Source organism: Thermobia domestica, chromosome 11, assembly GCF_964235325.1.
Source record: "Thermobia domestica chromosome 11, izTheDome1.hap1.1, whole genome shotgun sequence".
NCBI classification, from domain to species: Eukaryota; Metazoa; Arthropoda; class Insecta; order Zygentoma; family Lepismatidae; genus Thermobia; species Thermobia domestica.
Genome location: NC_137464.1, coordinates 179,274,162 through 179,344,975, shown reverse-complemented (window position 1 = coordinate 179,344,975; position 70,814 = coordinate 179,274,162). Strand labels below are relative to the sequence as shown.

The 70,814-nt window shown below is 35.4% G+C and overlaps 2 protein-coding genes across 4 annotated transcripts; one reads left to right on the top strand and one right to left on the bottom strand.

The window, feature by feature from the left end:
• Nucleotides 1-26,575: 26,575 nt before the first annotated feature.
• Nucleotides 26,576-43,974, bottom strand: LOC145664588 (ubiquinol-cytochrome c reductase complex assembly factor 4). Of its 2 annotated transcripts, none has more exons than XM_081731381.1 (2): nucleotides 43,596-43,974; nucleotides 26,576-27,142 (listed from the first exon to the last, which is right to left on the bottom strand). In XM_081731381.1, exons 1-2 carry the CDS (start codon nucleotides 43,655-43,657, stop codon nucleotides 26,722-26,724), a joined length of 483 nt encoding a protein of 160 aa, XP_081587507.1. In that variant the 5' UTR covers nucleotides 43,658-43,974; the 3' UTR covers nucleotides 26,576-26,721. The 2 variants fall into 2 exon arrangements, with proteins under 2 accessions (XP_081587507.1, XP_081587508.1); XM_081731382.1 differs by having other exon boundaries at nucleotides 43,535-43,670.
• Nucleotides 43,975-49,424: 5,450 nt separating this feature from the next.
• Cby (beta catenin antagonist chibby) lies at nucleotides 49,425-66,173 on the top strand. 2 transcript variants are annotated; one of them, XM_081731380.1, is made up of 3 exons: nucleotides 49,425-49,656; nucleotides 54,952-55,067; nucleotides 57,817-58,266. In XM_081731380.1, exons 1-3 carry the CDS (start codon nucleotides 49,473-49,475, stop codon nucleotides 57,886-57,888), a joined length of 372 nt encoding a protein of 123 aa, XP_081587506.1. In that variant the 5' UTR covers nucleotides 49,425-49,472; the 3' UTR covers nucleotides 57,889-58,266. The 2 variants fall into 2 exon arrangements, with proteins under 2 accessions (XP_081587506.1, XP_081587505.1); XM_081731379.1 differs by lacking the exon at nucleotides 57,817-58,266 and adding an exon at nucleotides 64,769-66,173 and having other exon boundaries at nucleotides 49,430-49,656.
• The last annotated feature ends 4,641 nt before the right edge of the window (nucleotides 66,174-70,814 follow it).

Below are 70,814 nucleotides of genomic sequence, written 5' to 3'. Positions count from 1 at the left end.
ATCGTGACCCCAAAGCTAAATTTCGTGACTTTCATGACCGTTTTCTGATTTCGTGACATTTGTGACTTTCGTGACCAATAGACACCCTGGATAGCCATGATCACAAGCATGAGAGATTTTTCCACTCATATTGAAAGCTTCCACTTTGAGTTATTACATACAGGTTGCGGAAAAAAAAAAAACTACTTCAGTCTTGTGAAAACCACTAAAATTATCAGTTAAACCGGACATACTTAAAAAAAAAAAATCTAGATATTAACCTATCAAATAAGAAATGGATTGTTGCTGGTCCCGATTTCTGACATCAAGGTCAAATCGAAGGCCAAATATTTAAAATATCTCAATTCAAATTTCGAGCTTGTGTTTCTACTTCCCGCTAAAGCAGGGCTCATCACGACTTTTTTCTCCAAATATCGATTCCGTGATGGGGCACAGGAAGTCAACACTTAAAATTATTTTACTGTTAGGTTGCAGATGAGTTGATTCACTATGGGCTACGTTATTCAAATAAAGTAAAACATTACATTGAAGTTTTTCATTCATTATTAGCGTGGACAGGAAACTGTACAACGTAAAGATGACAAAATGAAGGGTTAACCCGCTCTAGTTGAAATGCTTATACAGACACGGACAATGACACGGAGAACCAGTAGTATTAACAGATGCTGAAACAAATCTTCAATTATGCGCTTATTCACCTAAAAATCACCTTCACTAACATGTCTGCTCACTAGGAGCGTATCCCCAGGGTGTGCGTTAACATATACTTACGAGAGAATACCTATATCTCAGATTTTGAGTACAGTTTCAAAAGTTCATTTCCGTAAACTGTAAAAGGCAGTGATTACTATGCTAATTATCACAAATTAAATGCAACTTTTGAGTTGCATACACACAACCTACTAGGGAATGAAGACCATGTGCTAACAAAGCGTACACTAGATAATGAAATAACATGTTATAACAAAGATTAAAATAAGATTATAATCGATATAAATGTAGAGGATGAATATGACATGTCTGAACTTCGCCAAGTATGGTGGAAGAAGCTATTTGTTTACTTCTTCTGGGCCAACCGCTAAGAACATTTATAAATCCATATGTGGCTTTATTATACGAAATTAGTACATTCAAATTCACGAACGATGACGAACTGAAAGGTACGAAGGTACAGTTGCAAGTAACAACCGTAGTCATAGTAATATAGTTTAACTAAACAACGTTGAAAATAGTGGGCAATTAGGTGGTAAGTAGAAATTACCAAAACTGAATAGTTTACATCGATCATTTCGAAATACACGTAGAAGATTAAACTTACAAGAAATGACAAAATCTGTGAAATTTGGAGTTATACTGAGCATAGTTTGGGGGGGGGAAGCGAGCATCCCGGTGGGGATACTTCAGCTGACTTCTTTGGGGGGATCAAAATGTGACTGAGGAGGAAAATCCCCCTCATCCCTCCCGGTAATTCGCACCCTGGTGGTAACAACTGTGTGTTATTCAGTCGAAAGCAGCAGTCCCGTAAAATAGAGGAGGAAAGTGGAAGCGCCATAACAATATGTTTCGGAAAGACGAACAAATTGCATGGATCAAGATTGAACTGGCACGTGGGCTTCGCGGGAAGCACGACACAAGAGAAGACATTATTCGTACCATATACCGATCTCTGCAGGACACTGACAAAGATTGATGCGGTGATGGTATGCGACGATTTTCAAAGTGCGGCAAAAGGTGATAAAGATGGAAGGCGATTATATTGAAGAAATGTAACAGGTGTTGTCATGCGCAGAAAGCTGGATACGAATTATGACAATGTTGCCATTACTTTTTATATAATTTTTGTATAATTCTTTACATTTATATATAAGATCAGTGGCGTATTTACGATTTTGTTTCGGGGGTGTGGGCTTTGCCTGAAAATGTGAAAATTCTGCAAGATATTTCATATACTTTACTATAGTAATTAAGATTTCGGGGGGGGGGGGCTTAAGCCCGGAATCCCTTCCCTAAATACGCCACTGTATACGATTATAGTTTTTTTTATGATAGTGTACATAACACTGACTTCCTAAAGCTGACTGCCTCTTCTTATTTTTCTGTCCTTTTTCGTGGCAGGGGTTGCAAAAGAGCTTCCCATCCTCTATCTTGCTGGAATTCCTCTTAGTCTGCTTTGCTCTCGTTTTACAGACCATAACACACTTTAGCATGTGTGTGTGTGTCGGGGTGGGGGTGAATAACGAGGACTGTATTTATCGAAGGCTGTAGACAGAACTGGTTTTACCATTTTTTGTAATTGATTACTTAAACCTGTGATTCAGTTCTTCTAAGTGACATTAATTAAGCCAGTATAAAATGTACTTAAAAAATACGAGGTAGGCAGACGCATATCTATCGTTTCTGGAGATGTTCGTTCAGCATTCTTTTTATTCCAACGTATATCCATTACGGTCCAACGTGGCAACGTTTCGTCAGTTCTTGGTACGTTGCCGCCTGGAAGGGAACTGGAGGAGGTGTTTCTTCTCTAGTACAACAGAAACAAGCGAACAATAGAATAATAAAAATAATATATCAACGTTCAGAGAAATTTAACAGTATTTTAGGTTTAAACTTTAAATGTTGATCCATCCACCTGTAACATAATATTTATTCAAATTGTGTTTGCTCCTTAGAAATCACGTTTAAATTTCATTGTTGTCATTCTAAAATTTAAACATATATTTATGCATATTGTTTTCTCGTAGAGCACCGGGGTGCTTACTGTGCACAGAGATCTACTATGCTTCCTGTTCAGATCTATACTTCTTAACAGATCTATACTTGTTCAGAGATCTACTATATCTTCAATTATTATCATAACAAGTAATAGGAATTTTGAAGGATTTAAAAATGCCAAAAGTATATATAAATATTTTAAACGGCGATGCCTCATAAGTAGTAGGCCCCCGCGTATATCTAGTCGAGTCAGCAAAAATTTTTGTGACGTCATAGGTCAAAGGTCAATGACCTGGCCCGGGGTCAATGACCTAGGGGTACCTAGGACCACCCCCTCTAAATTTTGGCAGGGGTACCTTGGCCCACCCCCTAAATTTTGGCAGGGGTAGATAGGACCACCCCCCTTAAATTTTGGAAATTGCCAAATCTAAAAATTTGGTATGGTAGCCTAGGACCATAGTATGTACCCCTATCAGTATTGGGTGTCTATGTCGTTCTCTTTCATGGGTAAAAAATTGCCAAAAATTCAAATTTCGGGGGTTTTTGACCTAATTTATCCCCTTGGATGAGGTGTTATTACCCTATATAGTTATATGGGCGTATACAGGGTCCGTTCCCTTTCATAAGACATGGGTACATTAATGCACCCCTTGAAAAATTTGGGAGGGGTACCTTGGCCCACCCCTTAAGTTTTGGAAATTGCCCAATTTAAACATTTGGTATTATAGTATAGGACCCTAATATGTATCATGATAAATTTGGATGGTCCACCTTGTTTCCTTTTAGGGGTACAAAATTGCCAAAATATAAACGTAAGCAATACGTTGTACCACGTGTTTGGTTTTCGACCTAATTTATCTCCTTGGATGAGGTCCTATTACCTTATATAGTTATATGGTCATGTATAGTGGTCCATTATCTATCATAAGACATGGGTACATTGGTGCACCCCTTGAAAAATTTGGGAGGGGTACCTTGGCCCACCCCTTAAATTTTGGAAATTGCCAAATCTAAAAATTTGGTGTGGTAGCCTAGGACCATAGTATGTACTACCATGAGCAAAATAAATGACGCGTCTCTTTATTTTGAAGTTTTTTGAAAATATCTCCGTTTTCTTTATATGTTCGAAATTTCGGAAGGTTTCCCCAGCAGGACAGGTTAATAACAAACCCGTTTTTAATATTTGTGTTAGATATTAGCTTAAAATAAAGAAATTAGAAGCAAAAAACATTAAATCGACAGAAATCTCGAGAATTACCAACTCTGTTAAAGTGGGAAATTTTCAAGAACACGAGGGAATTCTGCATTTCAACACGAAGCAGCGACATCTATGTCATTGAGAGAAATGTGGATTAAATCTACAAACTAAACTTTTAACGAATATTTCTAGTATGTCTTATTATATGCATTATCAGCAAACTCCAAATATATGAATATATGCTAAGTATTAACATAAAGATAGAGCAAATAGTGGAAATTATCTATGGAAAAGGACGAATTGGTATGACGATCGTAATGAAATATCGTCTTTACCGGAACAGGCTCAGTTCACGTAAAAAAACAAATAGCTCAGTTAGTTAAAGCAATGAGTTTGTATGCTGAAGGTAGCGGGTTCGATCCCACGGAAGTGCCGTTGTCATTTCTACCTCTACACTACGGTTATTTTATTTATTTTTTTATGTGGGAAAGAATTAAATTGTAACGTATGTGTAAAACTCATGACGATACCAAAAAAAGAAAAAAAAATGCCGTTGTCGCACTTGCATTAGCGTCCCTAATTTTGTTTGCAAACAGTTTCGTAATTATTTCCCCTGTGCTCACTGCTCACCATATGCTCGCTGGCGCATAACGAATGTTTCCCAGTAAATGTTAATTCTAATTTGGAGAATTTTATAAAGTTTCACAATATTTCTCACTAGATACTCTTCTATCTACGTGTTTGGATATTTTGATAACAGATGTCCCTATTAAATGTTTAATTTTCCCTAGATGTTTAATTACGGAAAAGTTTTACAATGTATTTGTATTGAATTGAAATTGTTTTGAATTTACTACATAAGGTAAGTAGACCGAAGGAGGAGAACTCAAGTAATTGATATTCTACGTAAAAGCAACCTATTGTAGAATGATGATGCTTCTTACCTTCAACACATAATCTTTACGTTAGAGAGTCAGACAGAGAAAAATCCTGGTTTTTCCTCCTCTATGACCACCCATCTTAAACCTCTACATATCACTGTTCGTCTCACAAAATTTCGGTGCTCCAAAAACATTCAAATAATAATAATAATAATAATAATAATAATAATAATAATAATAATAATAATAATAATAATAATAATAATAATAATAATAATAATAATCCTGAATATGCCATCCTTACATAATGTAAGGATATCTTAGTTTCCTAGTTTAAATCTTAAATATCTTAGTTTAAAATGCTTTCTTTAGTACTTATTTGAGCAACCATGTAGGAGGGGGTACGACTTTTTATTTTGCCCCTCTCATTTCAGTACCCTTCCAACAGAAAGTAATTTTTGATAAGCAGGACAGACAAAATGAATAAGAAATATATTTACAGCATCCTCTCCCCTTTCATGATTGGAATATCACGTAATATTTTTTATTCTACGAAAGATGGCCCTGTGCGGTTAGGGGTAGGTAACTAAAAAAATACCTAATATATAGCGCCCCTTGATTGTAATATTACCGCTTCTTTATTTGTACGAGGGAACCCCTACACACAAGGGTGACAAAATGAATAGGAAGAGTGTCTATTGATTCCAGTGGTGGATCCAGCACGAACTCCTGGGGGAGGGGAGTTGAAGTGAAACATTCTTTTGATGATGTGAAGCTGTCACAAATTACCACTTAACTAAACTAAACAATAGTGGGGGGAACCGGAACCCAGTCAGTTTAAATTGATGTAAAAGTTTAATTTTTGGCTTCATATTAAAAGTTATGGTTTCAAATGAGAATTTCAGTCCAAGTGGTCAATCATCAAATCTTGTGGGGCTCTTCAGTGTAGGCTAATACGGCCCCCTTATGAGAAAAGGCAAAATTATTAACATGTTTATAACTTTCGAATTTTTCGTCTATTTTAAAGAAATATTTTGCTTCGTATTAAAGTGTTGGTTTGAAATGACAAATTCAGTCCGAGTGGACAATGATCAAATCTCCGGGGGGGGGGCTCTTCAGTATAGGAGGCTACGGCTCCCTTATAAGAAAAGGCAAAAATATGAAAATGCTTATAACTTCCGAATTTTCCGTCTATTTTAAAGAAATTATTGGCTTCATATTAAAGCCTTGGCTTCAAATGACAATTTCAGTCCGTGTGGACAATGATCAAATCTCGGAGGGCTCTTCGGTGTAGGGGTTTCGGCTTCTTTATGGGACAAGATTCACGTAGTTGATATTGCAAAATTGTTTTGTATATATAAGTGGAAACTTGCACCATTTGGTTAATTTTACCTCGTATGTTTTGCAGATTCATATTCCAAGCAATAGTTACTTCGCAGAGCTAAAAGAAGGCACTTACTAGTTTCATTAAAATGAAATGTCTTTTATGAGAAGTTCTCATGGAGCCGACAAACGAATAGGCACCCAAACGTTGGTTAAGTAGAACGGTTGAAACCCGTTGAGCTCGCTACAATTATTATTATTATTATTATTATTATTATTATTATTATTATTATTATTATTATTATTATTATTATTATTATTATTAATAATAATAATAATAATAATAATAATAGAGCATTCACCTTTGGTGCATGGGGTCCGTGGCTCGATTCCACTTCGCGCCAAGTGAAATTTGAGGTGGACAAATACCGTGTGCATGGGTATGGGTTTTCTTGAGATTTTCCATTTTCCTCCCACTTTCTTCATTTCACCATTTCATTCATCATCATTCTCCCTTAGCGTAGGTGCATAATCGACCAACGTTAAACTAGATATTGCAATTTCAATAATAATAATAATAAAAATTAATTCAACTGAAAGGACTGTAATTTATGTGGACAGCAATTATCATAAATATGCAACCATTATAAAAACAATGCTTTGAGTAGAAAGATAATCCTTTCCAAGTGTTAACGAATGCGCACGAGATAAGACATGTCTCGAGAAAGAGACAAGACGCGCTTTGTGACATCCAAGATAATACGAGGCAAATGTTTTGGATACGAGATAGCTTGTAAAATGTCTCGTCTTGTCTGGAATGTCTCGAAAACAAAAGTCTAAGTTTTAATATTATCTTTCAAGATCTATTCTCTCAGAAGTAGTTCTCTGCCTTAAAATTAATAACAACATTTGTGATTTAAAAAAAGATAAACAATGCCTAAAGTTAATAGTTAACTTTTCGAAAAGAAGCTTCATTAAGGGTGAACCTGAAAGATGTCCACAAACTTCGGGAGGTGATTCGTGACATCAAAAGGAGACAAATGGTCCTCTTGCAGTTTTCGAATTCAGCTTCGTTGTCGAGATACAGGGTTGCCAACTGGTCGTGTTTGAGAAACTCACTGAGAATAAATTCAAGTCCAAGAATAAACTACTACTCATATATTTTTCAGGTCAATTGACTTATACCATGTTGTAAGGTCAAATATTTATTTATGAAGTGTGTACAAAATTCGCCAGGGTCTTTTCTGAGAAAATCGTCGAGAAAAAGTCACCTCCAAGAATAAACTACCCCTTGTAAATTTTTCTAAGAGAAATACCTGATACTGCAATATAGGGTTGTTAATTAAATATTGATTAATGAAAAATAAACAAAATTGTTAAAACCATTTTTGAGAAAATAGCGTTTTTCGATTTTCGGCTGTTTGTAAACCACACTTATTTTAGGTGGTAGGAAAAAATGGAAAAGCTCCTGTAAGAATACTAAGTAAACCCTACGTTTAAAATTTGGTGTAGATAAGTTGAACGGTATGGCCTCTAGGCGAGTGCATATAAAAGTGTGCCGAACGGACGGACCGGAAGGACGGGTTCAAAAAGTCACATTTTCGGTATGTAGACGCCATGAAACATGTAAATCCGTTGAAATCTGAATTTGATATTATTTTCATAATCGCTATATTTTCTTCTCTCTTTTGTCGCTCGAAAAAGAAAAGCCTAAGTTTACCACAAAAAGCTAGGGAGTTTCTCAAAAAATATTCAATTACAGGGCCACCGCACTAAACTTTTTCAATTCAATTTCTTAACTGTGTTAGGCCGCACTTGTTACTGAAGTGTGTATTTGGATAATACGAATAAAATTATCGTATTATTCAAATACATCGAATGTCAGATTATCGAATAAAAAACTTCGATTGAAGAAAATCCACACTACAAAACTAAATCACACTTGGAGCACATTTTCATTAGACATATAATAGACCAATTAATGCAATCATTGTTTATGAAATATGAAAAAATCAAATGAGTCACTTTGGGAAAGTCGTTCAAAAGAACACGTGAAGAGTAACCTACCTCTTGTGAATTGTTTCGAACAATGAGTTAAGATATACTTTTGGTTATTAATGAAATATTTATTTGCGAAATTTGAACAAAATCGCCTGTCGTTCGAGAAAATTGTCGGGGAAATAACCTTGACCCCAAAAATAAACTATCCGTTGTAATTGTTTTTCATAGAAATGACTTATACTAAAATATAGGGTTATCAATGAAATACTTATTTATGAATCATCAATAAAATTGTCCGAGTAATTTTTGAGAAAATCGTGAGGGAAAAATAACTCCCCGAATAAAGTATCTCTTGAGGATTCTTTCAGGGTAAGCGAGTTATTCCATATTACTAGGTTTTTAATGAAATATTTATTTCTGAGTACGAACAAAATTGCTTGACTCATTTTTGAGAAAACCGTGGAGGAAAAACACCCCCAAGAGTAAACTACCCCTCGCATATTTTTTCAGGACAAACGAGTTTTGCCATATTGTTCGGTTATTAACGAAATATTTATTTTTGAAATATGAATAAACTCTTTTGAGTCGTTTTTGAGAAAATCGCCCAGACAACACTCCACCAAGAATAAACTACCTCTCGCATTTTTTTTAGGACAAACGAGTTATGCCATATTGATAAGTTATTAATGAAATCTTTATTTATGAAATATGAACGAAAACATTTGAGTCCATTTTGAGAAAATCACTGAGAAAAAACTCACCCCCTTAGTATAAACTACCCCTTGTAGATTTTTCTCAGATAAATGCCTTATACCACAAAATAGGGTTGCTAATTAAATATTGATTTATAAAAAAAGAAAGAAAACAAGATCGTTAGAGCCAGTTATGAGAAAATATCTTTTTTCTATTTTCATCGTACAGGAAACTACCCTTGTTTTGGGAGTAGGAGGGAAATAAAAAAACTATAGGAAATACTATGAAAATCTTAAACTAAAATTTGGTGCAGATAAGTTGAACGGTATGGCCTCTAGGCGAGTGCACAGAAAAGTGTAGCGAACGGACTGACGAACAGATAGACATGTATCGAAAAATAACTTTTTCGGTGTTAGGGGCTATAATACGTATAAATTCGTTGAAATCTCAAATTTGATTTTTTTTCGAACACCATACTTTCTTCTCTCATTTGTCACTTCAAAGTAAAAGGAACTCAGAACTACAGATAAAAGAAACCTACTTTTACACATAGACATTATTTACTGATTTAAAACTGTTTTAGTTTGTGTCATTTCACTTCCAATTGAAAGGTTTTACAATGATTAACGGCATACCAATGACGAGACGGAAGTTTTCAGGAAGTAAATGCATTCAGAAGTCTAGATTGCATTACAGCTATCAGCCTGTTTTTATTTCTGCAATTGTTAACAGCTGTAATTTCGTCCAAACGCTGCATGAAATAAGTTTTGGTTGACGTCATTGTGTTACTATTTTAGTATTGTTCTCTTCAGACTTGGTTGAAGTTTTGTCTTAACGGTTATACATTTTTTTCTTATTTCATCGTTACACATAAGAATAAAATGTTGTGGTGACTGGATAGATTCGAATTGAGTTTTTATTCTTCAAACAATTTACCAATGGACCAAGCTTTGTCCTCACGTTAACGTACGGTTACAGGGTTTATTACGATTTAAATAAAATGGCTGGCTGTTAGAGTTTCCTGCCCAAATATTTCGATAAAAAATTTTCATTGCTTCGTACATTGTTTAGATACACATTTTAGGAGAGTGAATTTTAGTGTATATAATAATTTCATGCCAGATAAAAGCTGGATAAGTTTTAATAACATGTTTCATATGTAGTTCTCAATAATAGACTTGTTGTTCGGGATGACGTTCCAAGGTTTAGCATTGACTAGCAGTTTTTGCTATTAATATCCCTTCTAGCAATATTGGCAGTAGACAAAAGTTAGCCCGTGTTAAAGCTTTTTGCTCCTAATTTAGTTATTTTACTTTATTATTTAACGAATATATTGAAAATTGTCAGAGACACGTATGCAGTAATTTATTTCGGGAGGGGTCCGACTTCAATATTAGGATAAATTATAATAAAATTTTAAAAGATAATCCCCAAAATTAGGCTAAATTTACAGAAAAGTTGGGGTTTCAGAGGGGGTCCGGACCCCCTAGACCCACCCATAAATGCGTTCTTGTTTGTCAGTAACATTTCCTCATTTTGAAACCCTCAAAAACTTCGGATAGACTATATAAAGGAAAACGAGTTATTTTCGATGAAATATCACTTCAAGGAGACGCGTCAGTTTTATTGCACAGTGTGGTATCCCACGTTCACAATGGCAAGAGTTTCTTTCCCCTGATTCTCTGTCATTGTGCTCTATCGAAAGGTTAGGTTTGTAACATATTACTCCTACGAACAAGCATGACTGGCAGATAGGAATACTGAACACAACTCCAGAGAAATGCATGCTGGAACTTACGTTTATAGCTACGCTTTGGTGATTTGCCCTCAAGGTCAATCGAGTGGTAATTCAGTTCCGTCTCTGTTCTTAAGCCATGTTCGTATTACTTCGAACAGTTTTGATAATGAAAAGCATGCCTCTTAATATAACAGACTTCTCTCACGTAAGAAATCGAAACTCAGTTGGTCAGAGCAACTAGTCTGTACGAATTAGGTTGTTAGTTAGTTAGGAGCCCAGTACGAGTGAGGGTTTTTATTACTATTGTTTTTATCTTTTTTATGTGAGGAAAAATCAAATTGTGACATCGCGATATCAAATGTATTTGGTTAGGTAGCTTTGTCTTAGCTAAACTTTAAACATCAGTAACCGTCGAAATTATTTCACTAACCGATCACTTACTGAACATTTCAAACACGTCAAACCAGTGGCATAACATGAAGGTTAACCTCTCCTCCGCAGTCCTTAGTTATGCGTCCGTACTTTCAAGGGCGGACTAAGGGTCGGGCGACTGCCCGGGGTGCCAGAGAAAGAGGGGCACCAAAACGAGCCTCAAAAAGTAAATTTTACAATGTGCTTTCTACTGACGTTTTTGGTTTATATTCTTGTAAAGTAGTGGCAATTATATGATCTTTTTACATTTCACTATGGAAGAAGAGAGTTTCATAGTACTAAGGGGGCTGTATCGAAAAATTGAGAGATGGCATGTAGAATAAAGAGTGCCGGGAATTAAGTATTGTTTGTTTGTTTGCTTGAGTTTAGCGTTCCACGGTTATGCCTTAATGGGCAAGGGAGATGTGGATACTAATTATAATGGAATCCGAACCACTTTTATCGTTCAACAGTAATCCACCGGGAATTGGACCCGGTACCACAGAGGGCAGGCGTGCTAGCCACTAGACCAGAGGGGGTGGAGTTGGTATTGTTTATAGCGGGCCATATTCTTTGTGAAGTTTTCCTAGGTAATGGATTTCTTTTTGAAAATGGGTTTAAAACAGGGGCGTCATTTAGGGAGGGCAGGGAGGGGCATTTGCCCCCCCTGAGTTTGAGATGTATATAGATTTTATCATTAGAATAGTAGTAAATCAGTGAAAAACGCGAAATTTTACTTATATCAAGAGGTCTTGCCCCCCCCCCCCAAAGCAAAATCTGAAATGACGCTCCTGGTTTAAACTATTAAAAACACTATGATAAAATGTAAAATATAGGCTACTACTAGGGGAAGGGCGCCAAAAAGTCACTTTGCCCGTGTGAAAATTTGGCCTGCTCCGCCCCGGCGTACTTTCTGTATATTTTTTGGCCTTGCAGCTTGTGCGGTCCCCACGCCACATTGTTGCGGGGGCGCTATTTACGCCTACCTTTCGAACGTAATTCAATAACTGTTTAAGAAATTCTACCATCAGCGTGGAAACGGGAATATATTTTTCTAATAATCCCATAGAACTTTCACTCAGAACGCCAGATGCAATTTTTCAGAGTGGACTCTGGCTCATATTCAGGAATAATAATAATAATAATAATAATAATAATAATAATAATAATAATAATAATAATAATAATAATAATAAATATGAATGTCTTTGGAGAGCCGAAATTATGTGACACGAATCATTATAGATAGAGCTTTAAGATGAGTGGTCATAGGGGAGGAAAAACAGGATTTTTCTCTCTCTGACTCTCTAACGTTAAGATTATGTGCTGAAGGTAAGAAGCATCATCATTCTACAATAGGTTGCTTTTACATAGAATATCAATTACTTGAGTTCTCCTCCTTCGGGCAAATTTCCTTATGTAGTAAATTCAAAACAATTTCAATTTAAGACAAATATTTATAGAGAAAATTAAACATTTAATAGGGAAATCTGTTATCAAAATATCCAAACTTTTTTTTTTTTTTTTTTTGGGTATCGTCATGAGTTTTACACATATGTTACATTTTGATTCTTTCCCAAATAAAAAATAAATAAAATAACCTTAGTGATAAAAATGACAACAATACTTCCACGGGATTCGAACCGTCTACCTTCGGTATACAAACTCGTTGCTTTATCTAACTGAGCTATTTGCTTTGTTACGTAAGCTGAACCTGTTCTACAGTAAAGACGATTTTTCATTACGATTGGGCTAATAGTTCGTCTTTTTCCATAGGTAATTTCCACTATTTGCACTATCTATACGTTAATACTTAGCATAGATTCATATATTTGGAGTTCGCTGATAATGCATATAATAAGACATACTAGAAATATTTCGTTAAAATTTTCGTTTGTAGATCTAATTCACGCTTCTCTCAATGACATAGATGTCGCTGCTTCGTGTTGAACTGCAGAATTCCCTCGCGTTCTTGAAAATTTCCCACTTTAGCAGAGTTGGTAATTCTCGAGATTTCTGTCGATTTAATGTTTTTTGCTTCTAATTTCTTTATTTTAAGCTAATATCTAACACAAATATTAAAAACGGGTTTGTTATTAACCTGTCCTGCTGGGGAAACCTTCCGAAATTTCGAACATATAAAGAAAACGGAGATATTTTCAAAAAACTTCAAAATAAAGAGACGCGTCATTTATTTTGCTCATAGTAGTACCTCTATCAGTATTGGGGGTCTATGTCGTTCCCTTTCATGGGTAAAAAATTGCCAAAAATTCAAATTTTGGAGGTTTTTGACCTAATTTATCCCCTTGGATGAGGTGTTATTACCCTATATAGTTATATGAGCGTATACAGGGGTCCATTACCTTTCATAAGATATGGGTATATTAATGCACCCATTGAAAAATTTGGGAGGGGTACCTTGGCCCACCCCTTAAATTTTGGAAATTGCCCAATTTAAACATTTGGTATTATAGTACAGGACCCTAATATGTATTATGATAAATTTGGATGGTCCACCTCGTTCCCTTTTAGGGGGTACAAAATTGCCAAAATATAAACGTAATCAATACGTAGTACCACGTGTTTGGATTTTGGTCGATTTTATCCCCGTTGATGAGGTCCTATTACCTTATATGGTTATATGGGCGTATACAGGTGTCCATTACCTTTCATAAGACATGGGTACATTAATGCACCCTTTGAAAAATTTGGGAGGGGTACCTTGGCCCACCCCTTAAATTTTGGAAATTGACCAATTTAAACATTGGGTATTATAGTATAGGATCCTAATATGTATTATGATAAATTTGGATGGTCCACCTCGTTCCCTTTTAGGGGTATAAAATTGTCAAAAATATAAACGTAAGCAATACGTTGTACCACGTGTTTGTTCTTTTGGCCCATTTATCCCCTTGGATGAGGTCCTACTACATTATATAGTTATATGGTTATGTATAGGGGTCTATTTCCTATCATAAGACATGGGTATATTGGTGCACCCCTTGAAAAATTTGGGAGGGGTACCTTGGCCCACCCCTTCAATTTTAGAAATTGCCCATTTTACACATTTGGTATAATAGTATGGGACCCTAATATATATTACTATAAATTTGGGTGGTCCACCTCGTTCCCTTTTAGGGGTACCAAATTGCCAAAATTTTAGTACAACCACGTGTTTGGACTTTTGACCTAATTTATCGCCTTTGATGAGGTGTTATTATCCTATATGGTTATATGGGCGTATACAGGGTTCATTACCTTTCATAAAACATGGGTATATTAATGCACCCCTTGAAAAATTTGGGAGAGGTACCTTGGCACACCCCTTAAATTTTGGAAATTGCCCAATTTAAACATTTGGTATAATAGTATAGGACCCTAATATATATTACTATAAACTCGTTCCCGTTTAGGGGTACAAAATTGCCAAAATATAAACGTAAGCAATACGTTGTACCACGTGTTTCGTTTTTTTTACCTAATTTATTCCATTGGATGAAGTCCTATTACCTTATATCGTTATATGGTCACGTATGGGGATTCATTTCCTATCATAAGACATAGGTACATTTGTGCACCCCGTTTAAATTTTTTGGGAGGGGTACTTTGGCCCACCCCTTTAATTTTGGAAATTGCCCCTTTTACATGTTTGGTATTATAGTATAGGACCCTAATATAGATTAGTATAAATTTGGATGATTCACCTCGTTTCCTTTCATGGGTACGAAATTGCCAAATTTTAGTACAACCACGTGTTTGGTTTTGGCTCAATTTATCCCCTTGGATGAGGTCCTATTACCTTATATGGTTATATGGCCATGTATGTATTGGTCCATTTCCTATTATAAGACATGTGTACATTGATGCACCCCAGGGAGGGGATTCGGTATCATAGTACATGCCTCAACATGTATCATGATAAATTTGGATGGTCCATCTTGTTCCCTTTCATGGGTAAAAAATTGCTAAAATATAAACATAAGCAATATGTTGTACCATGTGTTTGGTTTCTGGCCCAATTTTTCCCCTTTGATGATGTTCTATTACGTTATATGGTTATATGGACATGTATATGGGTTCATTTCCTATCATAAGACATGGGTACATTGACGCATACTTTAAAAATTTGGGAGGGGTATCTTGGCTCATCCACTCGGTTTTAGAAATTGTTTAATATAAGCATTTGGTATCATAGTACAGGACCTCAATATGTACCACTATAAATTTGGATGGTCCACATCGTTCCCTTTCATGGGTAAAGAATTACCAAAAATCAAATTTTGGAGGTTATTGACCCCGTCTTATAAGGTTTTAACGCGTTATATGGATATGTACAGAGGTTTATTACCTTCATATGTTTATGTTCCCTTTTAAATTTGGGAATTATCAAATAACAAAATTCGGTAAACGTTTTCTAGGACCCATTGGTGTCCCTCTTATGGCCAAATATTCAAAATTTAAAGGTTATTGACCGGCTTTATTATTGAATAAGTACAGGATTTATTACTTTTTTCATAAGACACAGGTGTGTTTGTGTACCAATCTTAAATTTTGGGAGGGGGTACATTTCTTATTGTCATATCAATAATTGGTAATTGTTCTTAGAATTGGGTGGTATCTCTTTCTTTGGGTAAATCATTGTCAAATATGAGTATGATCACGTGATCAGTTATTGACCTATGATGGGATTAGGAGCCCAGGACATTGGTACATTTAAACTTTATAGGATAATTTGAGAATGCGTCATTGGTATTGATTATTACAGCCAAATATAAACGTAAGCAATACGATGTACCACGTGATTGACCTTGATGAGGTAGTGTACAGGGATACATAGCTAACCTTATTGAATCTTATGACTCATAGTCTTAAGGAAATACATGCTACAACACTGGCAAAGTTATTGTTGATGCAATTTGATTGGTGGATCACTATCTTTCGTGCAATCTGATTGGCTGATCACTATCTTTCGTGCAATCTGATTGGTTGCTGATGTTCAAATCTTTGCTGCATTCAGTTTTAAGTTTCTTTTAACATTTAAAAATCTTGGTTTCGTTCAACATTTTGCACTCACTGATAAATATGATCAAAACCGTTTATTTGTTAATCGAATAGTTAAAAACCGGATAAAGTTTGACGGTTAACCAAGAAACGTAAATTTTTTTGTTTGAAAGTTTTTGTTTGAAAACTCTTGTTTCAAATTTGTTTGAATTTTTTTGAAAACCGTTTATTTGTTAATCGAATAGTTAAAAAACCGGATAAAGTTTGACGGTTAACCGTGAAACGTAAAATTTTTAGTTTGAATTTTTTGCTTGAAACTTTGCTTGAAAATTCTTGCTTTCAAATTTTTGTTTGAATTTTTTGTTTCAGAATTTTGTTTGAAATATCTTTGACAACTTTTGTTTCAAAATTTTTTGTTTAAAAATTTTTTCGTTTGAAATTTAAAAAAAATTTTGTATCAAAATTTTGTTTAAAATTTTTGTTTGAAATTTTTCGTTTCCAAATTTTTTGTTTGAAATTTTTTGTTTCAAAATTTTGTTTGAATTTTTTTGTTTAAAATTTTTTGTTGAAATTTTTTGTTTGAATTTTTCGTTTCCAAGTTTTTCCGTTTCAAAAATTTTTTTCAAAATTTTGTTTCAAAGATTTTTGTTCGAAATATTTGTTTGTAAACTTTTTTGTTTGAAATTATTGTTTGGAAAATTTTGGTTTGACATCTTTTAAGTTTGTGCACTCATTAGTAAAGAACCGGAACTGTTTAGAACTAAAACCTCTGGCAACATTGTGGTGCACGTCAGAACATGATCATGCAACGACATCGGTTTTGCATCATCGTTCGAGTTAGTATTCATGATAACGTCATCATGGCTACTTGTCTGCAGTTTCTAAATACGCGTGATGTGATGAAATCATTTACCAAGATTACTGATTTACAACAGAATGTACCTTATATAATCTTAGCTAGCCAAAAAATCCCTACAAAGTTTGGATTAAGAATCGTAGTGAAGCTTGAAAATGATAATAATATAATTTTACCAGCAAGATATTTACCCATGGAGGCATCAAAACAAGAAGAACTGCTGCGTTTCTTAAATACTGGATCTGTATCTTTATGTTACAAAGGATTCTTGGGTCGAAGTCATCAATTTGAATTTAGTACACAGCCGGATTCGTCAGCAATTGTGATTCAAACGTCAGCACATTAGACATAGTTGTATGAATTTGGTTGGTCGGCATGACGTCAGTAACTGTGATGAAATCATGAATTCAAACGTCAGCACATTCGACATCACCAATAACTATAAACCAGCAAATACAGTGTCATCCCACGAAATCATTTGAGTAAGTGCTTTTCAGGAGGAAAGGTGTGTACTTCTAACGATAAAGAGTTCATCTTCGCAAGCTATTATCCAATAAATATATTTCAATCAAAACATGTGATGATTGGTATCAGTGCTAGAACATTTGAACCAGTGATTCGATTGGGCAAAGCAGAACAATTTGGTGTACAACTGACCTGTGAAGAATGGCACGAATCGACCAAATGAACGATTATTTTCATGATGAGCTAAATGTGACCATAGTCGAATCGTTAGGCTCAAATCATGAAGTGGTGCTACGTACAGTCCTCGAAGAGAAGATGGTGCTGTTACGTAAAAAGAGTACATTCCATGTCCCTCGCAACATGGTGTATCTAACGCAAACGGAATGGAACAAATTCATCAGCATATTTCAGTGTGTTAAACATGCAGTGGAAGTGTGCAACAAAACAAGTATATTCCTGAAAAAGTACTATTTTGAAAAATGTGTTATGCATATTGTACAACATGTATCTAGATATTGTGATGGTTGTCAACATCGTTCGTGGGTGCATACATGTATTGATAAACAGTTTATTTGTGATCAAATGGACATTGAGTTTCCACCAATTGATATTGCATTAGACCTTAAAAGACTTCAATTGGAATTAAAATTATAAGCTAAAGACAAACTAGTGCAAGAAGTTCAAAATACATTGTATCGACAATATCCAGAACCACTATCTGGTATGGATGTATGTGGAGTGTAATAAAATGATCCATTTCAATGAAGTGTTTTTTTTCATTTCAAGTACAATCCCATGTTCTGACGTGTACTATTGCACCACAATGTTGCCAGAGGTTTTAGTTCTAACAGTTCCGGTTCTTTAAAAATTCGAAACAAAAAAATTTTAAACAAAAAATTTGGAAACGAAAAATTTCAACGAAAAAATTTTAAACAAAAAATTTTCAAACAAAATTTTGCAACAAAAAATTTCAAACAAAAAAATGTTCAAACAAAAACTTTCAAACAAAAAATTTGAAACAAAATTTGGAAACGAAAAATTTTTTCAAACAAAAATCTTGAAACAGAAAAAAAATTTGGAAACGAAAAATTTCAAACGAAAAATTTTAAACAAAAAAATTGAAACAAAAATTTACAGACAAAAAATTTTAAACAAAATATTTTCAAACAAAATTTTGAAACAAAAATTTCAAACAAAATTTTGAAACAAAAAATTTCGAAACAAAAATTTTTAAACGAAAAATTTCAAACGAAAAAATGTCAAACCAAAGTTTCAAACTTTTTAAATGTTAAAATAAAACTGAATGCAGCAAAGATTTGAACATCAGATTGCACGAAAGATAGTGATCAGCCAATCAGATTGCACGAAAGATAGTGATCCACCAATTAAATTGCATCAACAATAACTTTGCCAGTGTTGTAGCATGTATTTCCTTAAGACTATGAGTCATAAGATTCAATAAGGTTAGCTATGTATCCCTGTACACTACCTCATCAAGGTCAACCACGTGGTACATCGTATTGCTTACGTTTATATTTGGCTGTAATAATCAATACCAATGACGCATTCTCAAATTATCCTATAAAGTTTAAATGTACCAATGTCCTGGGCTCCTAATCCCATCATAGGTCAATAACTGATCACAATGATTTACCCAAAGAACAATTACCAATTATTGATATGACAATAAGAAATGTACCCCCTCCCAAAATTTAAGATTGGTACACAAACACACCTGTGTCTTATGAAAAAAGTAATAAATCCTGTACTTATTCAATAATAAAGCCGGTCAATAACCTTTAAATTTTGAATATTTGGCCATAAGAGGGACACCAATGGGTCCTAGAAAACGTTTACCGAATTTTGTTATTTGATAATTCCCAAATTTAAAAGGGAACATAAACATATGAAGGTAATAAACCTCTGTACATATCCATATAACGCGTTAAAACCTTATAAGACGGGGTCAATAACCTCCAAAATTTGATTTTTGGTAATTCTTTACCCATGAAAGGGAACGATGTGGACCATCCAAATTTATAGTGGTACATATTGAGGTCCTGTACTATGATACCAAATGCTTATATTAAACAATTTCTAAAACCGAGTGGATGAGCCAAGATACCCCTCCCAAATTTTTAAAGTATGCGTCAATGTACCCATGTCTTATGATAGGAAATGAACCCATATACATGTCCATATAACCATATAACGTAATAGAACATCATCAAAGGGGAAAAATTGGGCCAGAAACCAAACACATGGTACAACATATTGCTTATGTTTATATTTTAGCAATTTTTTACCCATGAAAGGGAACAAGATGGACCATCCAAATTTATCATGATACATGTTGAGGCATGTACTATGATACCGAATCCCCTCCCTGGGGTGCATCAATGTACACATGTCTTATAATAGGAAATGGACCAATACATACATGGCCATATAACCATATAAGGTAATAGGACCTCATCCAAGGGGATAAATTGAGCCAAAACCAAACACGTGGTTGTACTAAAATTTGGCAATTTCGTACCCATGAAAGGAAACGAGGTGAATCATCCAAATTTATACTAATCTATATTAGGGTCCTATACTATAATACCAAACATGTAAAAGGGGCAATTTCCAAAATTAAAGGGGTGGGCCAAAGTACCCCTCCCAAAAAATTTAAACGGGGTGCACAAATGTACCTATGTCTTATGATAGGAAATGAATCCCCATACGTGACCATATAACGATATAAGGTAATAGGACTTCATCCAATGGAATAAATTAGGTAAAAAAAACGAAACACGTGGTACAACGTATTGCTTACGTTTATATTTTGGCAATTTTGTACCCCTAAACGGGAACGAGTTTATAGTAATATATATTAGGGTCCTATACTATTATACCAAATGTTTAAATTGGGCAATTTCCAAAATTTAAGGGGTGTGCCAAGGTACCTCTCCCAAATTTTTCAAGGGGTGCATTAATATACCCATGTTTTATGAAAGGTAATGAACCCTGTATACGCCCATATAACCATATAGGATAATAACACCTCATCAAAGGCGATAAATTAGGTCAAAAGTCCAAACACGTGGTTGTACTAAAATTTTGGCAATTTGGTACCCCTAAAAGGGAACGAGGTGGACCACCCAAATTTATAGTAATATATATTAGGGTCCCATACTATTATACCAAATGTGTAAAATGGGCAATTTCTAAAATTGAAGGGGTGGGCCAAGGTACCCCTCCCAAATTTTTCAAGGGGTGCACCAATATACCCATGTCTTATGATAGGAAATAGACCCCTATACATAACCATATAACTATATAATGTAGTAGGACCTCATCCAAGGGGATAAATGGGCCAAAAGAACAAACACGTGGTACAACGTATTGCTTACGTTTATATTTTTGACAATTTTATACCCCTAAAAGGGAACGAGGTGGACCATCCAAATTTATCATAATACATATTAGGATCCTATACTATAATACCCAATGTTTAAATTGGTCAATTTCCAAAATTTAAGGGGTGGGCCAAGGTACCCCTCCCAAATTTTTCAAGGGGTGCATTAATGTACCCATGTCTTATGAAAGGTAATGGACACCTGTATACGCCCATATAACCATATAAGGTAATAGGACCTCATCAACGGGGATAAAATCGACCAAAATCCAAACACGTGGTACTACGTATTGATTACGTTTATATTTTGGCAATTTTGTACCCCCTAAAAGGGAACGAGGTGGACCATCCAAATTTATCATAATACATATTAGGGTCCTGTACTATAATACCAAATGTTTAAATTGGGCAATTTCCAAAATTTAAGGGGTGGGCCAAGGTACCCCTCCCAAATTTTTCAATGGGTGCATTAATATACCCATATCTTATGAAAGGTAATGGACCCCTGTATACGCTCATATAACTATATAGGGTAATAACACCTCATCCAAGGGGATAAATTAGGTCAAAAACCTCCAAAATTTGAATTTTTGGCAATTTTTTACCCATGAAAGGGAACGACATAGACCCCCAATACTGATAGAGGTACATACTATGGTCCTAGGCTACCACACCAAATTTTTAGATTTGGCAATTTTCAAAATTTAAGGGGTGGGCCAAGGTACCCCTCCCAAATTTTTCAAGGGGTGCACCAATGTACCCATGTCTTATGATAGATAATGGACCACTATACATGACCATATAACTATATAAGGTAATAGGACCTCATCCAAGGAGATAAATTAGGTCGAAAACCAAACACGTGGTACAACGTATTGCTTACGTTTATATTTTGGCAATTTTGTACCCCTAAAAGGAAACAAGGTGGACCATCCAAATTTATCATGATACATATTAGGGTCCTATACTATAATACCAAATGTTTAAATTGGGCAATTTCCAAAACTTAAGGGGTGGGCCAAGGTACCCCTCCCAAATTTTTCAAGGGGTGCATTAATGTACCCATGTCTTATGAAAGGGAACGGACCCTGTATACGCCCATATAACTATATAGGGTAATAACACCTCATCCAAGGGGATAAATTAGGTCAAAAACCCCCGAAATTTGAATTTTTGGCAATTTTTTACCCATGAAAGAGAACGACATAGACACCCAATACTGATAGGGGTACATACTATGGTCCTAGGCTACCATACCAAATTTTTAGATTTGGCAATTTCCAAAATTTAAGGGGGGTGGTCCTATCTACCCCTGCCAAAATTTAGGGGGTGGGCCAAGGTACCCCTGCCAAAATTTAGAGGGGGTGGTCCTAGGTACCCCTAGGTCATTGACCCCGGGCCAGGTCATTGACCTTTGACCTATGACGTCACAAAAATTTTTGCTGACTCGACTAGATATACGCGGGGGCCTACTACTCTCATATATGCAAGGTGTACATTTTTATTTTTTTATTTTTTCACCTTCTTGCATAACAGAGAAGATGACCAGGTTTCTCCTCTCTCTCTCTCTCTCTCCCTCCCTCTAAGTGGTAACAATGACAATGGTAGGGGCAGAATATACTAAACTGGCTGGTCTCCGTTTTCCTGCGTGTCTGGAGTGAATAGAACGTTAAAAAACATATGGGATAATAGTTTTTTCTTTTCTTTCTTCCCGAATTCTGAAGGCTTTGGAGTCCCTGTATTTTTATTTTATTCTTAATTTCAAATGTTCTCCATATTTAAGAGGATTATGTACCCCACAGACTAACATATATCACAAACATCCCCCCTTTCGGATTCTAGTGAATTTACTGATGCATTAGAATGTAGACATCACTCTATTTAAAAATACTTTCATGTTGAAATAATTTCACAAATTACATTGTATACACATCTTACTCTAATTCAAGTATAAACTCGATTGAAATATTAAAACGAAGAAATATTCGTAAATGATTAAACAGTGAAACAGATACACTTTCTTCTTGAACATCTTTCATCATAGCGGTAAGTCCACGAACATTTTAGCTAAGTCGGAAATATTATATGTCCTGTTGAATTTTTTTTAATCATCACATTCAGTGGCTGCTATTATAAGCTTTCAGGAGGCACGCAATTCTTGTACCTAAGATTGCTTCTGTTTGTGACTCTTTGAGCGTGTACATATTTAGATCATGATTTGCATAGATCTGAAGAGATCCTTGATACAATACCATTAATTCCTTCGAGGTACCAGCAAAAGCGATACATTTTGGAAATACTCTAGAAAAAACTAGGTCTCCTACTTTAAACTGTATGAGCTTGTGCGTTGCGCACGATTGTAATATAATGATATACCTAGTTAGTGTTACTGTGATAGCATGCATACGAAACGACAGTCAAATATGTAAATGTTATAATTTAAATAATTATAAAATACCAATCAGCAGAGAATAGTAAATGTCGAAAAATAAAATTTCAAAGTATACAAAGAAATAGATAAACATGAATTTCTACGGTTTTTACCAGCCTAAAGGCCAGAATTATTGTTGATTTGAGCCAATTGTCAAGTTATGTAAGGAAATTTTAAGGCGGGAATATCCACGAAGCAGTGGCGTAGCACACTTTTGCGGCCCCCCCCCGAAAAGTATAGAGAAGAGGCCCTAGTTGTAAAGCCGATAGAAGTAAGATTGAAGTTCTACTTCTTTAATTTTTTATTCATCGCAAGACTTCGGGGCCCCCTATACGTCGGGCCCCCCCCCGCACTGCGGGGGTTGCGGGGGCAGCTGCTACGCCACTGCGACGAAGCGTTCACTAGATTCCATCCCTACTAGATTTGCTAAACATTAGGCATATTTTGGATATTCTTCACGGATATAATTAGTAAATGCATCTCGACACAGAATGCCATGGCTCGATTCCAGGAGGAAGCACATGGGATTCAGATTCTACGTTAAACAGTAGGTGGAATCCGAACGACCGAAACGCGTTCAAATTTAATGTTCTTCCATCGGGAATCGAACCCGGTATTACATGTACCAAAGGCGCTCGTGCTACCCATTTCACTACTTGAATTCTTTGTGCAGAGTAATGTATTTAAAATTAAGTTCAATAATTTTGCATGCAAGACATATACTGGATATATGATTACGCAATGCATATATGGATAATTCGTTAGTATTTCTCCTGTGATATTTGTGCCTCACATCAAAATTTAAAGAATGTTTTCAAAGTGAAAAATCACTACAGGCTCCACGCGAGAAGTCGGTTCAGCCATCATGGCCAATCATGAAATCTCTGGAGCCGCCACTGCATGAGAGCGAAGTTCAGAATTATCTATACCAGTTCATTGCTTCAGCTACTCTAGAGTATGCTGTACAGAGTCATTTTCCATCATTCATCACTGAGAGATATTTAGGATGTTTTGAAGATAGAGCGGATTGCTATGCATCAATTGCACGCCAAATTGAAGCCTTTCTATCAGAGAGAGAGAGAGAGAGAGAGAGAGAGAGAGAGAGAGAGAGAGAGAGAGAGAGAGAGAGAGGGGGGGGGAAACTGCACACAACAAGAGAAGTAACCTATTCAAGTATGTTCCAGTTATTTGCCTAATCACCAATGAAATACTAATTAAAGGAGACAACATTATACAATTCATCAAAAGCAAAATAGCTAGTGGGCAGGACATCTAAAATGAATAAGGGGAAAACTATTCTACAGAAGAAGAGTTGGAAAGGCAAAGAAGACAGATGAATGATGTTATGAAGAATACGAAGCGGATGAAACTGAAGGGACGCAAACAAGTCGAAAGTAATGATGGAGGTTGCTAGTACAGGAGACTACATCTTACCTCGAGCTGTAATGCCGAGGAGTTATTTATTTATTTTTAGTTTAACGTCGCACGTTTATGAACCGAAGCTAAAGGAAAAAATGAAATGAAATGAAATCTTTGAGTTTTACGTCCCACGATTATGCCGGTTAGGCTAAAGGAGATGGTGATGATGAGTAATGAATGAAATGGTGGAATGAAGAAAGTGGGGGAAACAAGAGAATCCCGAGAAAACCCACGCACACGGTGTTTGTCCACCACAAAGTTCACTTGGCGGGGGCTGGGATCGAACCCGGGACCCCAAGCACCAGAGGTGAACGCTCTACCACTGAGCCACCGCGGCCCCGAAGCTAAAGGGAGACGGTGATAATGAGGTAGATGATATGGTGGAATGAAGAAAGTTGAAGGAAACGGGAGAATCTCTATAAAACCCAGTACACAGTATTTGTTTACCACAAAGTTTACTTGATGCGGGCTGGAGTTGAACCAGGGACTCCATGCACCAGAGATAAGCGCTCTACCACTGAGCCATAAACAGATTAAGAAAGAAGATTGATTCTATTTCAATCCAACCAGCTTAATACCTCTGTTGTAGACTAATGAAAAACAAGAATTGCAAATGAATGTTTATGAAATAATTGAATGGACGACATGAACAACTAGAAAAAAAAAAAGCCACAAAAACGCTTGCAATATTTGTGTAAAGGCTGGAATAAAATTTGTTACCATTGTACTAGATCTTATTCTATCAATATCCCTTTTTCATTGGAACTCACTATCATTTTTCTAGTGCTGAATATAACATTATTCCATCTCAACCTCTGTTTTGCAAAAAATGTTGGTTACAACATTCTTCTCGTCTCAACCATTCAATTGATGAAATGGTAAAATAGAAGAAAATTGTGCCCAGAAGTTACCTCACCAGCAAGATAAAATCACAAGATCGAGCGTCGCTGTCTACTTTCCAGAAGAGAAGTGAAAGTGAGCAAATTATCATTGAATCACTATGGATGAGACATCATTCTCATCAATAATTCAGCTTGAAGAGAAGAAAGAAATGGGTTGAATCTGATCATTTTAAATTTCATAAATTTCGTCTTGGGAGTTACCAAAAATGAGAAGGTTAGCTATTTCTCTTCAAAGAAGCATTAATTCTGAAATGAAAATTTATCCTACCCTTTCACCATTTGTTATAATCCTGAAAATATCAGTCGATAAAAAATATTAGCTAATACTTCGTCAGATAAAGTCTTGACAATTAACAAGAGACACATGAATCTCAGTAGGATAATTTTCATAATTATTTAAGGATATAATTTGTAAACGTACTCTTAATGCGTCTAATATTTAATGTACTATTAACTGTACTGTTTCGGTGTTTCGTGCAATCTTCTTCAGTAGTGCAAGATAACTCACAGTAACTAATTTCACTTCTCAGAATTTTTCCTTGCACTATTTCGATAATATAATGGGAATGTCCTGGACTAGAATAAGAGAAGAAGTTATAGCTATGAAAAACTCAAGCACATTTTTGTAATTTTTTGCTAGTTTATAGAAATTTTGCTCACTTCTAACAGCCACTTTGTGAAGATGCTGTTATAATCTTAAATCTACGTTAAGCGTTAAAAAGTTCGATGATTACATACTTCCTTAACTTCGAATTATACAGTAAACATTAGATGGGTTGTGCTTGAATTCCCCATATCTGAAGGAAGGTCTCAAGAAACACCGAAACTGTACAGTTAATACCACATTAAATATTGTACGCAGTAAGTAAAACGAACACTTTACAGATTAGGATAATTTTCAGTTTATTTCCGGGTGAAAAGTTAATAAAATTTCTATCGTAAACCACGTTCTGCTTGTCTTACCATTCACGTAGGGGAAATGAACTTTTTTTTAAAAAAGATAATTTGACGCAACTTTCCCTCTTGATTAAATGTCCACAAGCAAAATCTCTTTTGGTTTCATTTGAAGAATATGCAAAGCTTGTTCTATATGCAGCAAACTATCCTATACAGGTAACTGAATGCATGAAATTTCAACTCATTTCTTGAAAAATGGGTGAGGGTAACTTTTAATTGGAAATAATTCTATTTTTTATTACAAGTTCAAAAACAAATATATACTATATACATGTATAAAAAATGTAATTATCAGATTCTAATTCACACTTCTATTACACTAATAACTATCTACGAGTCAGCCTTTTTACGTTCTTCTTCATCTATAACCTCTTGTAATCTTTTCTCAAGATCGGCAGTTTCAAGACCATGGTCTTTGTTATATTGCAATCTAATCTGAAGTTGCTTTTTCTCAAGTCCTTCAATTCGTTCATACAACGTTCTACTTAATTCACTATCGATGTTACTTTCTTCTCGAAATACACAAAAATATAACATAAACACAGTAACACTAAGAGTGATAACATATGGCTGAAACCATGGCACATTATCTGATCCACCTGAATGCGTTTGCCTAGCTGTCCACTGAGCAGCTTTGCTTGTCGTGTAGCGTAAAGGTTTATCGTAATCGTCTTCTTCATCTGTGTTTTGAGGTTTCGTTGAAGCCTTCGCTGTAGGCAAATACTGACGTGGAGTACTGAAGCATGCCAACCTAAAGGAAAATAAAAAGTTAAATGTATAAATATTGAAAAAAAAATAATAATAATAATAAAATAAATGTATAATACAGAAAGAAATCTATTCAATATATCTTTTTCAAATCTGCTTTGAAAGTCTGTCTTCACCTAATTATTTAAAAATTAAACGAGTTTTATTTATTTATTTTTAAAGGATGAAGAGGGAGATTTACGTCGTGAATTTTTCACTTAATCATGATTAAGTCTTCTGTTGTGTGCACCGATGGCGGTCCGTGAATTAAACCAGCATGATAGTGCGGGGAAAAATAAAGTGACCATTCTCCTGAAGGCTTCCAAGGATGTGTTGTTGTGACTGACTGCATAACTAAGCACATTTCAATGTACTGAGTTGTTGCAAAATTAACGCAAGATTTCCGGTAGCTTCATATTGGCACATAACTGATAAAACATGCTGTCTGTATGCCTTGTTGTATTAATTGCATAAATTTGTTTCACAGTTTCTTGCTATATACGCCACTGGAAATATCTATATGATTTCGTGTATTTTCGGTACTGAGAAGATAAGATGTCACACAGTTTTCTGTGAAATCTACCTCAATAAATTATAACTCAATCGCAGAAATGTACAAACGCACACGCGTAGATCGCTGGAATTTTTCTTTCTTCCTTCAGAAAAGTCTTTTCCGAAATATAATCTTAAATTGACAACTGTTATTGAAAATAATCAACTATCTCTTTGGATACTTCATAAATAGGACATTGATTACCACATTTACTTTTTCTGTTTATTTGAATTTATAATATCAAACAAGATAATGTGTTCTACAGGGCGGAACTGTAGTCCAGTAAGATCTATTGGGTCAAGTTAAATTGACATTTTCCCCCTCCCGATTGGAGGGATATTAAATATAAATGTGGCAGAATATGATTTTTTTTTTTTTAAGCCTCTCCCCATTTTTCACAAGGTAGATTTTACAAACTACTCTTAATATAAGAAGTTTCCATTCTTATTAAAATTTATTCACTGTCATATTTACCAATGTTTCATCTTTAAAGGCAAATTATCCTATTTGCTTATGCCCCATGCGTAAGGATTAAATTTGTAGGTTGAGTCATCCCCGAACATGCAAAATAAAATAGTACCCAGACACACCTCTAGCTATTTTCTGCATGGAAGCAAGCATGGCTCAGAACGAATATAATGACAATTTTGGGAGATGAATAAACTATCTAGACGCTACTAATTATTTTATATGAGAAAAACAGATTTTGAAACAAAAAGGATTGTCCAGAGCAAACACAAATATGAATGTTGGAGAATTAAAACACACAAATATTATACATTCGTAAATATACCGGCTGTTTCATTTCTTTATTTAACATTACGGCCTCAAGCTCGTCGCCTATGAGAGATGACGTCCCTCGGCGAGCACACTATATAGAGAGGGGGAAGTGAGCTGAAACTTGTATATAGGCACTACCAGGATTTGCCATTGACCTTCAAGAACAAATCCTGGGGATCAATGCTTCTTTGTCTCCAGTCACAAATACAGAACATCTGCCTCTCATATGAGAATACGAAAGTGTTAACAAAAATAACAAAATGGTATTTTACGTGGCCAAGATATGCAGGTAAATTTATTATCATCACAGGGTAAACATTGCTTCAATGCGGCCAACTTCCAAGATAGACACGTGGCTAACTTCCAGAGTAATAAGTAACGAATGTCTTACGGGAAAATATAAATTCAAGACGTACCAGGCCAAAAGAAGCAGATGGACAACTTGACAGATTTTACTGTAATAATAATAATAATAATAATAATAATAATAATAATAATAATAATAATAATAATAATAATAAACTTTAGTTCCACATTTCTTACTAGTATTTTCCTTAATACATGTGTTAAGTTTTAATCCACCAATGTATTTAAAATTTAATTATACGTTTTAAGCTAGCAAATCTCCCACATGTTAATGTGGGCAATATTTTTCATTCCTCCTCCTGCATCTTTCATATAGAATTCTTCTGAACTCGGAAGTTTAGCACGAAATTCGAACACCCCGTATGGACATCTTGGTGAACCACCATAACGTTTTTTTCTTCTATTCTATGTCAAGCATAACAGATGCTGAAACACGCGATTTTAAATGAAAAATTCAAATACCAAATTTCATGCCTTTATCCTTACGGATTCCAAGATATGGGCATCTTACATACAAGTTCGAAATTTCAAATGGAAGGTGGAAGCTGTCATATGGGACACTCACATTATTGGTCCATTTTTCATTGACACTACCTTAACGATGCAACAGTGTCTGCCGTTCCTTTCCTTCTCATTTTAAACACGATTCGACAGATTAACAATACTAGTTCTAGTACAATACTAACAAGGAAGGGTCACGCAGTGGCTCCGCTGAGATCCGAACGAGACAACTGTGTTTGAATTTGATATGTTATAGCTAGACGAATCCTAAAGTTATATGTGCCACCGGGTGGTATATCGTGAGTTACAACATATTTTGTAATGTAAGAACTATAAAAAAATTACCTGGCAGAATAGAACCGAGTCATTTGTTCGGAAACGGTTGGGTAATTGGAAAACTCGGACAATACGTATCCCATCATTTCCAAGGACACACTTTTTTCGGATAAAAAAGTTTGCCCCAGGGTCCTCGCAGGGTCCCAGACGGGGTCCAACTCAAAATTTTCAAATGGCAAGGGGTGTTAAGTAGCACATCGTTTGAAAGCTGTTGTAAAATGAAAGAAAATGCAGCAAGTCTCGACTCTACGATAACCCTGTGCAAAATGGCGGAGGGCCAAAATGTAAACAAAAACTTAATTAAAAAACTATGGCCACCTTGAATCCAAGATGGCCGCTTAAAACCTATGCCATTCATAAACAGTACAAATCTGAATCTCTATTTTTCTCTATTATGTATTTAGAAACAATAGGAAGAGTAAAGAACAATTGAGTTTCGATTCACTTCAACTACTATTTCATTCGATAACAACGCATATGTTTTGTTCTTAATGCATGTTCGTCACGGTTCTCTCGACATCATTTACTTGAATATAACGAATATGCGATGAACACACAACTCTGACTTCCTATTCATACTGCTAAACACAAGTTGAATACCTTCGAGTATTTTTTCTAATTTTGTCATACGTAGTTCATGCATAAAGGACTTGCTGGACCAGTAGGTTGGGGGCTCTATTGCAACGTATTTGTGATGGTTACATTTGCATGGTATACGTTGGTTTTATCGCAATACTTCAAGCAATACCAAATATACAATATATATATATATATATATATATATTCATTTACAAGATTGGCGAGTAATACCAAATCATGTGTAAGTCATTTTAGTACATCGAGCTGCGTCAAACTTTGTTGGTTTGGTCACAGTATTCCAAGAAATAACATATTTATATACGAACTCATTTTTTACGCTGACAGCCATATTGGATTACAGATTATACTCTTTAATATTTTGTGGATACCTACTATAAACCATAAACGCAAATACCACATTTCGCTTCTCCAACACTAGTGGTGTGAGCTGGACATGCGTTCGATACATAGTGCGGCATTTTGAACTCAAGATGTCGCGTTTTTAAACATTTCGAATATTTTCGTCACCTACTAATCAACAATAATGCCAAATTTGGCTTCCCTAGCTTCAGCAGTTTGGTATGCTTATCCTTTCGATATAGGTTTTAAGCAATCATCTTGGATTCAAAGTGGCCATAGATTTTCAATTAAGCTTTTGTTTACATTTTAACCCGCTGCAATTTTGGACAGGGTTGTCGTAGAAAGTCGAGATGTCTTCCATCTTCTTTCACTTAACAAGAGCTTTCAAACGATATGCTACCTCTCTATCCGTTTGAAACTTTTTAGTTGGACCCCACCTGGGACCATGTGGGGACCCTGGGACAAGACGTTTTCACTTAAATCGTTGTACTTTGAAAATAATGCCACACTTCCTTTCCTGTTTTCACATTTGTCTCACCGTTTAAGATTTATAGGGGTGACCATGGACTTTTCAATTAAGTTTTTGTTTACGTTTTGACCCTCCGCCATTTTGCACAGGGTTGTCGTAGAGAGTCGAGACTTGCTGCATTTTCTTTCATTTTAAAACAGCTTTCAAACGATGTGCTACTTAACACCCCTTGCCATTTGAAAATTTTGAGTTGGACCCCGTCTGGAACCCTGCGAGGACTCTGGGGCAAACTTTTTTATCCGAAAAAATTGTGTCCTTGGAAATGATGGGATACGTATTGTCCGAGTTTTCCAAATACCCAACCATTTCCGAACAAATGACTCGGTTTAATCTATTCTGCCAGGTAATTTTTTGTAGTCCTTACATTACAAAATATGTTGTAACTCACGATATACCGCCCGGTGGCACGTACAACTTTGAAAAAATGAAATGAAATCTTTGAGTTTTACGTCCCACGGTTATGCCGGTTAGGCGAAAGGAGACGGTGATGATGAGTAATGGATGAAATGGTGGAATGAAGAAAGTGAGAGGAAACGGGAGAACCCCGAGAAAACCCACGCACACGGTGTTTGTCCACCACAAGTACAACTTTGGGATTCATTTAGTTATAACATATCAAATGCAAACATAATTGTCTCGTTCGGAACTCAGCGGAGCCACTGCGTGACCCTTCCTTGTAAATAGATTTCAAAACAGAATTGCAACTCTATATAAAACAGGAATAATTAATGGATATTACAACAAATGAATAAAAATGAAAAGGCAAATGATGAGAAAGAGAAAGCAATTTCCAGAGAAAGTGAGGAAATTACAAAGATTAGTCTCCTCTAGTTTCCACAAAATTTAGGAAAATTAACTTATATTTTGAGAGAGTATAATTTAAATCGTGAATTAAGATCAGTAATTGATCTGCAAATGTCATTAACAGAAAATCGAACACATTAGGAGTATAACAGGTCATGTGTGTACATCAAAGTGGATATTAGAGTAGATGAAAAGGAATGTACGGACAAAGATTGGGGAACATATCAGATAATTTAAAAATTGCTGTACTTCTACATTCGGCCCTTCAAAACATTTAGGAGGAAGTCAATACAAAATTAAGGACCTACAAGCCCTGAATGATCCAAATGACACAATGAACGAAATACATGAATCATTCTATTTTGATACACAGCACCCTTCGTTGAACACAGGTAAAGGTAATCTAAATAAGGTTGTATGGGAATTGAATTTAATTCAGCTATTGTAGGCTTAATAAGTAAATTTAACACTACATAATATGAAATGATTGAAAGGTATTAGCATAAAATTCAACGGAACAACTTGTTGTTTTTAAATACAATTTCAGAATGTATAAATCAGATTTTTTAAATTTTTATTTTATTATTATTATTATTATTATTATTATTATTATTATTCAAACGAGAGAGATTTCGGTGCCAAAAACTGAAAACCACCACAATCTGGCAGCATAAACATTTCACAACTAATGATATAGTGGGAAATGGTTTTACATGGTACACGAAATGGATGAAAATAATTTGAGTTAAAAATGAAGGATTGATTTGGATAAGGGCTCATATAACGAGTTTGAAGTTTTGCAGCAGAGTTTTTTCTTCTTTCTTTTAGTTTACGTCTCATCTGTTATTGTGTCGTATAGTTTGATGAACTTTGTATGAAGATGAGTTCATATCCAAATGTAGTACTTTAAATGTACTGTAATGAAACTGTAATGTAAAGTACTGTAATGAAACGCATTTTGAAGAAAACGCTACTTAAGCCCTTTTCCAAATCAAACCTTCAAATAAATGGTTTTGACAAAGGTTTAAAAATTCGTAGTGATGAAGAAATGAAATAGAAACAAGATGGAATTGCAAACACTATACACTACTGTATATTTTTTCTTAATATTATGCTTTGATATTGTATTTTTATAGTTTAATATGCGTCAGGTGAAGCTTAAATTGTCATGCGTTTATGTAGTAAACTTTGAATTGAAAGGTAGAATGATTTAAAAACAGTTACAGTATTACAGTGTACTGCTCTTTTATAGCAATTCTTTGTAATGGACAAATGTAAAATATGAAAGAATACCTCTCTCACACATCTATATCATTAAAAAAAACTAATCTGTAATATGGAGTAATATATTTAACACGGTAAGCGTCTAGATTTGTCTTACTATGACAAATCTAATGCTAACCAAATCCTAATTCACACTTGGCTATAGGTTCGGAAGAAGGTGGAATTAAAATGTTAATCGAAAATTCAGCAAATTTGATTCAGACACAGGACACATGAAAATAATTTACCTGTAATTAACTAATCTTTACAGTTAAAACGTGTGCTTGTGAAATGTTACAAAATGTTTGATCTTCATTCTCCATTACAATGAAGCGATCAATTACAATTAATCTTCCTTCAGGGATTTTTTTTTTTTTTTTTTTTTTTCGTTTTAGTAACATGTTACAGAGCAAGACCCTACCGAAGGAAAGAGGGATTTTATGGCCAGAACTCTCCTTCCTAGGAAATTCTTAAGTTTACAACGGCGAATATGGCAGTTAAGAAGTAATTTTCTTATCTTTGTAATAAAAGATTTTTCTCTCGAAAAATCTCCTTATTCATCATATTACTTAAGCTCAAGAATGCGCCAAAAGTTAACATTTGTCATGATGCGTCAAATTAGTTCAGTTAGTTTGGTTTGGTTTGATTTGAGTTAGCGCCCCTTTCAGAAATGAGGCTATATGAGATGTGGACCTATAGCTTAATGTGTGATCTGAACCACATAAGCTCCCACCGGGAAGCAAACCCGTCCCCCCACCACCGTAGTTCCATTAGTAATCTTTATTATTTATTTTATAGTATGGCAACAGAACCTGCAACAAACTGAGCGTCATGAGGGGCAACCGCGCTCTCCTTAATTATTTTACACCTAATTTTCAAATAATGTCTCTCGTTTAGTTTGTTGGTTCTTCTATATAGTACAAGTCAGGTTTGAAATAATGTGCAAATAACACATTTTGGTTATACTGGCGGATCATTTATGTTGATACGCCCTTGTAATCCTTAAACTAATAGATACAAAATGTTAAAATTTCGTAGCATGCAAATATCAAGACAGGGATATCGTTTGACATACTCTAAAATATAACCACATTAACGGTGATACTAACCGAAAATAAAGTCGTATTCTCTCAAATGGCACTAAGTAAGGAAATTGCACTATTACACATTTCAAATCTACATGTAAAACGAAAACTTACAATATCACATTTATCATGCAGTGTTGCAAAATAAGGGTGCAACATAATCAAGAATATCGAAAAACAATCAAATTTTAAAGGGTTATATAAAAGTAATACCGCAATTGACACGGACGGGGTAATACACAACCGAAGTATTTGAGTATCGAACACTACAGACATCATATGACTCATTTCGAATGAGCAGGAAGAAAGTTACAAAGAATTGAAAACTTGAATTTTTTCAAAGGATTTTATTTTAAAAGAGAGTTTAGATGAGTATGACATCCAATTATGTAGATAGTTTTCAATAGATATAAATATCATAATACTGTTGCAGCAATTTTGTATCTCAAAGCATTTCGAAGATATGAAAAAATAGTTAAATTTGATATACTGATTAAAATGGCGTATTTGTGGTAACTTTTTACAACAATTTTTCACATCTTTGCTTCTATAACATTAGAACAGTACCTTTTGGTACATATAATTACACGTTTTAAGAATTACATAACTTTAAAAAGTATTGGAAACATTATCATATCTCCAGAACGGTTTGAGGTATTGAATTGCTATAAATGGCACTATAATCTTCACATCTATTGAAAGCCATCCACGCAATTGGATGCGCTTCCTATCTAAGCAGTATTTCGAAATGAAGGATTTTGAAAAAAGTAATTTTCAATCCCTTGTATCTTTGTTCCAATTCATTCGAAATGCATGATATTATTATGATAGTACATGATGTACTTTGAATATGTATTGCTTCGTATTTATCTTATGTTTTCAGGTTTTTTTTTTTTTTTTTTTTTTTTTTTTTTTTTTTTTAACTCCTTAATTTTTCGTATCTTGCTCCGAAGTTATCACTAGAAAAGAGTAAAGGTATAGATGAGTATTAGGTACCTAAAGCCTAGGTTTTTTAGTAGCAGTAAGTTTGGAGAATACTATCAATGTTTTGGTACCGAAAGTTAAGCGGTAAAGGAAAAAGTAAGGGACGATGAAGAAAGAAAGAAAAAATATGAATATTAGTACTATTACTTTCCATGCTAAGTTCAAGAAAAGGAACAATAATAACAAATATCAAACCGAAAACAAGAGAGAGTTTTTTAAATAAATTTCCAGACTTAGATTTTTTACTTCAGCTTTTATTGCTGTACGAATCTGAGTAGAATTAATCTAATTTAACTTCCTCGTACGAATGTTAATTTGACCTACCATGATGCAAATAAAGTAAACCAAGTACTTAAAACCTGTAATCTTTTTCTGCAGCCACTTCCTGAAATACATACGAATTTCTCTATCTAACTGTCATGTACTAAAAACTTCCAAGTATCTTACATTCTGCATTTTTAAGGATAGGTTACAATCCGGGATTGCCGAACACATGTTAATCTACTGAGGCATTGCATTACTTTAAAAGTAGATCAACAAATTATGCATAATATTCAGCTTAGTGGTATATCGATTTCATATGCTGACAGTACAAATCAAGTCCTAACTTTTGTACAGTCTTCGACAACAGAAACTAACATACTTTATATACGAAACATGATATTTTCTTTTGTCCCAGAGTATATAACAGGGGAGACACAAACATTCAGTTTTTATACAACTCCCCCCTCCCACACGCATACCTATTGTGGAGCACGGGAGTTTACAAAATATGTGCCTAACATTAATGTACTGTCATCTTGAACTGCAGCATTTTTGAATATAGACTGAAGGAAAATGTACCCGTGGGAAGTACTGTAAAAATAGGGAAAACATAGTTTAAAGAGGAACATTATCGAAGATAGTTTTGATATACAGGTTGTTAATAAACTATACCGACAAACTGTAGGAGGTGATTTCTCACATCAAAATAAGAGAAAAAGTTCATATGGACCTATGGCGAAAAGTGCATAGTTTCAGAGCTAGGGCTGTCCAAAATCGCGAAAAAGCCAAATTTAAAGAGGCCCTAGGCCCTACTTCGAGTTCCAGAAGCTGTGGATGGTGGTCTTTCTCAGCGTGAAGGAAGTCACGCATACACAATCCAAAAGTGTATATTTCATCCATTTTCAATAGGTAATCAGGGTATTCCCCACAGGATGTAATTCTAAGATATGCTCTTAATAATTTTCAGATATAGCCTAATTTCAAGGAGGGTCCAAAGTAGGTAGGAGGTAAGCCTTAACAACAATGGACATCCAATTCTTCGGAGGGAAGTCGGAAGTGTTAGGAACCGGCAGCTCCATGTATTTTCGTGTTCGGATTAATGTGTTCTGGCATGTATTTTGACACAGTATATTTCACGTTTTCTTCACTAATAAGAGTGAAAGAAAACATCGCGGTATGCCTTTTTCCGAGTACGAGGTACCATGCTGCTGACGATCCTTAACACTTCCGACATCCCGCCAAAAGATTCCGTGTTCATTGCTGTCAAGGCTTATTATCTGCCTACTTTGGACCAATCATAAAGTCAGAGCATATCTCAAAATTCGGTTGATGATATGTCTGGGAATTTCACCCTGCAGAGAATATTCTGTACACCCATTGAACATTGATGAAATATGCATTTTTGGATTGGGCACGGGTGACTTCCTTCACGCTGATAAGGACCATCATCCATAGTTTCTGGAATTCGAACGACGTCCTCTTGAAATTTGTGTTTTTCGCGATTTTGGACAGCCCTAGCTCTGAAACTATGCACTTTTCCCCACAAGTCGATATGAACTTTTTCTCTTATTTTGATATAAGGAATCACCTCTTATAGTTTGTCGATATAGTTCATTAACAACCTGTGTATTTCTGAACAATTTAAAGGATCAGTAATCTGTAAGTAGTGTCACTTCTTTCATAGGAAATAACGTCATATTTATCAAACCTTCAATCAATCACCTCTAATTTCTACACGTATATCATTAACAACCCTGCAACATGCATTGGGTTTGACGTTGGGTGAAGAGTGAGGGTCTAAACTCTCCCGTGGGCATGTCCCTGGACATAACACAAAAATTCCCTCAAATATGTAATTTCCGGCTATTTTAAATATTAACCATAAAGAGCTTCGCCAAAAGAGATAACCCCTTTTGCAGAAGAAATTGCTCGCGAGGAAAATCAGGTAACACAGTATATAATATGCCTGTAGGTTTTGGCGGACAGGATGTGATTGATGGAAAACTGCTTACCCTCGCTATCCCCGGCATGTGAAAGAGAACGGGACCCGAGACAAGATAGATCTGAATTGTACGCTTTATTTTATAAATTAACTTCTATAAATTAAATATTTGAAACGTAGAACTTCGCAAGAATACACACAACGCTACAACCAGACCAAAAGTTAGAAAGAAGAAGGATTCCAAGGAAGGCTAAACAAAACTATATCGCTTTCAAAGTTATGTCTTCTACGATTCCTTTTACTTAGAAGTCATTTTATGATAGATGAACTGATGATTTGGGTTTCATTACATTCCTCTTTTTCTCCTTCTTTCTATCTTTAACTTCAAATTCAACATTGAAATATATATAACTACGGATTACTACTTGACTCAAACATTATATACATTCAGAATTCTAAAGTTTTAAATTACTTGCATCAACTTCTTCCTCTTTATCAGGTTGTAAAATTAGAGGGAACTGAAAAGAACAGAGGACTTCCAGCTATTTTTGTCATTGAATGGGAAGACCAAAGGAAAATCATGAAAAGTTCTGTGGAAACTGATGTGAAGAAAATATAATGTTATGAAGTATATCGAAATATAGAAAATTGAAAAAAAAAAAAAAAAGAAAGAAAGAAAAAGAAAAAAAAAAGAAAAAAAAACGATCAGAACTGACGAATTTCCATCTCTTGGTGCTAAGTTTCAAAGCCATAACAACCAGCATTAAGTCCGTCAATACGTACACAATCCACACAAAATTCAAGCGATGGAAGTTCCTCATTTCGAACTACTGTGCACTAACCATGTATACTATTAAAAGTGAATGTTATATCACGCTCCCACTTTCCGGTAAGTTACGAAACTAACTACTTCATGCAAATGTAACTACTGAAGTTCAAAAATTACTGATCGAATCAAATTTAAATGCCAACAGCACTATATGTGTTGTAATAATTTTTGGAAGGAGAGAAGAGGATACTTGTAGCCAGCATCCTTCGTAGGAAGGCCAATTGGATTGGACACATCTTGTGAAGAAATTGTCTTCTTCATACCGCCATACAAAGAAAGATGAAAGGGAAGTGAGGAATAGGAAGAAGAAAAATACGTACGCTGATCGATAATTTGAGAAACAGAAGAAAATATTGGGCGTTAAAAGAGGAAGCTGAGAATCGAAAAACGTGGAAGAAACATTTCCAGGTCTAAATCTAAATAAATAAAAATAAATAAATAAACCTCTTTAGACCCAGGACCTGCCGAAAGGCAGAATACTTAATAATAATAATCCGCCTTACGCAGAGTCGTTTAGACGTAGGATTAGCGTCATACTAAACGCCTGACCACTGCAGGAAACATGTTAGTCGAACTGTTTAGTATGATACTAATCACGCATCAGAACAACTCTGTCTAAGGCCCAATAACACTTTTTGCCAGTTCATTCCCACACGTTCAGTGATGGTGATTGTATGAATGTAAAATCAAAATAAAATAAACGGTTTTACAGTAGATAATTCCTTAAGAAAAAAAAAAAAAAATCCTGTCCATCCTCATTGCACATACGATAAATCTATTCATAAAGTGAATGTGAGAAATGTACAGGTGCCAAAACAGGAAATAATCTTAGCCGAAAAATACATATATTATTTTCATATTTCCGACAGCTCGCCAATCTGCACAAGAATAAATTTACCCCACAAATTTTGGGAATTTATCTTCCCAGTACAGCTTATAATATTTTTTTTTTTTTTAATTTACAGAAGAAACATGAACCGGTAATGCTGCTGTAAAAGAACATCTAGATATGTTGTAAGCTTACCTCCAATAACGTGCAAATACATCAACAAATATATAATGAGTGATATCAATAAAAATAAGTAACTACTCCTGAGAAGTCCTGCTCGAGAATCGGAGTAACTACACCTGGAGTAATCTCCTCCCTCAATTTTGTATCAATAAAACAAGCCACTACTCAGGTCTAGTCTGCTCCAGATTTATGAACGTTTACTCGCGGTTCCTCTGCACGTAGCACTGAGTCGTATCAATAAAAGAAGTAGTTACTCATTTCTCCCATCTGTTGGGCGGTCATTTCGTTGTGGGTAACTTCTGGCGCAGTATCCTAAACGCCATGGAAGGGACAAGTAGAAACGACAGTTTCAATTAAAGTGCATTTGTGGATATTATAAAAGTTCCAGCGGTACTTTCAAAGTCACAGTTACCAGAAAGTAAACAAAGGAAAGCCGAAGCTTTGAAGGCAATTACAGTGAAATGCAACGAAATATCAAATACATCTACAAATGAGACACAAATCCAAAAGAGAGTCTTTAATATCCGAGAAAAAAAAAGTAATACTGAAACCACGGGAACGGACCTCTTGGAACTGATGGGTGTTGGTTGGAATCCAGCAATATCACGACAAGTGCATATCACGTGTTCTCCAAGGTCTTGTCCAAGATTGGCTGTAAGAACGAAATCAGACGCTTGGCCTCTTTGTTTCCTTTTTTAAATAGTCCAGCCAGTCACGTCGTAAAGCACGTCCATCTGATTGCGTTTTCCACACCATACGTGTCCCCTTTCACCTTGGCATAAAAAAATATACATTCTCATGTATACACCCTTCGTATCATCGTTGAGTTTAATGTCCTTTTCAGTAGCGAGGCTATATGAGACGGGATCCACTGATCAACTTGGAATCCGAACCATAAGAGCTCCCGCCGGGAATCGAACGCAGGTCTCTCATGCCAAAGGCATGTACGCTATCCGCTTAGCCACGAAGGAGCTCTTCCTATTAGCGTATTTGTCTCCAAAATACTAGGTTTCTTTATTGCCATGTGTTTATAGTCAAGGCTCCGATAGCACCCGGAAATGTATATTGTTCTTGCCACTCTGCCTTTGCTGTTTGAATATTACACACACCTCCGGATACAATCAATTTTCAGATTTCGCAATAATCGCATCCATTACATTTGTAGTAGTCACAAACACAGTACTTTCAGCCACAACAGAATCCCCTGACATTCAGACCTGGAATCCCGGATCACTCACGTAAAGCAAGAAAATCCGCATCTTTTCATCATTACGTAGTGCATCACCCCAAATTTCCGTTGATTCTCCTAAAAAATGTTGTGCTAACTACTCTACATTTTCTTTCATGAACCTATGTTTCTTGTAATCTCCATTTGCAACATTTCTATGCAATTTATAAATTTTGCTACATAGCAAAACAATCATATACTTTGCCATATTTCGCACGGAGTCACCTATTTAGCTTGCTCCACAAATTTGGAGAAGTTACTAGCATCACAGAAGAGTCTTTGATTTTTATTGATATCAAACGCGGAGTAGTTACTCGGCTCGAGAATAGAGGTGTGGTTACTTCAAAAGAGCGGGGCTTCTTCGAGCTCAGCCGAGACGACTAGTGCTCAGTTCTCTTTTTATTGATACCAATGCGAGTAACTACTTCAAAATTGGGGCGTAATGAGTAACTTCTCCGTTTTATTGATATCACCGAACGTTTTATTTATGCATTCATTAAGCAAAGAGTACAAAGTCAAGTCAAGTCAGACCAATGTGTTCCCTCACGATGCGCAACGGAAAGTTTTTCTTATTTTTTCTTCGTTCTTAAACTAATGAGGAGAAAAGAGTTCTAAATGTCCAATGTACAAACTAAGCAATTTTTTGCTATATACTGGTACGACCACAGATATTTAAAATTTACAGAAGAAATATATAATGTTAATTTTTTTAAGCATTTGTGCTGTGTCGCCAGACCACACGAAAATTGTTTTAAAAAAGTACTAAAATGTACTACATTTGGTTAGATTAGATTACGTTACATTACGTTAGTCAGTTACATTCAAAACAGAGGAGAGTTAAACTTTTACAACTTGAAATAGGAGGTTACTATTTGCGTATAAATTCGTCGTCCGGATGTATGGCATACCAACTACAGTACCAAGAAACACAAATCTACCTATGCTAGGCGGCCACTAAAAAGCACGAATGCTATTTAGCCAAGTCACGGCAGGGCGAATGTGGTATGCCCGCGCGATTGAATGGGTGTGACTCCGAATGGAACAGGCGCGTCAGTGAGGGTAGGTACGTGCGTGAGTCGAGTGAAAACACGTGGGTTTTTGCAATGATACGAGTTACAATAGCATTTGTCATGGCTTCATAAACACCAGTATACAACAAACAGCAAAACTTTATCCAAAGCCAACCTACTTCCTTTGAAAAAAGTGCCTTTCGTAGCACCACTTATATTGAATGCAACGTACCGTTTTTCCACACTGAAAAATAATACGTTCTTCTTCTTTTCTGTATTTTCACTTCGTTCCCACAGTTACGACAGACTGTTCGCCTGTTAGTAGACCGTGTTTCCATAGGCAACACCCTCGCGCGGGCCCACTAACTTCGCCCTACCCGTAACCAGGTTCAATAAAATTTTTGCATTTAGTGGCTACCTCGTATAGATATCTACTATCGTTCTCATGACATTGCTCTATTGCCGGACTACTCGAATAATCGAAAAAAAAAAGTTGCAAAATGTACTAAATTAGGTTGTATTAGGTTACGTTAGACCTTCAAAGCTAAGGGGTCTAAACTCCCCCCCCCCAAAAAAAGAAAAAAAAAAGTATTATTTAGTTTCTCCTCCAAATCAATTGGTAGTGATTCTGGCTAAGTACTGGCTCCGGAGCTGTGAATGAGGATGTACACTTGCATTGTTTTGTGCAGATTAGCTTTAGAAGGTTCTCGTTGTACGTATGCGATAAGAACTCTTGTGCAAAAGACACTAGCCAACTTGTACTAAGTGGCTACTAAAAAGCATGAATGCAATCTGAGTCAGAGTAGGAGCGTAGCAGAGGCACCGGAGCGTTAGCAAGGGGGTGCGTCCTTAGAGAGCAGGCATATCAGCAACGATGGATATACAAATAAACGAGGATAGCGCACAACATATATGGCATGAAAGCGGCAAGGTTCTAGATTACTGTTCCCCCTTCTCACTAAGCAGTAAAAAAGACAGAAAACAACGTGCCCTGCGGGGCTCTAACCCGCCTTCACTCGCCAACGCTCGCTCGGGAATACTGTGTAAATTAAATGTATAAACTTTAGTACAGAAAGAAACCCACCCAGCTACTAACCTACATGGGGGACCAGTAATCTATAACCTTCACCATGAAAGCCTTACCTTATGTGTGGATTTGGGGGCAATATTAAACCCCATCCAAAAAGTAACAAAATGTATCGAATTAGATTAGGTTAGGTTAGACTTTCAAAACAGAGGTGTGTAAACTTTTCTAATTTCGAGTAGATAATCGTGTAGAAATATATGCGCGACTAACTTGTAACTAGTACATCTCTCCGCCAAATAGTCCCTTTCACCTTCACATACAATAGCGCGTACAATATCAAAAACAACCACCACTCACTAACTAACCTGAATTTCGCGCAGTCTTTCTTACAAACCAAAATAAATTCTCCAACTGACTCGGTAAATTTTCTAAAATTGGTACGGCGATATCGCAGTTAACCCTTATTATTAAGTTTTCTGTTTCTTGGCAGGTCCTGGGATTAATTTATTTATGCATCCGGCCTATGTTTAGCTGAAGGGGTCCAGCTCTTTTCTCTAAAAAATGTTACAATTTTGGTAATTTTTGTTCACATTTGGTTAGTTTAGAGTACGTTAGGTTAGTTTAGGCTAGCTCACGTTAGTTTAGTTTTGGTTAGGTTAGTATATGTTAAATTAGTGTATGGGTCCTGCATAATTTTCCAAAAAACGATAGAATTTCGCTTATTTCTACTAATATTAGGTAAGTTTAGGTTAGTTAAAGTTAGCTTAAGTTAGTTTATGGTAGGTTAGGTTAGATTTAGTTACCGTACGTTATATTGCGTCGAAGTACCTGCATCATTTTTCCTGTAAATTTTGTGTGTTTTACGTGCTTCTGGACCCCTTGTACTAAACATACTCCATGCATCCTTATACTCTATTTGCACCAATTTTTAATCAGCACCATACCTTAACAGAAATAATGCTGTACGCCTTGCACTAAAATTAGTTGCGCCTTTATTAGCCATACCTGTTTACTAAATGAAATCTCCGCCAGTTGCATTCAAGATACTTTACGAAGTAACTGTTCATTTGTGAATATATATTACTATATCCAATTTTATAATGTTCTTGAGTCACGTTCTGCTATGATCAAATTCTATCAGAAATGAGTAAATTCATCATTTTCCGACTAAGTTGAACACTGACTAAGATTAAAGTCGTTGGTTTAGCGTTTCAATAATTTGTTTGAATAAGTGGGTATTAATATAATCTTACCCAGTTTTTAAAACTGGACAAAAAGTATTTACACACTTTGTTCTTTCTTAAACTAAATTACACGAATAATTTAAATAAAAATGGTCAGTGTGAGTAGAATAGTTGAAACTAGATTATTTGGTAATAAAACAGAAGAGTACAAACCAAGTTTGATTTATTTAAAATTACGTTTAATCAGTTTGCTATGTTTGTACTTCATTATTATTATTATTATTATTATTATTATTATTATTATTATTATTATTATTATTATTATTATTACGAATAATCAGAATTCTAATAAGAATTTAAGGCCGATACTGATAGGACCACCCTAATGTTGAAAGTGTATGGACGGTGATGCTAGCTGATTGATTTTTTAGTTTAGCGTCCCTTTCAGCAGCGAGGCTATATGAGACGTGGACCTACTGATTAACGTGGAATCCAAACCACATGAGCTCCCACCGGGAATCGAACCCGGGTCTCCCACGCCAAAGGCGCGTACGTTAACCACTTAGCCACGGAGGAGCTCACGGTGATGCTAGCATTTGTGTGTGTTCGTGAGAGTAAATAAAGAAAATAGATTCGAGTTTTTTACTCTTGATTATTGTGTTGCAGAAACTTTTTGTTTTGTGCCTGTGGCGGATCTAGCCTTGGGTCGCAAGGGCTAGGCCCTCAGTTCTTTGAGTGAGAAATATAATTTAAGCTATTTATATATTGTTGAAAATTTTATAGTAAACTCATGATATACCTATAATAGCCTGGGTTGTGACTGATCCCCAGTTTTTACCTTCTAGATCCGTTACTGGTGTGGGACACAAAAAGTATAATTTGTGCATGAGTGGTTCATATACAAGAATCTAGAAATATTGAAGGGACACTGTTAGAATAAAAGTTAAGTTGGTGCCATTTGGACACTCTAAAACGTGACTTTTAGGTACGAATCTGCCTTTGTGGGGCGACTTGGATGTTATGCCTCGTAAATATAAGCGAACATCAGGGTCGCGTAATTACGCTAATTATGATTTTAAAAAAACACCGGAATAGACTCTAAGACTAATCAAAGCAAAAAAAAAGAAGAAGAAGAAGAAGAAGAAGAAGAAAGAAAAGCTCCCTCGAAGTTGGGTATCTTGAAGTCGACATTAAACTACAGAAGTAAACAATGTGCACATGAAATCATACGGGGGACAGACGGTTTTGATTGAGAAACAAGGGGAATCTTTCCGCCTTATGCAGAATCGTTTTGACGAATGATTAGCATCATGCTAAAAGCCTCACTACCTGCAGGAAGCATATGTTAGTCGAACTTTTTAGTATGACACTAATCACGCTTCATTACGACTCTGCATAAGGCCCATTAGCTTTAGACAGAGAAAGCATCAGCGTGGGTTTTCCATTTTCTTTTCTTTTTTCTTTTCTTTCTTTCTTTCTTTTTTCTTTTTTTTGGTAAGGGGCTATCTATACCGATTGTGTCGTTCAGAAGAAAAGTCCAATAATAATCTTCCAGGCTACGAGTGGGGAAAGCATTTTCTTAATCATCATAAAAAACAACTTTCTCTTAGATAGTGTGAAATCATCATGCGGTCTCGTGCTGCTGTTGATAAAGTCAGTAACTGAATATGTTGATTGTCTAAATCTCTGAAAGGAGTTCCTCCATCAAAGATAATTAACTATGGCGAAACCAACCAACCCGATTAGACTGGTTGGCAAACTGTTTGGTTAAGCGAGACGTGAAATATGCTTTAAACATAACATAGAAAATGAAAAAAAGTTTGCGTAACAATAGCAATTATAATTACTGCAAAGACGTACACATGAGGTACCAGTACCTCCTCGGGATTTGAAATCTCGAAATCCAGATTTTTTGTAAATTTAGTATAATTTTATGTGCAATTTTATAAATGTTAATATAATTTATCCTTATTGAAATTACACTCCCTCCTGAAATAAATTCCTGCGTATGTGCCTGTATTCGGCAATCTTTGGAAAGTCACTTCGTGCAAATTATGAAGCTTCAATAAACCAAACTAGTGCTAAACTAAACGTTTTATCTTGACTAAGGAGTTATTTATTTCAGTTTAACGTCCCATAATTATGCCCTTTAGGCTAAGCGAGAGGAGTTACCTATGTTTATAGCGTTCATCAATTGTTGTTTCTCTCTCTTTGTTCCTTCTTGTCATTCCGTCATACCTTCCATCTGGTATTTTAGGATATATTTTCTCAAATAATGTTCTGACCAGTTTCTCAGTGGTAGAGCGCTTACCTCTAGTGCGTGGTACCTAGTTCGACCACCGGCCAAGTAAGTTTGTGGTGGACAATATTGTGTCCGTCGGCTTTCTCGGCGTGCCTTCGTTTCCTTTAACATTCCATTAATTCTTCCATCATTATTCAGTTTCCGTAATCATTCGTCTCCCTTAACCTAAAGTGCAAAATTGAAGGACCTTAAACTGAAGGATTTCATTTCATTTTTCCCAATTGATTTGTAATTCGATTTAGCTAACTTTCTTAATTCTTCTCCACATACACATATCGCAAGCCAATAACTGCTTTATTTCTTTATTTAACTAGCTAACTCTATGGCCTGTGGAACCTAGAAATTCAATGCCACGTTCACAAAAATTCTCTATTGGCTTCTGTACTTAGCCAACTGGATCCAGTTTCAGTGGCGTGCAGTGAAAAATCAGCGCCCGGGACGAGAGTATATGACGGCGCCCCATACATAAGTAATTTTTCCTATCTTTTTCCTTTTTCTCCCGAATTTTGAGCCTCCTAACTTTGGCGCCCGGGGCCGTCGTCCCGCTCGCTCTCCTTACAGCACTACAGTCAAGTTTCTACTTTGTATTCTTATTGCTGCGAGATCCATCTCAACATTGTCCTCTCGTCTGTGCGTAGGTCATCCTAATGGCCGTTTTCCAATTCGATTTCCAGTTAAAACTTTGAAAGCGTTCCTACTTTCTTCCATTCTGGCTACTTGAGCTGCTCGACTAAACCTACTAGATATAATGGGCCTATACAGAGTCATTCTGACACGTGATTAGTGTCTAAAGCGTTCGACTATGTTTCCCAGGTAACTGAGTCGTAAGACTTTCTAAAACCAATAAATAATTGATGTACCGAAGTATTGTATTCCCATTTCTTTTCGAGTACTTTGTCGAATGGTAAATACCTGATCGATAATTTATTTCGCCTAAATCTGCATTGATAATCTCCAATAATTTCACCTCTGTATGGGATCAATCTTGCTAATAGAATGCTTGAGAAGATTTTATAGGATGTTGACAGTTGAGAGATGCATCGATAATTACTGCAATCAATTCTGTCGCGTTTTTTTCAATGGAACAATGATTGATTCTTTCTCACTCTTGTGGCAATTCCTCATTGTTCTAGATAAGGAGAATTTGCTCCACAAGTTTTTCCCTCATTATTTAACACTATAAGTAATAAAATCTCACTAGTTCCAAATTGGGCCACTTGCATTCTACTTTCCACTAGAGATCCGACTAATGAAGTGTTTCCTTTAAGCAACTTAGTCGACTTCACTGATCAATCTAGTCGAATCGAGTCCAGAAATTAGAACCTCTTTCCACTCAGTTGTCAGGCTCGTCACCTTCAACCAGTAAGTGATTAGTCGAAGTCCTGTTTGCACATTCAACTGAATCGAAAGTGACCCATTTGACTATTCAGCTGAATCGATCAAAAATTGTTTGAGTGTAAACACCCAGTCTGAAACTGAATAGCTACAAAACAAACTAACGAGGTTCAGTGAAGTATGGGATATATAATTTTTGTGTTTGTTCCGGAAAAGATGGTTAAATCATACGGTGGGGAGAGATATCGATTTTTAAGGCAGAGGGAAATTTTTGTAAGAACGAAAAATTAGAGGCCTCAGGGAAATTTTAGTAAAGGTTTCCATTCAACCATATCAGGCTTGCCAACATGCAATAATTTATCGTGACATACGATAATTTAACCTTTCGGCAGTCGCGCTGTTGTAAAAAGTACAACAGTGTTGTTGTTTTTGTTGTAAGTCACTAACTGACTGAACTGACTGAATTGCAACTGACCGAATTTATTGCATGTGTCGTTTGTATGTTTATTTATTTTTACTATTTTGAATGTGACAATGGGATCACAATGTGAATATAAGTCAATAACATCTTTACTGTTAAGAGTTGTAAAAAGTACAACGCGCGACTGCCCGTGTTACATAGACAGATGCGACTACCGAAAGGTTAAAGCTTAATGCGATAGACGATAATGCCCTTGCGATAATAGGTGAATATACGATAATTTTTAGAATCAACACTTCTTTGCAATTTTTGAAGGTGCAAATAATTATAGATGTGCATTAAATAATTATAAAACACACACACTGACGTTTATAACAATCATCCCCGCTAAAATAAATCAATAATGATTTTAAAATTGGGAAATGGCAACCCTGCATCCATTTTTTTAAATATTTAAGTACGTTTACAAGGGGTGCAAATATTGTTGTTTAGAGTACAGTTCACAGATGACGAGAAGAACCCTAGCAAAGGAGTGTGACGTAGGTATGGGCTCGCCCGCTTTTCGCACGGGGTTTCAAATGATACCACGGAATAGCACACATATAACTTTACCCGGAGTAGCAGACGACATCTAATATAGACCACACCTCAAAAACTAAAAATTGACTTAACCGTGACGTTCACCTTTCCCGCTAACCCTGTTTTAGGGTTCTTCTCGTCATCTGTGAGCTGTAGTGTAAATAAGGATAAAAAAAAATTAGGACAATGACTCCGATTTGCAGTTCGAAACTGAAAATTATTAGTTAACTTTATTAAATATTATTATTAGCAGTGGTAGAATTATACTTGCTTCTAGAATTATCACGTGCATAACGAATATACGTTATTTTTTGTAATATGCGATAATTTTAAATACGAAAATCGGTAATTTCTTTTCTCTGGTTGGCAACTTTGAACCGTATTCCATCAGTCAGGTTTGTAAAGGGAAATTTTCCTAATCTAGGGAAATTTCATAAAACAAAAAAGGAAAAGGGAATTTTTCGATAAAACGTAAAATATCCAGGGAAATTCTCTGGCGGACTGATTGGCAATATCAATACTCAATTTTTCTTTGTTCTTCAGAAATAAAGCAATACAGTAGCAATAGTTTGTTGTGCTGAAAGTAGCATAATTTGCAACCATTGTTGACTGCATGGGAGTCAAGATGGCTCAGTGTTAGAGCGCTTACCTCTGGTCCGTGGGGTTCCTGGTTCGATCCCCGGCCAAGCAAGCTTGTAGTAAACAACATCATGTCCGTGGATTTTCTCGAGGTACTCCCATTTCCTTCCACTTTCTCATTCTTCCATCATTATTCACTTGCTTGAATCATCCTCTCCCTTAGCCTAAGGCATAATGGTGGAACGTTAAAGAAATATATCACTTCATTTTGTTGGCTGGGTGTATACTTTTGTAAGAAAAAAGTAAGTAAACGAAAAATAGAAGCAAAAAGCAAATGAATAAAATTGCATAGGTATTGCACACTCAGCAAACTAGGGAAAATTTTATTCAAAAAGGGAAAATTTGTGTTAGTCGAGGGAAATTTTCTTGAAGTAACCTACGAACACTGTCATCATCACTTCTTAAGCAGAAGAGTTGAGGAAATGCCGCTGTTTTCAAATAAATTTACACCCAAGAAAATTCCCACAAGGAAGGCTCCGACATCAAATATTCACAGGGAAAGTGATCCAGAGGTGACACGCAATGAATTTGGACTGGAAGTAGGGAAGATTAGGATAAAACTTGGACATCATGAATCTACTTTTGAAGATGGAGATTGGGTTCCAGGTAAAGAAAGATTATGAAGCGTCACAAAATAAGTCCAGGTATCATGCAGATCATGTTTTGGTACACCACTCGAGATAATTTTTCAGGAATTATAATTCTCTCACTAGTTTCCTCCTTATTCTCCAAAAACTTTGCTTTGAGCGACATGACATTATTCCATTTGGCATAGATAAAATTCAAGGTGACCGCTAGAAGTAATTGTCGAAAAATTACTTTTTTTTTACGGTTTGCATATAAGTGCGGCGTCCGAATGTATGGAATAAAAACTACAATGAACTGGTTCCTTGCTGTTCACATGGGTTTTTATATTTTCGGCAGATATTTGGTATCTCCTCCAATCTTGCACTTAGTTTACAGTCTGTTACTTACTTTACAAAATATGGCTGAGCTAGGGACAGCTAGCGAAGGGAGTTAGAAACCCCCAGGGCCCTTGTACTTCTACATTTATCACAAATTAGGCAAAAACAGGGTAGTCGGTTCTGGGACCATGAAACGAGTTAGGGGAGATAGTAAATGCCGTCCATATTTTCTTACTAGATGTTGCAGTTCGATTTACATACTTGAGAGCGCCAGCGAGTGAAGGTTGGTTAGAGCCCCGAAGGGCACGTTGTTTTCTGTCTTTCGTATGTTGGAACCGGTTCAGATGAATTGGTTGCTGTTGCTGCCTTGCCTAAAGTAAAGGCTTGCCCAACAAAGAAACCAGCTTTTGCTAGGCAACCACTAAAAAGCACGAATACTATCGAACCGAGTCAGGACAGGGTGAAGCAAATTGCTAATGTGCGGGGTTGAGTGCGAAGGGAACAGACGCATCAGCAACGGTGGGTATACACGTATGCGAGAGTCGTGAAAAGAAGTGGGTTTTGCCATTGATCCGAGTTTCAAAACGTCATGGTTTACACTACTACCCTACACTTGTAAAAAGGGTTGGCTGGTTTAAACCAAAAAACAAAACAAAACAAAAAATGTTCGTAAAAGTGTAAGTGTTTGTAAAATCTTGATGAACTCACATTTGTGGGTTATCACGTTTCACTCCCGTATTTATTCGTATTATATTCAGACCTAAATTCCCCATTCATTACTCAAAAAGATTATACTACAAAAGCAACATTTTTTTTTACAAGTTTATAAATGTTTATTTTGTGATTTTTTTGTAGTTATTATTATTGTTACGTAATTGCAATCGAAGAAAAATTCTAAATATTGTTTCGTTTCAATGTTTACTATTGATAAAATACATAAAAAATGCCGTACTTTTTGTGTGTGTGTGTGAGGGGGGGGGGGGGTCATACAGACCCCACGAGAGACATTTAGTGAAATAAGTATCTTTGGTATCTATTTATGTATAAATGAGTTTGAGTCAGAGTGGACTCAAATAATTCGTATCTTTATTCACTTTTCTTATTGATATGCAGATTAAGTCGGTGTATTTCTTTAATTTGGACCATCAATAAAAGTCGTTGTTAACTAACTTGAACTAAATTAGTTGTTCTGTACTCCGTAGTACTTTGAAATTGTTCATATGTAATTCTGTATAATGGTTTCACTTGTGCAACTGTTTATCTTTTTGTCCTTTTGAAATGACTCTTGACAGTTACATTAAGAAGCATGTAAAGATCAGTACAACGTATTTTTTTTTTATCAGGATTCCTTCGTGAGTGAGTCGGCAGACGTATCGCATTTGTGGCCAATTAGTCCTGGTTCTGAGTTCAAATGGAGGACAATTTCTCTCGGATGTAACTCGAGAAGCGGTTTTTATTCCGCTTTAAGCTTATGTGACCCCTTCCAGCATAACCCGGTTGTTGCATAATAACATCAAGGCGAAACAAACTTATTTCTGTCCATATATGATATGAATATATAGAGCAAATCATTTAAACCATAAAAACCTGGTTTTTGCCAACCCTGCTTGTAAATCTTAACATACAGCTGTTTACTTTGTTTAATTCTGTCGGCTACAGAAATTTTTTCATTGTAAATATGTGTTTTCATGCAGAGTAAATTTTCCAAAATGTGGTGTGGCAAGACTTGACCAGCACCCCAGGAATATCGAAACTAAAATGAAGTCTTGCCGTTTAACGCCCCGTGATTATGCCCCTTTACTCTAAGGGAGAGCGATGGTTAAGGCAATGAATGACTAGAAAAATTGGTGGAATGAATTTGTGGAAGAAAACTGTGTTACTGATTAAAAATAGTCCGTTCTTTCACTTTTCTTGTTTTAAATAATCCCCTAAGACATTCTGGGCTGTTATTACGCTGGCACATCATTGCGTACAGATTGGATATGCTAGCAATCTGATACGCCCTGAGGAAATGTATTAATTATGAGGACCAAAAGTAGTTAAAAAAAAAAATAAATAAATAAAAGAAATGAGTTGAACTAAGGGAAACGTAGGAAAATGTTATAGAGACTATATGTAATTACCGGAAACGTGCATCAGGGAATATGAATACAGTGGTGGAAATGTTTACCGCTAACCTAACCTAATATTAAGCGAAATTGTAATATTGTTTCAAACGAATGACTTCCCCCTTCAAGTAAACAGGTCATCATTTCATCACGAAATTCACTCGCAGTCTCTTAGAAGTTGTTTCTTAGGGAAGTATTTATATTCATGAGTGTAGAGTTACTTTACGAAGATTTTACGTACATGTATAAATATGCCTTAGGTCGATTGCGAAAGACACAAGCCAACTTGTGCTAGGTGACCACTAAAAGCGAGAATGTTATCTAACCGGCTTAAGGCAAGAGCGTAGCTGGGAGGCCGCACGATAGCGCAGGGGTGCGTCTGTACGAAGGAGGCACATCAGCGATGGAGGATATACATATAAACGGTAATAGTGCAAAAATCTGTACTAATTAAGAATAGACTGGCATAAAGATAGTAATTTTACGGTTAAAATTTGTGAGTGGATATGAAAGGATATTGTGTAGTATATTAAATTCTATTGTCGAATGTATTTTCATAAACCAGTCATGTTCACAAGTGTGAAATAATTACGAGGCATATTAGGGATAAAGTCAATGAATAAGTTCATATCGAAGATGACTATTTGACATACTAATTTCTACCGGCAAAGGGTTTTAAAAGTATATTTTATCTCTGTGCCCCAGAGTAGGTCCAGGGTTTTCAGGCTGAAAAACGTTGAAATTTGTCTATCAGAAAATTCACTATTACTACCTTAGAAAGTGTTTCTCAAGAATTCCTCGGTGTACATTTACTTTAAAAGAAGTTTACCGTTTTACTTATAAATAGTGCGTCCGGAAATATGCCATAAAAACTACGGTGTAAAAATCACAAACCAACCTGTGCTAGGTTTCAACGAATACTATCTAACCAAGTCAGCAGGGTGCTCGAGCGGCTTACGAGGGGTTGTTTCCGAAGCAAGCAGACGCGTCAACGAAGTTGAATATATGCGTAAACGAGGATGTTGCTAAGAACACTAGGTTGAGTTAGTTGTTTTCTTAACACATTGATTGCAATTACTTTCTTTCAAGGTTTGTGTAAGCCCGACACTGCCTTGATTCAACTACGGAACCTGTCTCGTTTCTTGTAGATGCCTTAAATAAGTGATATCTTCCTATCTTTTCTAATTCTGCACCATTGCACTATAAATATTAACACTTTCTCTATCAACAACCTGTGTTCTCGAGAAAACAGCTTTTGCTGCCGACTTTTGCCAATGATATTTTACATTATCAATATTATGTTTACGTTTGAATTTGTAATTCTTCATCCATTTGTTTATTTTTAATGACTTTCTATATTTGCCACATTTTCTGCTCAATTTCAGTAATCTGCGCTGCTCCACAAAACGTTATATATATATATATATATATATATATATATATATATATATATATATATATATATATTAACCAACGTATGTTCTTATGTTTACAAATGTCAAACCATGACAGGTGCTCTAACTTAACTTATACAAGTGGGCTGGCTTTATGCAATGTGTTTTTTTACCATTATCCTCATCTGAGCGCATACTTTCTGCTGCTGCGCTCCTCCTTGACTCGGTTCGATTATAGGGTTCGCTTTTTTTTTTTTTTTTTTAGTGGCCACCTAGAAAACTTTGGTTAGTGTTTTCTAAGAAAAGTGGCTAAACTTTTGCCTTTGTGTTTAGTACTTTAATTAAATATTTCCTTCCTTTTTAGGAACATCATTAGCATTATTTTTATTGCTATGTCACCGGATCCTTACTTTTATGTCTTCAGTTGTAGGTTAAACAACAATTAGTGCAAAGTATTCCGTTGCTCAATTTTGATTTTCGATTGCCTTTAAAGATTGTCCCTGTAACTTATTTCCCGTCAACTCAACGCTGATCATTGGCGATCAAACGATCTGATTCAGTTCCGATTAATTACGCTTACGGAAGGCTAATAGTTTAACTGGTTCACATTCTACAAATTATGCGGATTACGTCACTACGTGTTGCAACCCAACGCTGATTGTAGGCGATTGAGCGCGATATAACGACGGTCAAACAATCTGGCTCAATTCCAGTCAATTACGCTTTCATGGAGGGCCACATGTGTAAATTCTCTACACATTTTGCGTATTACGTTACTACCCGTAGCTAAAAAACGATCTGGCGCCATTCCAATCAACTTTGCTTTAGTGCGGCGAACAGTTTAACTTGTTAACTCCACCTACAAAATATGTATATTACGTCATGCATGGCGATCAAGTGATGGTTGTTATTAAGGGATGATCAAACGATCTGGCCCAATTTCAGTCAGTTTTGCTTCAATGTGGCCTAACAGGGTACCTTGTTAACTTTCTGCAAATTATGCTTATTACGTCACTAAGCGTGTCGATCAAATCATGTGGTCTAATTTCGATCAAGTTCGCTTGCATGGAGGGCTAAGAGGTTAACTTATTAGTCCTCCCTACAAAATTGTGCGTATTAAGTCATTACGCGTGGCCATCAAACGATATGGCCCGGTTTCGATCAATTTTGCTTCGTATGGTGGCACTAGCAGGTTAACTTGTTAGCCCCTACAAAATTTTGCATATTACGTTAATACTCATGGCAATCAAACAATCTGGTCCAATTCCGATCAATTTTGCTCCCATGAGGGGGCGATAACACCGGTGATTTAATTTATTGTTCTTATTTTAGTAAACTAGAGCTAACTTACAATTTTTATTTTCATATCATAATATCAGCACAACAAAACCATATAGCGACTTTCTTTCAATTTATTTATTTATTTATTTATTTATTTATTTGTTGTTGAGTAATGTAATTGAACTGACAACAATATTGTTTAAAATTTTGCAGAGTCAGGAGCTGTTAGTGGTACGTACAAGGAAAATGTGAAGTTGAAGAAAAGCGTTGAGCAGTTGGAAGAAGAAAATAATATCTTGCGTCTTAAAGTGGAGCTTTTGTTAGATATGGTAGGTCACTTGGAAGTAGTTCTTGTCTTTTCATTGGTCTTAATACTTTCTTCTCTGGTATTTAGGTGATAGAAAGTTTAATAAATGCATAAGAGGGATTGCATTGTTAATTTACAGCTCAATGGAACCAGAACGCATTTTGAATTTGAATTACTGATCTTAAGACAATCTTATTTTATTTTATTTTTTTCTTTCTTCTTTCTTACTAGAAGCTTTCAGGTAGATTTAACAGTTTTATCGAAGTCTTTTTAATGGCAATTGTAGAAAATAGAATTCAAATCTAAATAGATTTTGTTTCTACTGAAGTGTGTAACCAACTTGAAATAATGTTTCTGGTTTTGTCGTCTTTATCTTAATGATTTAACTTAATCATCAAGAGTAATGCTAATATGGCCTACTTTGAAGGAAAAGGATTGATTTCAAAGTTTATTTCTTGGTAATTTAAAACAGTAAATAATTAAGCTCATTGAAAAGGAGAGCGAAATTTACCACTGTGCCTCATTAATGAAAGCCAAGGAAAATTAACGGCGACGCAGTGGTAGATATTGCAAATCTTTTCAGTTTATACATAATGCGCCAAATGCATACTTCAACGTAGTTGACAACCTTACTTCGTTTGGACATTGATTTTCGGATTTTTGTTCCTATGTAGGGCTTGTTGAATCTATTTACATTAAGATGAATGAGAATGAACCATTTTCTTGAAAGACCCTTGTAGCTTTTAAACTAATAGTAAACAACGCTGATATTTTATACGATGCATAAGTCTACAGAGGGACACTGTTTCACATACTCAACAGTACTACGAGATTAACAGTATTGCCAAATCTACGTAATAAACGAAAACTTACAGTACTAAGACACTACAATATCATAAACACAAAGATTTTGGAGGCCTCTACAGTAGTAAAACCAGACTTAGGTTTTATGTTCACTAAAAATTTCGAAAATATGCATTAAGGAGTAAAAGTGCAATAAAATATGCAGAACAGAGAGAAATATCCAATGATCCCATTTGTCTTTTATTTAGCAAGTATATCAATATAAAAGAGCATGTTCAACGTGAATAAGAAATTGGTGTGTGTGTGTAGAAGCTACTGCATAGGACGTTCAAACGATAACACTCCAGATTCACGCGCATAGTTTCTGAACTTTTGGGTTACTACCATGTATTTTTTATTTATTTAATTTCTTTCTCTTCCTTCCTTCGTTCCTTTCTTGCTTGCTTGCTTGTTTGTCGCGTAACACACTTTTTTTTACAACAAAATGTTATTTTCGTCTGACATGCCATTTGCGGAGAGACTTGGAAATTTTTGACGCGTTGTTCCTTCAATTACTTGATTTAAACGAGATACACATATCAACCCTGGGTGTTGTTCTAATTGTGTTATTCGCGTCGGAAGTTGATTGAAGTGAACGTTGATAAATGCAAGCTTATATGATACTGGCGACATTGCAGATTCGTACTGTTCATTGATTTTTTTTTAAAAGCATTATATAATTTTTGTAAAGTTCTCAAATTCACTATTTAGTGGACGAAATAATAATTACTTTATTCTGCTAACTCAAATAAATAATTAAAAAAAGAAATAAAATATTTACTTATTTAGTGCAGCTCTACTGAAAAATAGACTTCTGTTTTGGCATCATGAGCTCAGACAATCTGTATACAACGGAATAATTTTGTCTACTCGTTTCGCTCCACTGTCTTATTGTTGAAATGAGTTATGTCGACGGGTAACAAGACTTGTCTAATCTCAATCTCAGCATGCGATTCACGCACTCTTTCCCTATTCGGGTAATCGTGAGAATTCCACTGATACATTTCAGCTGCTAAAGAACTATTTAAACTTTTAAAACAGGCTGCTGACTGTCTATGAACTCGAAGTTCTTGCTTCCAGGAACTTATATTAGTGAATCGTTTTAGAAAGAAAAAAGCATATTTTATTTTATTTATTTATTTTTGAATTATGCATTTATACGCAGTGACGGTAGAAATACACTAACCTTCTAAATATGCATTGTATACACTGTGAAACTTCATTATTTCAGCTACAAACTAGCTGTAATAGATGTCTATTGAGAAAGCATATCGATATCATATTAGGAAAAAGCATGCAAAAATCTAAAGTTTAATAATAATGCAAGTGAGACTGGGTGTAATGCACAGTTAAAGTACTGTACCTCAGTGTCAAATACCATTATAACAACATATTTCGAATGAGTAGGAAGAAAAGCATAAGGGATTGAAAATTTGACTTAAAAAAAAAAAAAAAAAAAAAAAAGCTTTGTACCGAAAAACTGCTTCATAGTTATCATATCCAATCATGTAGATAGATTCAATAAATATAAAGATCATAATAGTGTTTACAGCAATTTAAATCTCAGACCTTTCCGGAGATATAATAAATATTGGTAAAAATTGCTATGTTGCTAAAAATCAAGTATTTGTGGGAACTCTTGGTAATTTTTGCTTTCCTTACATTATATCAATAGTTTGGTACTTGTAATTACAAGTTGTCGCAATTAATGATTTTAAGCATTGTTGAAAATTGTAACAATGTTTATCATATTTCTGAAACGGATTAAAATAACAGTTTTCTGTTACATATCAAAACATTCTCGAAAAATAACATTTTGAAAAATATAGTTTAGTAATTTACTGTCAAATTGCAGTTAAAGAGTTACAAGGGGACTTCAAGATAAATTGTCCACCTATATGTAATATTTTTTCTCATGTTTTCTTCAGGTAATTCCGTCTCCTGAAAGTGAGAGCCATGATCCAATAATCCGACGTATGGTTTTACACGTAGAATTCTAACACCATAGCTACTTTCTTCTAAGATGTGCCGAATTTGATTTTAAAAATTCTTGCTGTTTAAGTTTTTATTTGTGGTTTCTTTCTGCATGTTTCAAGGTTATTTCTCGAGACAGATTTCCCTATACTTATCACTCATTTATTCTTGTGATTCTGCTATTTGACAGATCAACCTGAAACTAGTAATGCAAATACTACCTCTTACCTTTACATTGTTTGCTACAAACTGAATATTTATTGTAGCTTTCTGAAATTTCATTTATTTTGTGTTTTTTTATACTTATATAAATGAAAACTATTTCTATATTGGGACATGTTAAGACAAAGTTTATCTCAATCTTTTCGCGGTTGTGTGTAAACTGTAGACCCTTATCATTTTGGCAAAAATAAAAGTAAAATATTTACAATTAAAAAAAATATTATTATTATTATTTAAAGAAGTACAGCTGAAATCCTGTGTCTCTCATTTAATTTCTTATCGTACAAGGCCCGTTCATTAAATTTCCTGACACACTGCTTTAAAAGAAAACGTAGGATGGACTTTTCTCTTACTCGATAACACTTTCGAAGTGGTACACTTAATCCAGCATTACTGCCACTACCATCGTAGAATACATAGTCGTATACTATTTTCAGAAAGTGCTTCAGCTCCCGCATCTTTTTAATTTTTTTTTTTTTTTTTGGTTTTGTTTTTAATGTATGTCACTGTCGTGGAATCTTTCTGTGTAGGGAACACGAACTAATGAAAAGTAGTGAGATCGAAAGAATCAGGAGAGAGCAAACTGTTTTGTGCTAGGAAGTCATAATCAGCATGGGGAGACCATATCTGAAGTTTGTTTTTATTATCAGCATCTTGTTTGTGTAGTACCCTTGATGAAGAGCTTTAGGTGGGACGAATTAGTAATGCAAAATGCCATTCATATTAACTAACATGATTACCGACTGTAATGTGTGATCGGATTTGACGTCTCTGGATCGTAGTCGTCTCTTCCTCTGTAATGATTAGCCTTCGGAATTTTAGGCACGAAAAACTTACGTTTTAGGCGCCTAAAATAGGCTATCAAAATACGAAAATTGGCGCAAAAAGTTAAAAAAATAGACTCTAAAATTTCAACTGTAAATTTCTCAAACATCTTTATTTGTGTGTTTCAACAATACATATACATATCACAATAGTAAGATTTTATTCATAGTTCACGTAAGAGTAAATGACCAAAGATCTTTCCAAGTTTTCTAGCCAATCTCTCTTTTGTCTGTTAAAATCATTTTCGCTGCAGAGAATGATTTCTCAACTGAAACCGATGTTATAGGTGCATATTATGAATTTGCTTGCATTTGATAAAAGTAGTTCTTCTGGAAGCATCTCGTTCTTTCCTTCAAGACTCTTGCCGTGCGATTTAATACATCAAATCCTCGGTTTTTCTCCATCATAGTTTCCCATTTACACTTTACATTTTCCCCAACTTTGCCCGCAGCACTTTGAAGTTCTCTTTCTGGTTCTTTTACTACTGTCAGCTGCTCAACAAGTTTTCTTTCCTTTTCTTCCAATTTGGCAATTGTTACAGGCAAAAATGAAAAATTTGCCTGTATGTACGCAAGATCTCTCTTTACTACTGCGTCTTTCACAAGCTCCTTCAAAGCTGTGAGACACGCACTACTACACTCACCAGGAAGTTAGTTATTCAATAACAGGCGCAATAGCATCCAGGTTTTCAGCGTAGTACAGTGCTGCCTCAATCCGTGTTCCCTAGCGTTTTAAAACAGATTGTGGGGGAAGAGGAATGTCGGGAAGTTTTTCCCTGAAAAAGGCAACCCTGGAGCTTTACAGAAGGTTTTCTTCATGTTTAAAATGAGGTTATTTACTTCATAGAATTCACTTCTGATGGTTTCAGAAATCCTGTGAAAAGCATGTGCCATACAGTTACATGCCATTAAGTTGGGTTTGAAGGTTTTCAGATGTTTAGAGGCAGCAATCATGTAGGAGGCAGCGTCGGTACAGAGAAGTTTGGAATCATCTACACCACCGAGATATAAGATTTGCCAAGTTTTGTTTACAGAGTAAGCAATTCATTGGGCATATACTTTCTGGATTTCCTTACTACTGATCAAGTGGAGAGGTAAAGGTCCATCTTCATCGAGTTTCCCTACAACTACATTTGCTACGTACCTACTGCATGCATCTGTTGTTTCGTCGACGCCTACTCAAATGCAGGAATCGCCAATGTCTTCCCTAATCTTAGCGAGTGCACTGTTGTATTCGGACTCTAAATATGTCTTTCTGAGGGTTACTTCAGATGGAATCGACTGCTTGAACCACTTCTGTAGAAACTGTCGAAACACATTATTTTGAAGGATATTCCATGGGACGTTGGCAGCAACTAAAACTTAGGTAAGTTCTGCATTAAATGTGCTCGTAGTTGAAGATGTAGAAAAGGGTGACCCACCCCTCACCTACAGATATGTTGACCTTGAACAAAAATAGCCCATGAGAAATCATGCAGCAACCAACCCCTTCCTCAGAGTAGCTAGAATAAGTTTATCTTCTGCTCTGACAAGTGTCTGACGGAGTATTGAACAGAGATGAGATGAATCATTTTATGTTGCATTTGATACAAAGCTTCCACAAGAGCTATTCTGTAAATAAACTATTTGTTTATTTTTTAATTAAGAAAATATTAGAAAATGCTTTTTCTTGTTTTAGGTTATTTTAGGCTTTTAAAGGACAAAAAAGGCAAAAATAGGCTCTAATATCTCTTTTAGGACATTTTAGGTCACTGAAACCTTGTTTCAATAGTTCTAAATTTTCATAATTCGTAAAACTCCAAAATTTTATTGCCATACTGTGATAGGAAAAAAATAGGCATTTGCCCTAAAATCCGAAGTCTAGTAATGATAAATTGGTAGGAATGTTCCATCACTATGGTAGTAGCGAGATTAGTAGAACTTGCACTACAACTGTTTGTATGTTCCTGAGTGACAAGAGGTCGAAGCATGGATTCTGCCAATACACAAAGGTCCTGCATAAAATCTGGTATCATGTTTCTAGGCGATATTTGCCTTTTGTGCGATTTTTCGTACGGTCAGAAGATCTTGATTTGATCTAACCAACAGTGTCCTCAATTTTTGTTCTCGATCCACACAATGGAGCCAGAACGTGAAAATGTTCCACAACATTCGGCCGGACGTCAAGCGAGCATCCATTTGAATGGATGGTTTACGACATTCTTGCCTGATGCACGATGTACTATTTGGTGGGTTTCTGAGACGACCTTCACATAAAAACAAACACAGATTCACTGCTTTCAATTACTATGCGACTAGACAACGTCCACTTTCACGCTATATGAGTATGTCACACAACCGCTGTTGCATCATTCTCAGGAATACCGCATCTTAGTGTTCAACCAGCGCTTCTATATGCCGTTTTCGAGTAATATTTTCTGTCCGGGAAGAAAATGAACAGACCACATATTAGGGGGGGGGGGAGGGGGTGCATGCCAAAATTGAATAACTACATTTTTTACGAAATTGAGATAAGTGAGAGTTATGTTAAGAATTGAAAATGTTATCATACCAGAACGCAATTGCCACAACTTACTTTAAAGCAAGAAAATGTAACGTATAAATCACGCAACATAAGAAAAAAAAACTTAATTTTGTGCAACTCTACACATAAATGGTACAGAATCAGGGTGGAAAAAAATCATGATTTTTTTAAAAAAAATCATTTTTGTTGATTTTTTTGATTTAAATCGATTTTTTTGATTTAAATCAAATCTTTCTTTTCATAAATTACAAGTCGCGAACTGAAGAAAAAGCATTAGGAATTAGTATTAAATGCTAATTATGCCATTTAAGTGAAAGTATTAGGGTTGAATTTTGAATTAATCCCCAGTTGTTAACCTCTGTTAATCCCAAACAATGTTTCTTAACCCTTTTAAATTATGGCTTTTTTAAAAAGGAAAATTCAGTCAAGCAGCTATATCGTCATCCCTATTTATCCTAGGATCACGGTTCATACCTCATTCTCTTCAAAATAGAACAGCCTTTGAAACGGTAACATTCGCATTTCTCTATCATGTCCCTGATGCGGGAAGTTTTGAGAGAAAATGGAATTTTTCAAATTTTGATTCCCTCTGGACTCCTTGTGTTAACGCACATATCTCAAAATCAACTGAGAAATACTAAGGGGTGTACTAAATGTGTGTATAAAATTTCAAGCTTTCTTGAATAGTAAGGGCGGGGAAATATTTAACAATGACCTAAGAACATCCCCACAATGCCCCAGATAACCCGCATGTAATATAAAAATTTCCTCAGATATCTCTATTTATCCTAGGGTCGTCATTTATATATTATTCTCTTCAGAATAAAAAAAGATTTTCAAAGCGTATCATTCAAATGTCTCCATCGTGTATCTGGGGCGGAAAAATCACGAAAAAAGGGATTTTCTGTTAAAAATGGACTTTTTTACTTTCTACCCCCCTGGACCAACATCGTGTTTTAAGGTAAAGATCTGAAACACTGAAAAATACGAAGGGGTACATTAAATAAATCTGCAAAATTTCAATCTTCTAGGTGCAAAGTAAATCTGCAAAATTTGAATCTTCTAGGTGCAAAAGTAAACCCGCGAAAAATAATATCCCCCAAATACCCCAGATTCCCTTATAAAACAGTATCTCAGGTAACAGTTTCCTGAAACATCCCTATTTATCCTAGAATCATGGTTCGTACGTCATTCTCTTCAGAATAGAACAGCCTTTCAAACGGTACCATTCATATATCTCCATCTGAATCGTGGAAAAAGCTATTTTGTTAAAAATATCTTTTTTTTACATTTTCCTTTCTGGACCCCCGTTTTCACGCAGATATCTGAAAACATCTAAAAAAAAAAATACTAAGGGATGCACTGAACGAGTGTGCAAAATTTCAGTCTTTTGAATGCAAAATGTAAGCCTGCCAAAATAATAATAATAATAATAATAATACAGTATAACCTCGTTAACACGAACTCGCTTAAGCCGAACACTCAGTTAGGACGAACAAAATTTCGGTCCCGGCATCGCTGTACGTTATCTTATAGGAAGTTTTATCGGTTAACACGAATTTCGGTTAGCACGAATTACGAACTAATTTTTAGTCCCTTTAGTCAGTAAATGTTTTGATTTAACACGAACTTTCAATCCTTTGGTTTTTAAGATCATTTTTCTTATTTCAGATTTCACTCCAGAACAGTTTTGACATACAGTATTTATACAGACGAAAATTGCCTTGTAAATAAGAGGAAAACCAGAAACAGGTATCTTTCCACTCTTATGAGGTGTTGATTCTGTCCTCCGTCAAGCGCTGAACATGCAGGTGCTTGGTAGACGAGCTGGCGACAGCTCGAGACAAAACATCTCTCCCCTGTAACTCCAAATTGGTGACAGCAGTCATAAATACCTTTCCGTTATTAGCGGTACTCACCCTGATAGCGGAGTTATCAATTTTATAACTTGACCTGGATTTTCTGCGTGGAAACTTTTTTTTTTAAATCTTCGATTATAGGATAATAAACTTACTGAAGTGTTTTCACTTTTCAGAGGATGGTACCGAGACCGAAACTAGTCTCGATCTCGATCTTAATTCGAATTTGAGACTGAGGAGTGCTTTTCGAAATCGAGACGAAACCGAAACTCTCAGTCTCGTCTCGATACAATTCTGTGGATGGTATCAAGACAGAGAATAGTTTTGGTCTCGTCTCGAATTTGGAACCGAGACGAGACCGAGACTACTCAGTCTCGTCTCGATACCATCTCTAGTGTTTTCTATGACATACATAACATACTGTAGTGATATGTATAGTCTGTATACTGTAGTGCGTATGTATGGAGAAATTGTATTCCAATAATAAAATCTGGGTCCCCGGTTAACACGAATTCTTTTAACACGAACTCCTGATTTTTCAGTCCCTTGAAATTCGTGTTAACGCGGGTTTACTGTAATAATAATAATAATAATAATAATAATAATAATAATAATAATAATAATAACAATAATAATAATAATAATAATAATAATAATAATAGGCATAACAAAAAAAACGAAGTAAAGAGGTTTATTGGTACTTTTTTAATCGAATAATGAAGATTCGATTTTAATAGAATAAAAACAGGTAATATAATTTAAAAGGTTAAGCATTAAGGAAAAAGTATAGCAACATTTATCAAAATGTCACTTTTTTTCACAAAAGTTACTGATATTTGGTAGGGGCATATTTTTTAAAAAAATTGGAACTAGCTTGAGGCAGGAAATACATAAATTTCGCCTAAAGTTATAAATCTTTAAAAAAAATCTGAGAGGGGATAGGACCCCTCTATATATGCCCTATTATCCGGGAACAAACAAGCAGACGCGCACACGAAAGAATTTTCGTCTTAAATGCCGATGGTGATTTCCCCGTTGAAATAGTTAACGATTTGAAAACCCAAACCAATTGTTACGAAGAGAAGAAAGCAGCATTGCTTCGTTACCCTTCAAAACGGGATTTTCCCAAATCATCCAGTGCACGACACTTGTTTTCATACTATGCTGTACATACTCTACATTTGAGTCTCATTGTATTATGATTATTAACTTCCGTAACCGAAATACCACAACAGAAACGGGATTTTACTTATTTTCACTTTAAATTATTTTATTTCGGAATTTTGATTTAAATCAGCGATTTTTATTAAAAAAATCAAGTGATTTAAATCTTGATTTAAATCGTGATTTAAATCAGACTGATTTAAATCAATCCACCCTGTACAGAATAATTGCAGTTTTGAAGATTATTATTAAAACTCCATTTAACAGTGAAAGCAAAAGGTTTTTTTACTGTTTTTTTTTCTTTTCTTTTCAGTTAGCTGAAACAACTGCTGATTATTATTTACAAGAAAAAGAAATCAAGGAACTCAGGAAACTAAGAATTTCGAAGAAGAGGTAGCTTTGTAACAAAAGAATAAATACTTTGTGCTGGGTGAAACAGAGAAGATCGAGGCAACCAACGATAATCCTCACGCTGCTGAAGTTACGAAGATGATGCATTGTTTTACAATCATCGTGATAGAAAGTAATCGGATCCTAACCTGGTCCACAGACCCCAGGTGCAAAATGGGACTGCCATATTGCATTGATTTTCAAAAGTCTAAACATAAACTTTGAAAACTTTTCCTTGTGATTTGAATGAATTCGGATGGTTTACTTCTCAAGTATGGTTTTGATTTGTAGTGTAGTGTATTATTACTACTGATGTGTATTTTTTAAGGGTTCCTTTCCTATGTGAGTATTTGTTGTTACATGATGTAACTATGTATCTATATGTATATATTTTAAACCACAATTGCGGACCTTTATGGCAGCGACAGACGGATACGTGGTCATGAATGGATATATTTTAGGCTCCGACTTTGCCTACTTCCCGGAACGTCTGATGCCTCAAATTTACATACAAATAATAACTTACATAAGAGCCATAACTTAGGTCCATATGTGAGTGCAATATAGCCTCTAAACTATCCATCAGAAAACAATAAACTACGAAATTAGGTTGCCTTTTGTACAATAATCAGTTAGCAATGTTATTGATATACGATAAAGTGACTCAGTGTTTTCCATACTGACCCGTCATCAATTGCATTTCTTCAACATAATTGGCATGCTCATATCTCAAAATATGCAGTTTCTTGTCAAGGAATACTGTGAAGCGTTGATATGTCATTTACTACCGATGAGCTACAAATTGCTTTACAAAGAACTGCTTCCATTATAGAAATCCGTCGCATTTTTTTTAAAACTATCCTCCTTTCTCTCTGATTCGTTACCTCCATTTCCTATTCTCCGTCTAACCCACAGAATTGTCCGGAATAAACTGTTGAGGACTCTTATTTCACCTAATGTTTTCCTCAACCCTCAAATTCCCACCGGTACCGTTGATGCAATATTTTACCCTCACATTGTACCTTATTTTCACATTCCGGTAGAAAGTTATATTCTACATCTAAAACAGTGTACTGCGTGTCTTTAGTATGCCATTTTAAACAACTTTAAAAGAAAACAATCCTTTCTTTGTTGTAACGACTAATTTCTGATAAAACAGTGGAAAACTGAATATTCGGTATCTTGGCTGTAGTCGTCAATTTTGTAACGTTTAATTTTCACGAAAAAAAAAAAAAAAAGGGCAAATCCTGGATTTGATCGTAAATTATATCGTATATGATGTAAACTACGGTTTTATTTATAAAACTATTTTCTCGGTTTATATTCAACGCATTCTGATTCCTCTTTCAGAGTCCTTCCTAAGGCAGTAACCGCTCGTAAAGAATTTATAAAGCGTTACTTGATTACTTATGCTAGACTACCATAATATTTTGATTTACTTGGTTTATAAGGCTAAATTAAATTGTTCCATTTTATATTAGCGATCTCGTTTATTATTTTCAGGTAGCATCGTACAAAAGGTGATTTGATATTATTAATAATATATCTAACATCGAATGTCATCTGATTGAGAAGAAAGAAAGAAAAAAAATGTATATAGAATACTCGACAACATATTTATACGATTTCTGTTATTTAGATATATATCATTTTAGAGCAAGATTAAAAAAAAAAAAAGTATTCTTTTGACAGTGAAATAAAATTATACAGGTTTATATTGTTTGTCTCCATAAGTACCTCATTGCAGTATCACATGCAACGAAATTCGATATCTATTCAAGACTGATCTAGAAGCATCTAAGCATAAAATAAAATATGGCACATTGTAATTCTCCTCCTTCAACAAGATTGTATTCATGACTCCTCATGAAAATGCAATTAACAATTAAGCTGTCTTTATCAAAATGAGGGTTTATACGAGCGATTATATATCCTCTATTGTGTTCCACAATTTATATTCCTTCTCAGCCTCATTATTGAAGGAAGTAGTGGCAGATATGAGGCATCACTCTATATGGCCATAACGTTGAATTTCTCAACTCAGCCACAAAACCCGAAAAATGATGAAATAATGGAAAACATGAACTATATATAGGTGAACATGCATGCACTACAGAAAAAAAATCTACCAGACAGCACTTTAAAGTTAATTTGTAACACATATCTTTTGTTGGGAGAATTACAAAACAAAGTTTCAAACTAAATGAAGTGCCCAAGAAAAAAAAAAATCAATTTAACATAGCAGATCCGTCTATCCTAAATATGTAAGTGCAACAAGCTGATGCAGTAAGTACATCTACAAGTGAGGTAATTATTCCATCATTAGATGTCATCAAACTGATCCTAATAGAATATAAAACAAAATTATGATTAAGTTCCATACTTGGATTTTATTTCTGTATTTTTTTTCTCTTGCTTATCTCTACGACTCAGCCTATTTAAATAGTAAGAAACCTAACATTTGACGTTATGCATAGTTACCATAGCAACAGAAATTATTCGTGATCGCTATCATGGTTCTCGAGAATTCTGAGAGACTACATTAGTGGAGAGAGAATCAAAGAATGTTTAAGATGTGTGAAGCCGCACACAGATAAACTCGACATTGTTGTATTCACCATTATTAACACACAAAAATACAATACCAAACACTGTTACTCAAAAGTTACTTCGGTAGGAATTATTATTATGATGGTAGCATGGAAGTCGCCATCTTGGTTATTAATAATTGCAAGTTCCTGACTGTCTCTAAAAATTTAAAAAGATTCGGGTTACCTGAGTTCCACTAATTTAAACGTCGTTAGCAATCTCCTGACACCACCAAACTCCACTCTTCTCTAAGGGGTGATTCCTGGTCGGGTCCTGATGCTGCTCACGACAATACAGGTTCGCCAATCCAGTTCCATGACTAACAAGGCGAACATTCAAAAGTGACGACTAACATCCACATGAGGTTGAATATAATTTAGCAAGTGGAGCTTATCCTTTTATCTAAACACACTTCAGGTTAGTCCAAGAATGCCGAATTTTCACAGGTTAGCCAAAATCGTGCAATTTCGCATAATAAATTTCTAAAGATAAAAGCTCCACGTCGTCACATTATTCTTTCTTAAAATGGCTGAATTCTTCTTTTCTTTTTGCACACGGCATGTCTATTCGCACATTCTACATGATAATTTACATCACGAATAATAATAAAAGTATACATCTTTTCCCGCTCAAAGTTAAAGATTTGCAATATTACTATTATCTATATATATAAATCCTAAACTAAAGTCTGCAACGTATATATCTAATTTATGTATTATTCTCGCTTACTCCCGCCATGTGACGCTTCTTTGTACTCTTCTCAAACAAAAGTGCATCGTAATACTTGTAGTAATGTAAACAAATGAAAAACTATAAAGAGAATTGAATTATGCAATGCAGTGCAGGGAGTAGAGCTCTCTGTCATGTAACTTCATTTAAGGTAAGCCTAAAAATATACATAACATATGATGTTCATGATAACTATAATGAACAAATCATGGATAATAACAGATTAAACACACCTTAGTACTTTCAAGAATAAAGTACAGTAAAACCTGCCTTCAACGGACCCTTTATTAAACGGAAAACTGTCTTAAACGGAAATATTTCACGGTCCCATGAATTTTAAAGTGCAAAACGTGTAAAAGTCCCTTCATTAAGCGAAAACTGTTTTATGCGGACAACGAAAAGCAAAATAAAAATTTAACGGAAAATTCAGAGTTCCAGACTACAGCGTTTAGAAAATATTTTGACATTCTGTGAGAGGGTAAATAGAACATTACATGTCTGCGATAAATTGTTCGTTCTTTTGTTAAATTTTTCTGGGCATTGTTGACCTTTCCCAAGCACAACTCATATTCACCCCACAATTTGTCCGTAGTCCCCTCACCATAATCAAGAATGAAACGGAAAGTCGGAAGGAGAAGACGTGGTGGAAGAAGAAGAGGAATACGGTACCGAGTTCGAATAAATATGTATCAAGATGATCTCAGAAGTTTAAAGAAACTGCAACAATTTGCCTTACGGAAAAATGACTCTGATTTACTCAGTGTAGTTTCTCAGGCTAAAGTGTGTACGGAAAGTAGAACAGCTAAGCAGCAAAGTATACAGTAAACTCTGCTTGAGTACTGCAAAAATAAAGAAAGCATGTGCATAGCATATTTTGTATTAATTTTAAACTTTTTGTGTATTAATTCGTAGAAAAAAGAAGCATTGTAATTGAAAAAGGTACGTACAATATTTTCTCAGTATGTCCGTTACAAGCATGTATTAAAAAAAAAAAAGACAGCGTCTACCTCCATTAAGCGGAAACCTGACTTTAACGGAAATTTCTGCGAGTCCCGCTCGATTCCGCTAAAGACAGGTTTCACTGTATAACCTAACACAACCTGAAATAAAGAAAATTCAAACACTATGCAACAACGAGAAAAATAGAATGTAACGTTACCAGTGTACATTACATTGTAGTATAACAATTCCTTTGTAGTATATCTTTCCCTTACTTCCCAATTTTCTATTTCTTCCTTTTCTCTTATTCATTTATTTATTATTTAAAATGGCGGAGTTAAGGCATAACCTTTTCTTTTACATTCATTCTTTCCTATTTTCCTCGTTCCCATGTAAACCACTAGACAGATCTTTGCCTTTTCTCTTTCAACCGCTGTCTCGTTATGACGAATACGCCACCTATGTTTTCCGTATCTACAATTATCAACAAAACTAGAACAAAGTTAACATAAATTTTCTCCGTATTATCAATGATGTATCATGATTCTCAAATAATTACAGTCCATTTAATCTAGTATTATCAGTTTTTTTTTTCTTTCTTCAATTATTCAAAGGAACAAGCAGTTCCCATCGCAAACTTTATGGTCTATCTTATTTCCTTTTTACAGACTTTTTTCCTTCTTCAGGAAACACGTTTACAGAAGCATAGTAATTCCATATACTCTCTTGTCAGTGTCTCTATGGGCCATATGCATAGTTATTTTGCGGGTTACTTAGGGGCTACGTACGGGACACGTCATAATTTGCATTGCAGAGTTTTCCCGCAGGGTCAAACAAGCCCGCAACCTTTCCGTAAGACAAGGGGATGGCTAGTTGTATAAAATGCATATGCTCTGTGCTGACAAAATATTTGAGTATGCTAGTGAGTTTACTGAATTCGTTGAGCTGATTAAACGATAATAAATGACATATGTTGATAGCAACCAATTTAAAAATATGTACCAATTCCTGAAAGAAGATTGCAGGATATTTTGCTTCCGCTCGTACAAATATTGAATACAAGATCAAAGAGTGGACTAACAACTTCTACCTGAAATAAAATAAGCGAGAGATACTTGTTACAATATTGGTACCGTAGTAGATTTTAGATTAGCTTAAAAATTGATTTTAGGAGACCAGTGGTAATTTCAAGGATCGGCCGGGATGAAATTTCTCCCCGAGAACCATGACATTCCCTCAGGACCACATAACCTACCGTGCTCAATGTGAATTCTCAGTATTTTCGTTACTAATACATTTCATCCGCAATTGAAATCACCACCGCCATCCCCCCCTCCCCACACACACACGGGAAAAAGTGATTCAACAGTTATACATATTTTATCGTGAAATGTTATTCTAATGTCTTTTACATCCTCATCCCTGTTGGTGTTTGCCTACATTTCTCAGTTAGCATAGGTAAAGTTGAGGAGCGCTACCAGCCCTTTTTTCCACTTACGATCTAACGTCTTCTGCATTCTTGGTTTCTTACCTGACCACCAGCTGCGTACACATTTATAATATGCTTGCAGACATATATTATAAATAAATAAGTGCGAAAAACCATGCCCAACAAAAGCTAAGTTTGAATTTATTTCGATTTCAAGCTGGGCACAATTTGAGGAATCTCGCGTGATTTTGTCCGCGGAAGCAGGCACATTAGCGATAGTGGT

Coding starts and splice junctions, on each gene's coding strand:
- LOC145664588 (XM_081731381.1), bottom strand. CDS start 43,657: ATGAACAGTTACTTCGTAAAGTATCTTGAATGCAACTGGCGGAGATTT. Junction 27,143..43,595: donor AGATTTCATTTAGTAAACAG/GTATGGCTAATA, acceptor ATTTTCCTTTAG/GTTGGCATGCTTCAGTACTC.
- Cby (XM_081731379.1), top strand. CDS start 49,473: ATGCCGCTGTTTTCAAATAAATTTACACCCAAGAAAATTCCCACAAGG. Junction 49,657..54,951: donor AGATGGAGATTGGGTTCCAG/GTAAAGAAAGAT, acceptor AAAATTTTGCAG/AGTCAGGAGCTGTTAGTGGT. Junction 55,068..64,768: donor TGGAGCTTTTGTTAGATATG/GTAGGTCACTTG, acceptor TTTTCTTTTCAG/TTAGCTGAAACAACTGCTGA.